This window comes from Erithacus rubecula, assembly GCF_903797595.1.
Source record: "Erithacus rubecula genome assembly, chromosome: 23".
Lineage (NCBI taxonomy): Eukaryota > Metazoa > Chordata > Aves > Passeriformes > Muscicapidae > Erithacus > Erithacus rubecula.
This window is the reverse complement of record NC_136675.1, coordinates 6,574,838-6,644,818: the sequence shown is the minus strand read 5'-3', so window position 1 is coordinate 6,644,818 and position 69,981 is coordinate 6,574,838. Positions and strand designations below refer to the sequence as shown.

Sequence of the window (69,981 nt, the reverse complement as noted above, 5' to 3'; positions counted from 1 at the left end):
TGGATGGATGGATGGATGGATGGATGGATGGATGGGTGAATGATGGTTGGATCCATGGTTGGATGGATGGATGGATGGATGGGGGCTGGGTTGAAGGAAGGATGGATCCATAGATGGATGGATTGAGGGATGGATCCATGGATGGATGTGGGCTGTGTTTAGGGAAGGATGGAGCTGTGCATGGATGGATCCATAGCTGGATGGATGATGGATGGATGGATGGTTGAATCCATAGATGGATGGATGGATGGATGGATGGATGGATGGATGGATGGATGGATGATGGATGGATGGTGGATGCATCCATGGATGGATGGTGGATGAATCCATGGATGTGGGCTGTTTGGGAAGCACAGAGCTGCCCCTGCCCTCCCTCCCAGGCTGTGAGCAGTCACGGGGCGCCGGTGCCGCGGTTCCCAGGGCGGCTGGCGCCGATTCCTGCCGGGATCACAGGCACCAGCATCACATGCCTGCGTTCCCAGGGCAGGGATGTGGCTTTGTGGCTCGGGCACAGGGTCCTGCCCTGGCCAGCCCTGGCTCCTACAGCGGCTTTGGAGCCTCCAATCCCTCTGCAGCTTCCTCCTCCTTCAGGCAGGAACTGAGCTTGCTGCTGAATCCTCAGGAATGTCAGTGCCCCCCCTGTGGGACTCAATGCACCGATTGATCACCCTGGTGAGCTGCACTGCCCCACAGGAGCCATCCCTGAATATCCCAGAAAACCCAGGCTGGAGCCCTGGAACTGCCCTCAGCCCTGGCTGCACTTGGATTTAAATCCCCACATGATGGAAAAACACAGCTTGGAAATGGCAGGGTGAGAAATCTCAGGGTGAAGTTTGATTTTGTAGCTCATGTGAGAATGAAAAGTCCTGGCTGTGCCTGTTCTCTCTCATCATTATTTTATTACTTTGCTATAGATTGGTTTTATTACTTAAAAATATATATTTAATAAGGAATTCCTGTCATTTGTGCTGAGCAAGAGTTCAGCTGTTCCTGAACTTCCTCCTGCCTTCCTCCTCCTCCTCCTCCTCCTCTCCACCTTCCCAGGTGCCCTTCCTGTTTATTTTGCTGCATGTTCTTCCTGATTTTTTGCTCAATCCCAATTCCCAGCAAATCCTGGGGATGAGGAACCCTCCAACACCCCCGTGGGCACAGAGACCCCTGTGCTGAATGTGGGGGAAAAGGCAAAGCCCAGCAGGACACCCCAAAATTGGCCCTGCAGAGCAGATTTGGGCCTGGTTCTGAGGATGCAGAAGGTCCTGCTGAGATGGATTTTGGGGTTGTGATGCCACCTTTGAGATTCCTTCTGAGCTGGAGGTGTTGGAGAGGCAGCAGGAGGAGCCAGGGGTGGAAGGGCAGCACAGAATCTGGAATGGTTTGAGTGGGAAGGGATCCATGCAGGGACACCTCCCACTGCCCCAGCTTATCCCAAACCCCTGGGCCATTCCAGGGATGGGGAATTGGGATTGGGGGAGAAGGATAAATCCAGCCTGGCTTTCCCAAACCCCTCCTGGAGCAGCACATCCACATCCCTGCCCTCTGCTCGGAGCTGGTGCCATCTCAGCCCTGTCCTTTGTACTCCCTGCACTTAATTAAAGGCAGTCCCATGGCAAGGAAAGAAGAGGAGTTTATAAAAACCATTTGCTCTTTTGAATCTCTCCTTCTCCCTCCCTGAGCCAGATGAAGAAACGTTGGGGCTGAAGTTGCTTGTTTAAAAATAAAAAGCAGCAGAAATCTCACGTCTCGTCTGCAATTTCCACACAAATAGGAACTCATAAAAGCAATAAACATCTTTGTCTCAGACATCGTTTTTTATTAAATGGGGGAGAATTAAATGAGTGCACCAAGGCTGGAAAGTGGCCAAATGGTGAAACATTTGTTCAGGATTAGGACAAGAAATCCTTGTTTTTCTTTAAGGAGCTCAGTGTCTTCTCCTGCTGCAAAACCATCCTGGGATGTTCATTCCAGTTCCTCGTGGCTTTTGGGGGCCACAATCACAGCCCCAGTTTGGTTTTTGCCTTTCTGGGCACATCCAGAGGGGTTGGAGAGGTTTTTCCATCCTGCACATTGCTGGTGCATGGAAAGGGGGATGGAGAGAATCCTCCTCCCGTGCAGGATCAGCATCCACCCTGGAGGCTCCCAAAAAATCAGGGTGCTGGTCTCCAGGCACAGCCTTCATCCTCCTCTTCCTCACCTCTAAAAATGAATTAAATTACTAAATGAATTCTAAATAAATTAAATTATTATTACTATTATTACTATTACTATTGCTATTACTATTGCTATGACTTACTATTACTTACTATTATTACTACTACTATTATTATTATTTTCAAGACAGTGGGACAGCCAACACCTCTGTGATCCAGGGTTGTTTTCCATAACGTAAATGCATCAAAAGGAAAAAAAAAAAAAAAAAAAAAAAGGGAAAATAAACCAGAAACAATGATTTTCCATTCCCTCTGGAAGCAGCGAGTGCCTTTGGAACATGAGGAATGTATTACTCCAGCTATTGTAAAGTAAAATATAAAAACAACCAAAATAGGAGGAGAAGGGAGAGATTTAAAAAAATAAAATAGGCCTCATTTGGGAAGGGAGACACTGAAAATTGGGCTTTTATTCAGCAAACTCTGTGGTGTGGGTTTGAATTTCAGAGGCAGGATTTGAATTTCCACGAGGTGCAGGGACCCCTGTGACACTGGAAGGGACATCCTGCCACCCTGCATGGTCCCAACATCCCAGTGAGGAGCATCCCTGAGGGATCCACATCCCAGAAAAAATTCACATCCCTGAGGGATTCACATCCCAAAACAGATCCACATCCCAAAAGAGATTCACATCCCAAAAGGGATTCACATCTCTGAAGGATTTATATCCCAAAATGATTCACATCCCTGAGGGATCCACATCCCAGAACAGTTCCACATCCTTGAGGGATTCACATCCCAAAAGGGACTCACATCCCTGAGGTGTCCACATCCCTGAGGGATTCACATCCCAAAAAAGATTCCCATCCCTGAAAGATTCATATTCCAAAAGAATTCCCATCCCTGAGGGATCCACATCCCAAAAGGGATTCACATCTCTGAAGGATTTATATCCCAAAATGATTCACATCCCTGAGGTATCCACATCCCTGAGGGATTCACATCCCTGAGGGATTCACATCCCAAAAAAGATTCCCATCCCTGAAAGATTCATATTCCAAAAGAATTCCCATCCCTGAGGGATCCACATCCCAAAAGGGATTCACATCTCTGAAGGATTTATATCCCAAAATGATTCACATCCCTGAGGTATCCACATCCCTGAGGGATTCACATCCCTGAGGGATTCACATCCCAAAAAAGATTCCCATCCCTGAAAGATTCATATTCCAAAAGAATTCCCATCCCTGAGGGATTTGTGCCCCAGCCACCAGGAAACCCCTTCCCAGTCTCTTTTCCCCTGGGATTTCGGGCTCCAGAGCTGCTTTTCCCCTCTGTGTCCATGGCAGCTGCCCTGGGATGTGATTCGGGTGGTTTTTGTTAAAATAACTCCGAAATCCCCTCAAAACCAGAAGGATGCGGGGGGACAGACAGACGGACAGAGGCTGTGACAACCCCCGACCGCGGCCCGGGCTGAGCTGCTCATTAAAGGGTAATTAATTTGTTAATGAGCCTCGCTCCGCAGCATCCTCCGGCTGCATCCAGGTGTTGTCCCGCAGCTGGAGAAGATTTCCCGCAGGAAAACCTCGGGAGCAGCGCCGTTCCCGACGGGCACACGGGAATATCCCAGCGCATTTAAAGAAAAAAATAACCCAAAAATAATAAAAAGAGGAAGCTCCGCTCAATCCCCAACACCAAAATATTGCCTGTTTCCATTCCTTTGGGAAATGTTCAAGGGAATGTCGCTCCCTCCATCCCAGGGTGGTGCAAGAGGATGCTGGAGCTGGGATTGGGGCTCGGGATTCCTGGAAAAAACCGGGAAATTGTTTAAATTGGTTAAATCCAGCCAGGGGCCGCGGTGCTTCCTTTAAACTGGGAGATAATTCAGGGATTGAGCACGGTGATTTCGGTGATCAGGATCAGAAATTAACTCCTGAGGGGGATTTGGGAAAGGCTGAGCTCTTTTCCCTCCTGGTTCTGCAGCTCCCTCTTGCCACTCCGTGTTTTACTGGGGATTTTGTGCCCAATTACCCTGAACCCCGTAAATGAACAGATTTTAAAAATTTTATTAGCCCAGTTTGGAAAATGAGGGCGCCTTTATTTTTTTTTTTTTTTCCCACAGAAACACGGCGGGTTGGGAGGGGGCCAGCCCTGTCCTGGTCCCTGGGGGAGGTGAGGGGACACCAGGGACACCGGGAGGTGGCACTGGCTGGGTTTGAGGTCACTCCAACCCAAACCATTCCACGATTTCTTGTCCTCCCCAGAGCCAGCTTGGTGGAAAAACCACAACCTCACTTTCCAACCCCCAGTTTGGAGGGTGGGCAGGTTCAGGGGAGTGGGTCAGGGCTGAATTTGTGTTCCCCAACCCAAATCCCCTCTGTGCCCGTGGGAGCCCCGGAGCTGCTCCCTCTGTCTGGGCAAGTTCTCCATTTCCATTTCCCATGGCCAGCCCCAAACTGCTCCAGAGCCTCTGTGACTTCCCAGCCGTGTCTGGGCTGGCTGAAGAGCCTCCCGTGGTGGCAGCCAGCTGACCCAGGCACCTCCTGCTTGCGTAGGAACTTTTATAAGAAACTTCTGCAAAAGCCCAGATGAGCTCACGCTGATGAGTGAGAGTTCCCTTTCCAAGCTGAAGGAGCAAACAGTGACTGACGAGCAGCCCTAAATAACAGCGAGCTGGAGCTGTCTCAGTTCATAGCCAGAAACCAGAAAGGCACCTCCTGCCTCGTTTTTAGCCTGTGACTAATTCCCCCAAATTGGGGATTTGTCTGGGCCTCAGGGGAGGTGTAAATGTCGGGTGGATTCGCAGACTGAGCCCTCTCAGAGGGATTTTGGGAGCTGCTCTACAACCTCCAGGGTAATTGATGGGTCATGTTGGGCTAAGTCACATCCAGGAGAGGCTTCTTAGAAAGGTGAAATGTCTGAAAAAAAAAACCAAAACAATCTGAGGGAGGAGCAAAAGCAGCAAAACCCAGAGCTCACCCAGTCAGAACAGAAATCGCATTCCCAGGGTTATTCTGAGAGGCAAAGTGGTGGAAAATGGCAAAAAACAGATTAACCTGGCAAAAACGGTGTGACAGCTGCAGGCTGAGGTTTGGGGCAGGGGGAAACTCTCCAGCTGCAGCCGGGGGAGGTTTCAGGAGGGGCTGGGGAAGTTCAGCCCTGTGCTCAGTCCGGGTGGGACAGTCACCCCTCACTGCAGGGTGCAGACCATGCCCGGGGGTCCTGCACAGCTGGGGGGTGTCTGGGACCGGGAGGTGCCCTCAGGGTGACCAGTCTGGGCTCCTGTGGCCGCTCTGGTGTCCCACACAAGAGTTCAGCAGAAGTGGGGAGCGTTTGCCCAGTGAAGCTGCTTCTGCTGAGACGTGACCTCGGTGAGACCCGAGCCAAAAGGGAAACTGGAGTTCCCTGTCTGACACCAGCAGAGCCCCCCCAGGCAGCTGCCAGAGCTCCTGGAGGGGGGGAGCACGCTGTCCTGTCCCCACAGAGAGGGACAGAGAGGGACAGGGAGGGACAGGGAGGGACAGACCCCACAGAGAGGCCTCGGGCTGTGGCAGGGATGGGGCTGAGCCTGTGGGATCGTGTCCCCCAAAAGTCACTTTCTCTCCTCACTTTGACTTCCCCAAAGGGAACTTTCCACAGCAGAGCCCAGCACAGCTGCCTCACCCCTGGGGCTCAGGCACATCTCTGTGTGGCTGCTGACCCTTCCCGCGGATCCTGCAGGATCCCACTCACAGCAGCGCTGCCCCTGCTTCATACCCAGAGCCGTCCCAACATTTCGGGCCGGGCTGTGGGAGCAGCACTGAAAAACGCCCCAGGGCAGCAGCGCTGCCCGTCCAGCCGAGGCACAGCACAGGGGGTTGCATTTCCCACCCCACCAGCGCAGCAGCGAGCGCTGGGTCCAGCTTTACCCGAGCCCCACGGCTCTGCAAGGCCAGGAGCAGCTCTGTGCAGCGTTTTCCTGAGGCAGCAGCGCTTTGCTCAGCACGTGCAGGAGGATTTCCCTGCGCCTTGGAGCTCTGCCCGGGAGCCTTTCCGTGACAGAGCTGCTCCCAGCTCCTCTCCCTGCAATCACAGCTCAAACCCTGGTTTTCTGTGCCCCTTGTGCTTTTCTCGCCGTCATGTGCCTCTCTCGGTTCCCCTTTTCACCATCCAGACGTTTCCTCTTTTTCTTTCCTTTGGAATTTTTTTTAATTTCTCCCCCTGTCGCGTTTTGGGTTTGGAGGGTCTGGTGGCTCTGCCGTGGGACAGGAGCCTGGCACTGTGTCCCCTCCCCGCTGGGTTTGGCTCTGATGGGCTCCAGGGGTCCCAGGAAACGCCCCACATGGGGAATGGACAGGCTGGAGGTGTCTCATTCCCTGCAGGACCTGGCAGAGGCGGCGCCACCCCTCCCTAAAACTCCTCCGAAACTCCGAGAGGGAGAAACTCCCATGAGCTCGAGCAGCTCTGAACAAAGCCCCGTGTTTCCAGTTGTGCTCTGCACCTTTGGGCATTTTTGGAGGAGATGGGGTGTCCTTAGGTGCTCCATAACCTTTGCATGAATGGCTCCTTTTCTCTGCATAAGCACATTCTTGAAGGAGTTTTGGGCTTTCGTTCTGCTCTCGCCCCAACCCTCCGACTCCTCTGTTCACTTGTTTAAATCAAGCATAAAGCTCTAACTGTTCTTTGAATATTTATGACCAGTTTTTATCTCATGCCATGCATACAAAACATACTTGATTCCTTTCCTAAAAGTTTTTTCAAGTGCAAAGTTTTAAAAACATGTGGCTTTTATTGCAGGCAGGAATGAATAACAGCATTCCACCCACAACCACATTAAATGGAACAGTAATATTCATATGCGTAAGGGCAAAAGCTGCCTTGTTTCCTATTTGCAGCCGAACTCTGAAATTAATTAAGAACTAAGAGGATCTGACAGTCATTAGGATCTTTTAAGAAGGAGTGGAAGTGGCAGATGGGACCCACGCTCCAAAAGCGCGGCCGTGCTATCAATAGCACAGAGGATGTGAGCCCCGAGCGTGCTGCTCATGGCGGGGAGAGCAGAATCGCGGCCCGGACAATGAAGAATGAATTTCGTGACTTCGCAGCCGCGGCACTCACGTCAATCGCACTCGTGCTCCGCAGTCACTTCGCAGATTTTGAAAAGCGCGTCTGATCCCTGCGCGCTGCGCACGCCCGGGTTGTGCCACACCCGCGGGGACAGCGGGGCCGGGGGGTTCGGGAGGTGACAAATCCCCCAAGGGCAGCGGGATTGCCCCTGGATCCCCCCGAGCCACCCCGGTGTGGTGCAGGTGTGGCCTGGGGGTGCTGATGGAAGTGAGGGCTGCTGACAAAACCCGCAGGTCTCAGATGGCGACAGGTGGGAGCACAGGAGAGCCCCAAAGCTGTCAGGGGTGACACTGGTGACGATTCCTCCAGCGCGGCCTTCTGGAATCATTCAGATGCTGCTGAATGAAACCTGGCCCCGGGCAGCCAGGTGGGAATATCAAAATTTTGATTTTCCCTGGTGACACATCAGAAGCTCTGGCTGCAGCCTCGCTGCTTCTCCTCCCGTTGCTGCCCCAGGGAGGATTTGGGGTGCCAGGGCTGGGCACACACAGAGAGGTGGGACCGGGCAGCGGTGGCTCCCAGGGGTCGGGATGGATGTCCTGGCTCAGGATGCGACCTCAAACAGCAGCACTGGGACTGGGGCTGATCCCACTGCGGGATCCCCGACCTCAGGACACAGCAGAGCCCAGGGCAGCCCCCTGGAGCCGTCCTGGGGCCGCTCTGGCAGCTGCTCCCTGCCCGAGACGAAATTTCCCTGATTTATGTCAAGGGCAGCCGCTGCCCTTTCCTCCCCCGGTTTCCCTTCATTCCTCCCCCTGAGCTTCGCAGTTTCCTCCCGCAGGAGCCTCTGCCCCCAGAGCCCGGACCTGCCCCGTGCCAGCCCCTTCGAGCGGTGACACTCAGGGGTTAAAAATTGTCACCAAGTGCACCCCATCGGCCCCGGCATCTGCTGTTTGATTTATGAATGAATTGCACGCTCCCTCCCTGCGTGCTGCTCTCTGATCCCCTTCCCTGAGCTACAAAACAGATCCAGACACCCGCCTGGCCCTACTGAGCGCCGAGCTCCTGAGAGTTTGCGATGAATTTTTAATAGAAAGCTTCCTATGAGCCTCTGCTCTCAAAACGAGCGGCTCTGCTGCTAAAAGAGCAGCTCAAATGAATTAAAAACTACAGAGGAGCCTGTAAGGGAAGTAATCCCAGCGAGGAATGATTTAAAGAGCTGCTGACCTCCCCGCGATGCGAACAGTAGCTTTTGAGTGTTTGTAAAGAGGCCCATGCAAATCCTGGGTCTGATACTCTATTAACCTCCTCGGGAGCGCGGGGAGGGCGTTGAGGGAAAATCCCCACGTGTCGACATCTCCTGGTTTGCGGAGGACCAGAGCAGCGGGAGCTCCGCCGCCGGTTTGAGGCTCTGTGTTGGAAAAGCAGAATTCAGATGGAGAGGAAAATTCCTTCCCCCTTGGGCAGAGCTCTGTGCGTGCCCGCAGCTCTGGGGTAGCTTTGCTTGGTTGGACACCTCTCACAGAGGCAGCCACAGGGTTGATTTGCTGAGCTCTGCGGTTCAGGAAGTCACCGGGCAGTTGTGGGGGTTTTGGGGAGGCTGTTTTGTCACGGCTTAGGTGGTTTAGGTCTCATCTCGGTGATGTTGAGAGTGCAGGGCCCTGCTGTGGGTTGTGGGGTGAGGCTGCACCCCGAGGGGAGAACAGGGTAGGGTGGGGGGGGCAGAGCGCGGATTTTGGGAAGGGAGCAGGACGAGGTACCCAGCACAACTGCGAGTGACTCGGGAGGCACCTGGGTGGTGCTTGGAGGAATCCAGGTGATGCTTTCAGCGCCCGTTCAACAGGTTGCTCCCGGTATAAAAAGATCAGAGAAACACGCGCATGGCGGGGCTGGGACACAGCCGCGGATAATTCAGTGCAGGCGGGGAACGGCCGGTCCTGCTGCAGGGAGGCACCTCGGTCCTGCCCCAAATCGCCCCAGTGCGGCTCCCAGGGGGATGCTTGGGGGGACTGGCAGGTGACACCGCCAGGACAGGGCGGGGACAGAGGGGGGACAACCCCGGGATCGGTTCAGCAACGGGAAGGGGCAAGAGAAGCGGGAGGGCGGGATGGAGCGGGGGTGTCGGCAGCCCAGGAGAAGTCAGCATCCCGGGAAGTCAGCATCCCATCCCGTTCATCCCGTCCGGTCCCGTCCCGCCCCGGCGGATCCCCGGTGCCAACCCGCGGCGGCACGGCGGAACTGCAGCCTCGCCCCTTGTGCGCTCCGTGCCCCCGTTCACCGCTCCGTGCCCCCCGTTAACGGCTCCGTGCCCCCCGTTCACCGCTCCGTGCCCCCCGTTCACTGCTCCGTGCCCCCCGTTCACTGCTCCGTGCCCCCGTTCACCGCTCCGTGCCCCCCGTTAACGGCTCCGTGCCCCCCGTTCACCGCTCCGTGCCCCCCGTTCACTGCTCCGTGCCCCCGTTCACCGCTCCGTGCCCCCCGTTAACGGCTCCGTGCCCCCCGTTCACCGCTCCGTGCCCCCCGTTAACGGCTCCGTGCCCCCGTTCACCGCTCCGTGCCCCCCGTTCACCGCTCCGTGCCCCCCGTTAACGGCTCCGTGCCCCCGTTAACGGCTCCGTGCCCCCGTTCACCGCTCCGTGCCCCCGTTCGCCGCTCCGTGCCCCCCGTTCACCGCTCCGTGCCCCCCGTTCACTGCTCCGTGCCCCCGTTCACCCCTCTCTGCCCCCCGCCGGGGCTACCGGGGGGCACCGGGACCAGCCGTGCCCGACCCACGGCAAAGCCGGTCCCCGCCCCGGGCTTTGTGCGGGTTCCCCCCCCTGGCGAACGGGGGGCGAAAAGTAGAACTGAGTCGGCGGCTGCTTTCACATAAAAAGGGCAGAATTTGAGCGCCGGTAGAGGCGGGGGCCGGCCCGACCCGCGGAGCCGCTCCCGGTGTTGGTTCGGTGGTCCCGGCGCGGATTCCGGTGGTGTAACGGGAGCTGCGGGGTGGGATTTGCCTCTCTCCGTAAAAAAAAAAAAAAAAAAAAAAAAAAATTAAAAAAAAAATTATTGTTGTTGTTGCTTATTTCTGGAGGAACACCGGGAGTTTCTGGGGCTGGCAGAGCCCGGCCCGGGCTCGCCCCTCGAGGGCTCGCGGAGGGAAATGGTTCAGTACTGAGTGAGGCCAGTCCAGGAAAGGAGGATTTTCTCGTGCTGGGCTTTATTTCGGGTCGTTTTAAGGAAATTTGCGTTTCACACCGGGCAGCGCGGAGACAGGAACGCCGCGGCCCGGCCGGAGCCTCTCGGATGGACGGTGCCGGTCTGAGAACAGCGTCGGACCGAGTCGGGCACCGGGAAACAGCCGGGGACCAGCGTGGGCACAACAATTTCCTCCTCTGCCCGGGTTCTGCCCGGGTTCTGCCCGGGTTCTGCCCCGGTTCTGCCCCCGCCCGCCCCGCGGTTCGGGGCAGCCGCGGAGCACCGGGAGCCGCCGCCTCCGTTGTGTTTGCTCCCGCAGAACCGGCGGCCTCGCCACGAATTTTCTCGCCAGCAGATCCCGGCCGGAGCCGCAGCCGCAGCCCCGGGGGAGCCGCCGCGGGCACCGGGAGCTGCGGGCGCCCCGAGACCGCCGGCGATGAGGCGGGTCAGGATTTGGGGAGGGCAGGAGGAGGAGGAGGTTTGGCAGCCGCGGTTTTGAGCGCGGATCCCCCATCGGGGAGGCGGTGCCGGGGGTCCCCGCGGCCGCCGCCCCGCCACGGTCGCGTTCCCGCGGGGAGCGGCGGCTGCGGGAGCACCGGGCTGGATGCTCAGCTCCGGACGGCGGCGGCTGCGGCCCCAAACCGGCCGCACCGCACCCCAAAACCTCCCCGGCGGCGGCGGCCAAAAACCACCGGAGCCCTGACGTAAGCCGGCGGAGGGCGTGCCCATAACAGACCACGCCTCTTCTACGGAAACCACGCCTACTCACTAATTATTAATCATTTTTCCACATAACCACGCCCCCCCGCGCTGCTAGGCGGGGCCAGCCTCCCCGTGCCGGGCTCCCATTGGCGGAGCGGCCCGTCCGTCACGGCCGCCCCGTCCACCCGGGGCCGGCTGTAAATACGGTACCGGGCGGCGCGACGGGGCCGGCAGCGGGGCTCGGGCTCGGCACGGGGAGCCGGCACAGGGCACCGGGAGCGACACCGGGAGCGGCACCGGGAGCGGCACCGGGAGCGACACCGAGCTCAGCGCACCCACCGGCACCGAGCCCCGCAGCCCCGCGGGTTCTCATCCCCCGCTCCGCCGATCCCCCCGGGGCGCTCCGCCGGCACGGAGCGAGGCCAGCGCGGGGCTCGGCCGCTCCCGCCGCCCCCGCCGCCCGCCCAGCCCCGCCGGGTGCCCGCCCGTCCCGCCCGGCTCCCCTTCGCCCGCCGTTGTGATGCGTATTCCCGTAGACCCGAGCACCAGCAGGCGCTTCACTCCCCCGTCCACGGCTTTCCCCTGCGGTAAGATGGGCGAGAACAGCGGGGCGCTGGGGGCCCCCGCGCCGGGCGCCCGCGCTCGGCCCGAGGTGCGCTCGGTGGTGGATGTGCTGGCAGACCACGCCGGCGAGCTGGTGCGCACCGACAGCCCCAACTTCTTGTGCTCCGTGCTGCCGTCGCACTGGAGGTGCAACAAGACGCTGCCCGTCGCCTTCAAGGTAAGCCCCGCGTCCCCGCGACGGACCTTGAGCCGCTCGCCCTTTCCCCTCCGCCCCGTTTCGCTTTAAATCGCTCCTGACATCACCGCGTTATTATTTTTTAATCAAATAGCCCAGTTTATTATTTTTAATCAAGTCTCCGCATTGCCCCGCGGTCACGGCATCTTAGATATTCCGTACAGTTAGGAGCTCTCAGGCAACTTTGAAGTTTAATGAGATGGAGGTTAATTACCTTCCTGGGAGAGGGAGAGCGAGGCAGGGAAGGGAGATTTAATCTGCCAAAAATCCAGCGAGGAGCTGAAGCCGCGGTGCCGGGCTGAGCTGCCCCCGGGCCGGGCATCCCCGGTACCCGGCGGGAACGGGTCCGGCCGGGGAGAACCGGGGAGAGCCGGGGAGAACCGGGGAGAACCGGGGAGAACCGGGGAGAGCCGGGCAGGAGTCCCGGCAGCCCGGAGGGGTGAGGGGGGCTCTAAACCGAGTTTCCCCGGCTGCGGGTGCTGCTCCCCGGTAGTTCTGGGGGTTCTCCCCCGCTCCCGGCGCTTCCCCAGAGCTCCGGGGCCTCGCGCTCGGCAGCGCTTTCCTTCCATCCCCAATCCAACAAAATAAACGCACGGACTCGTCCGACGGGGCCGAGGGTGGCCTGACCCCCTTTCGCCCCCTCCCCGCGGACCCCTGGCTGCTTTTAACCCTTTTGGAGCTCGTTTTCCCCTTCCCTCTCCGATATTCTCAGCCTTGCTCGGGGTTGCTTTTGGTTTTGCTTTGGGTTTTTTTTTTTTTTTTGCGGGTTTAGGGGGAAACCGTAGCTCAGGTTGGTTTGGGTGAAGGTGAATTTTAGCCTGAAATGCTCTGGCCCTGCCCTAGGTCGTGGCGCTCGGAGATGTCCCCGATGGGACCGTGGTCACGGTGATGGCGGGGAACGACGAGAATTACTCGGCGGAGCTGCGCAACGCCTCTGCCGTGATGAAAAACCAAGTAGCGAGATTTAACGACCTCAGATTTGTTGGGAGAAGCGGCAGGGGTAGGTACCAGCCAGGAAATGGTTGTTCTTTTTATTTTGTTTTTTAGAGAGGTTTAAAAAAAAACCAAACCCAAAACCAAATAGGAAAGAAAGTGTTTCTCTCTTTTTTTGGTTATTTTATTATTTTATTTTATAACTTTTATTTGAAATTTTATTTTGCTGGGTTTTTAAGAATTATTATTTTTATTTTAGTCTGTGCTGTATTTTATTTCATCTGTGGTTTCATTGCCGGGAGAAGCCCCGCAGCCCCAGCGCGGTTCCCGAGGGATGAGAGGGATGCGGGAAGGATGCGGGAGCAGCTTCTCCCAGGGCTTGTCTCTGCCCAGGTGTCAGATAAAAAAAAACCCATAAAAACACAAACTCAAATATATCTAAATATCTATAAATCTATCTAAATACAAATAAAGCGGCCCCAGCCCGAATCTTCCCCAATTTCTCCCATCACGCAGGAGGCGGCGGTGGCTCGCTGAGCAAATCCCACCTGGCAGCTCGACTTTAAACAGCGAAAATCAAGAGTTTAAATTGAAATAATGATAAAGCAGAGCTCGGCCTGCAGGGCTGCCACGGGCGGGGAGCTGCGGGCTCTGCTCGGGGGGGATTTTTTGCTCATTTTCCCCACACTGGTGGCAGGGAAAAGCAGGACGGCGATTTGGCTTCCCGTCCTAGCAGGGGGAAATAAATCCCCTGGAAATGTTAAACACGGAGCCCTGCCTGCCCTCCCTGTACCTGAGTTTCAGAGGGTATAAATAGAATTTCAGCATTTCATCACCAGTGAACGCTGCAGATCGAAGCACTAAATTCTGCATTGGAGCCCAAATAAGAACTCGATATTTTAATGGCCATATGGCAGCATTTTCTCAAAGGCTTTATGTGTATACACGCAGTGTCAGATATATTTTGACTTCTCCGCATTAATTAAAAGCAGTGATGTTAGGAATTATTTGCATGTAATAACTGTTTACTTGTTCCTCTTTATGAAACTTGAATAGTTTACATTCTTTCATACATTTCCTTTTTCCTGTTGGCTCCTTCTCCATGTTGCAGTTTCTTTAAAACTCTCCACTTAACTGGTTGCAGGTTGATGGATGGAAAATGTTTTTCTTTTATGAATTAAGCTTTCATTTCTGTAATCAATTATTCTCTTAGGCTCTTTTCTTTCTGGTTGGACTTTTTTTTTTTTTTTTCTTTTTTTTTTTTCATCCTCGTACAAATTTCCGAACTGAGCGCAACCCAGTCTCAGCGTGACTCTTGAATTCATTATTAACTCGCTTCCTCTGCACTCTCAAGCTCGGAATGAGCGGGAGTTTGGTCTCGTAAAGCTCTTGGTGAATAAACTCCTTCCTCGGGCAGAGTCCTCCCTCATTACCGTCCTCCGCTGCCTCTAACGGGCGGGACTCGGGCGCTAATTATTTTAATTTCTTTTTTTAAATGCACATTCGTGTGGGGCGAGGCTTTGTCATATTCAGAGAGGAACAACCCCACCGTGTCTGGCGCTGCTTTCCCGGCACTTTCAGAGCAATTTGCTGTGAAAAATCGCTCCTATTGAATTTTTATTCCGGGTGTCGCACTCGCTCTGCCTCGTTTGGCTCCATCCCTTGACAGCCCGGTGCTGCTTTCATTTATTCTGGCAGAAATTTGGAGCCGCTGTGGAATATTTCCCTGCGTGTGTACAAATGTTTGTGTAAATCCGAAGTGAGGACGTGTGGATCCGTAAACATGGATCCTGCTCCAGCCCCGCCGAGCTGCAGGAGCCTGGAAAACCCCGGAGCCGGGCTCTCCTTGGGAAAACACGGCTTGAAATGGGCCAGATTTGGGGTTTTTTAGCAATAAAATATTAGTAATCAGGGATTATTCCCCAGCCGATATGAGCTGGGAAGAGCTGCTCCTAACTCCCCCCACAAAAAAAAAAAAAAAAAAAAAAAAAAAAAAAAAAAAAAATCGCATCTTCATGTGCAAGACAAAGAGGAAAAAAATCAGATTTTTTTTTTTTTTTTTTCCGCTCAGGTTGAGTATAGGTTTCCATTTGTATAAAATGAAAGTAATCCCTGCTGCACCTCGCCTGCTCTCCCAGCTGAAATTATCCCCCCGGAGCATCCCTGGGGCCGGCGGGGCTCCCAAACCCGCCCGGGAGCCGCGATCCAGCCCCGGCGGGGATGAGAAAACCCAGCCCGGCTTCCTGAGAAGGCGGGAAATGACTAAAAATGATGCTGGGGCAGAATCTTCATTTTCGGTTCAGGGCAGCGAACCTGAGAGAGGCAGAAAGGGCCTGGGCTGGGTTTGTGTTTGCAGCGAGGGACTCCGGGGCAGGGAGGTTGTTTCACGTGGAGAATAAAAAAATTAAATATTAAAATAATAATTAATAAATCAGTATTAATGCAGTATAAAGCAAAGCACGGACAGGCCGGGCTCAGCTCTGGGGTTCTGTTCACAGCTACGTTTTGCTGCCTGTGAACCCTTCTCTTTCCTCCTGAAAATTCCCTAAATAATTTAGGGAATAAGGAATCATCTTCCTCACCCCTGGCTCTGTAAAGGTTTTCCCTTCAAATCCTCTTTGCTGTTTTTATTTCATTTTTTTTTTCCCGTGGCCTTGGTGGCGCCGGGATCCCCCGTGCTCTGCGGGCTCGTCCCGTCCCTGCAGCTTGGCTGCATCCTTGGGGATTCAAAAATGAAATAATTCTATTTCTTCTGCCCTCTCAAATGCTTCTCTCTGTGCAGAAAATGAGCTGAAGGTTTGTGGTCGCTCGGTGCTGGTTTGAAAGCCGAGGTGGGGCGGGTTTGGTGTTTGCTGTCGGCTTTAGAACCCGCGTTCCCTCCTCTCCCTGCTCCCTGCAGGAATTCTCCCACCTGGGATAATTCCACGATGTTCTCCGGCAGAGATAATCTCTTTTTTCCCCCCGGTTTATTCATTTTTTTCCTCCTAGCTGGATAAACCCTGTTTTGTTTTGCTATGAATATTCTCAGGTCCGACCCCGGAATCTGAAAACCCCTGATTGCTTCAGGGGAAAAGGGAAAGGAGGTGGTTTCCTACAGCTTTTATTCGTGGAATAAAGGCTAGAGGAGCAGAAATCCACCACGCAGAGGTTTTTGCCTGATATCCTGCTGGGGTTCAGACCTCTGAAGCACCTGAAATCCCGCAGGGATCGCTTCTGGGGCTCGGTTTGTGCAGCCTCCTTCCCCTGGCCGAGGGGTTCCTGATTTTGGGGAGGCTGCGGGAGAGCTGAGGCCCTTCCTGCGGGGGTTTCTGTTCCCCCACAGCCTCCCCTGGGCCGGATTTCGAGCCCCAGCCAGCCCAGGCTGCGGGAGGTGAAAGATTTGGGGTCAGGGTTGGCCCAGGTCTGTGATGATAAAGGAATTTCCAAGCTATGGATGGAAACTGGTCCTGTTGGGGCAAAGGAGGGGCTCTTCTTACAAAATTTGGCTCCCAAGAGCTTTTTAAAATTTTTTCTTTGCATAAAAGGTGACAGCTCGGTGCTTCTGAAACCCTCCCCGAGGGTATCCAAACCCTTTCCCAGCAGCAGATTCCTGCTCCGTGACTGGCGGCCGCTTCTGGTGACTAGAGCCGGATTCAGTTCCCGTTTTGTAGTTCCCAGTTTTTGGCCGAGGCCGAGCATTCACAGGGACCAGGCCCTGCATCCCCTGCAGGCTGATCCCAAGGGAGCATCCCATGGAAATCCCGCATTCCCGCAGGGGGGATCCCGCATTCCCGCAGGGGGGATCCCGCATTCCCATAGAGGGGATCCAGCATTCCCGCAGGGGGGATCCCGCATTCCCGCAGAGGGGATCCCGAATTCCCGCAGGGGGGATCCCGCATTCCCATAGAGGGGATCCCGCATTCCCGCAGAGGGGATCCCGCATTCCCGCAGAGGGGATCCCGAATTCCCGCAGGGGGGATCCCGCATTCCCATAGAGGGGATCCAGCATTCCCGCAGGGGGGATCCCGCATTCCCGCAGAGGGGATCCAGCATTCCCGCAGAGGGGATCCCGCATCCCGCAGGGGGGATCCCGCATTCCCATAGAGGGGATCCCGCATTCCCATAGAGAAGATCCCGCATTCCCATAGAGGGGATCCCTCATTCCCATAGAGAGGATCTCGCACCCCGCAGAGGGGATCCCGCATTCCCATAGAGGGGATCCCGAATTCCCGCAGGGGGGATCCCGCATTCCCATGGAGAGGATCCCGCACCCTGCAGAGAGGATCCCGCATTCCCATAGAGAGGATCCCGCACCCCGCAGGGGGGATCCAGCATTCCCGCAGAGGGGATCCCGCATTCCCATGGAGAGGATCCAGCATTCCCATAGAGGGGATCCAGCATTCCCATAGAGAAGATCCCGCATTCCCATACAGGGGATCCCGCACCCCGCAGAGGGGATCCCCCTCCCAGCGCCGCTCCAGGGCTGCGTTTCCTCGGGAGAAGCCCAGGGAGCTGCTCGGGGTGTGGGGGTCAGCGCAGGGAAGGGGACGGGTGATTTTCCATGCGGGGATATCCCGGCTCCAGGGCTGTGCCTACCCTGGATTGTCCGGGCAATCTCGGCTGGTTGAACGCAATGATGTGTGCGGGGATTTGTGTCCGAGCCCGCTCCGGCTGCAGCCTCTCTGTCTTTCCCAGAACAGCTGAACCCATGTGAGATCCTCACTTCTGTCGTGTTTAATTTTTTTTTTCCTCCTCCCTAGGGAAAAGCTTCACCCTGACCATCACCGTGTTCACCAACCCCACCCAAGTGGCCACTTATCACCGAGCCATCAAAGTGACCGTGGACGGACCCCGGGAGCCCCGCAGTAAGTGCAGGGGTGGCTTTGGGGTTTGAGAATTGTGGGCAGGGGGTGCAGGCTCCCCACGGCTCAGGGGCGCAGGATGCGGGTCCAGCACACGGAGCTGAGAGATGGCGTTGGGATGGCACCGTGTACTGGGCGGGTTTTCCCTCCCTCCCTGCTCCGTATCCCATCACGGAGGGATGGTTTGTACTCCTTGTCCTGCTCTACATCCCATCACGGGATGGTTTGTAGCCCCTTTACCCTGCTCCCTGCTCCGTATCCCATCACGGAGGGATGGTCTGTACTCCTTGCTCTGCTCCCTAACCCATCCTGAACGGATAATTTCATAGCTCCAGGTTGGGATTTTGGGGAAACACTTTGGGCTTCGACAGCAGGAGCGCGAAGGACCCGACCTGGCGCTGCACAGGGGGGTTATGAAATGAGAATTGTGGATGAAATGAGAATTGTGGATGAAATGAGAATTGTGGATGAAATCAGAGCTGTGGATGAAATCAGAGCTGTGTGCTCGGCTCGGGGGCTGGTTGCCGGTGATTAACCCGGACCCGGTGCAGGTTCCCGGGGTGCTCAGGCGGTGTCTGCCCCATCCCGGAGCTCCTTCCCTCGGCCCCGCCGCGGTTTCTCTTTCGGGCTGTGGGAGCTGGGGCTGGCAGCGCCCGGGGGCTGAGCCTGGGGAGAGCAGAGACACTCAGCGACCGCAGCAGCGTCTGTGCCGCTGTGCCGGGGCCGGCCCGGTGCCTGGGGAGGCTCCGGGAGCTGCTCCCCCGCCGCTCCAGCCCGCAGGAATTCCCTCTCTGCGCGGGGATTCTTCACCCCGAGGGACCCCCTGTGCTGGGATCGTGTCCCTGCGGGCTCCATCTCCGGCTTCTCGCTCCTTCCTGCACGCTCAGCACCAGCCCGGGGTTATAAAGCCGAGTTTGTTCCCTTTGCGTGTGAGGCTGCAGCGCCCACAGCCAGGGGAAGCGGTTTGATCCTTCCAAAAACTCCTCAGAAAACATTTTCTGTTGATGCTGTCGCTGGGCCACGGGTGCCCCTTGATGTCAGGCCAGGTGGAGGCTGCTCCCTCGGCCGGGGGGGTTTCATTTGCATCGCCCTTTGGTGGATTTCCCCTCCTCCTTGATTTTATTTTGGAGCCTGTCGAGGATGGATTTAGAAGCTGGAATGCAGGAAACCCAACGCTGCTGTTCTGTTGGGGTTTTTTAATTTTTTTTTAAAGCCAAAAACATCAGGCAGATCCCTGGTGTGGGGCACCTGTGGGTCGTGGTGGGTGCTGGGGTTGGGCAGGGAATTTCACAACCAGGAGTGTCAGGAATAGAAACCAGCCCTGCTGACTGCTGGCTCAGCCCCTTATCAGCTGCATCAGATCTCCTTTCTAATAATAATAATAATCATAATCATCATCATCATCATCATCATCATGAGGAATACATAAATAATAATACAATCTGAGATAGTTGCTACTCTTGGAGCTCGGTTTGGCCTCCCTGAGAGCCAAACCCGGGTGAATCACACCTGTTCCTCCTGAATTTCTGCATTTCACCCCAGAGCTCCCCAGCCTGCATTTCCATTTTCTGATACCGACCCGTGGCAATCAGAACAAAGCCGAGGATGGAGCAGCTTGTCCTGGCTCTGCTGTGGGGTGCCCTCCCTGGGACACAGCTCAGGTGCAAAACAGCATTTTTCTGGGGTTTTCCCTTTTTTGGGGGGCCTCAAATTGATGATTTTATGATTTCTGGTCCTCAAATTGTGCTGGGAGTGTTGGTTGATCTCCCTGAGGAGATCTGTGTGGTGTTTATTTACTCCTTGTGTGGCCCCCAAAGGTTGATCTCTGCCCCATCCCTGCACCCCACAACCCATAAATTGCTGATAGAAAAAGTCTAGACCCAAATTGTGGCTATTTTGGAATAGTTTTTCAGGGAATCATAGATTTGTTGGTCATGTTTTGCCCCCCAGTTTGAACTCATGGTTGATGAATTTCCAGTGGAAAAAAAAAAAAACATTTAAAAAAAATCTCCTTTTTTGCCACACTTTCAAATGAAGACAAAAATTCCAAAAAATAATGAGATAACACCTCTGTGCCCTTCCTCTGGGTGTGGAAACAGCTGTAAAATGATCCTGGAAAGCCAAGGTGCTTTTCCTGGTGCACTTGCCACTGGGTGGCTCCCGGGCACAGCACCCTGGCAGTGCCAGCCCTGGCACCTGGGCTGGCACCTGGGGCTGGCACAGCCCTGGGATCCCCACCTGGGGCTGCTCTGCCTGGTTTGGCTTGTTTGGGGAGGAAGAGCTGCCAGCAGGAATTGCAATTTTTTATGTGTTTATATATATTATATACACTTTTAAATGTGTATATGTTAATGTGTGTGGGCATAAAAATAGATGGAATTTTTTCCCACTTTTTTGGCTTCAAGATCTGAGCCATGGTGTGTGTTGTGAGGATGAGCACTGGGCATGGCTGCAGGCTGGTGTGGGGCTGGTGGGGAGGACAAAACCCATCCTTAATGTGGAAAGAATTGGCCATTTGTCTTGGCACCCTGGGAAAACCCTGGGCAGCCTCTTCTCAGCTCAGAATCCCTGCAGCCAACGTCCTTGTGGGGTTTGGGGGGCAGAGCTGTGGCTGGGCCCCACCTCTGAGCATCCCATTCATCTTCCACCCCTGGCCCTTCATCTCAGCCCTTGAGCAAAGCTTTTAACTCAGCCTGTGCCCAGATCAAACTTCTGAGGAGCCACGGCTGGGAAATCCAGGCAAGGGGGTGATGGGCAGAGCCCTGCCAGGGGGGATTTTTGGGGGTCCCCAGGAGCCTGGAGCAGCACCAGGGTTGTTTTTCCTTGGGCATCTCCTGCCTCTGGCTCTGAGCTCTTTTTCCTTATGCTCCAGATCCTTCTGGGTTAGATCAGGAGGAAAAAAAAAAAAAAAAAAAAAGACTTTCTGTCAAGTTGGCACCTTAGCTCTAAACAAATAGCACAGCGGGTGCCAAGTGTTGACATACTTTGTACAAACAGGAAGTAATAAAATATTTGAACTTCCTGTGGAATTTCCTTCTTTTCCCCCCCTTTCTGCAGGCCTGTGTTCAGCAGGAGCTCTGCTGCAGAGCCCTCTCACATCCAGGGCTGCTGCAAAACAAAACCTTCCCTTCCCTTCCCTTCCCTTCCCTTCCCTTCCCTTCCCTTCCCTTCCCTTCCCTTCCCTTCCCTTCCCTTCCCTTCCCTTCCCTTCCCTTCCCTTCCCTTCCCTTCCCTTCCCTTCCTTCCCTTCCCTTCCCTTCCCTTCCCTTCCCTTCCCTTCCCTTCCCTTCCCTTCCCTTCCCTTCCCTTCCCTTCCCTTCCCTTCCCTTCCCTTCCCTTCCCTTCCCTTCCCTTCCCTTCCCTTCCCTTCCCTTCCCTTCCCTTCCCTTCCCTTCCCTTCCCTTCCCTTCCCTTCCCTTCCCTTCCCTTCCCTTCCCTTCCCTTCCCTTCCCTTCCCTTCCCTTCCCTTCCCCTCCCTTCTCCTCTCTCACCTTCTCTGCTCTCACTTTTTTCCCTCTCACAGTTCCAGTCCCTTTCTGCCCAGAATTCTTGTGCCAAGTCTTTTTCCCCCTTTTAAATTCCTTTTCTCCCCTCTTGCACTTTATTAATTTTTTTTTTTTGGCTGCCATTCAGTCCTTAACCTTCCTCCCCACATCCTAAATCCCCTTTGGATTTAACCCTTTTTCCTGACTGCCACCCCACTGCTGCTGTCCTTGGTGAGGAGGAAAGGGACACCAGGAGGATTTGTCCCCCACGGGGTCCCTGTGCCCCCCTGGACGTGCTGGCTGTTGGCACCACCTTCCCTGTTCATTTTTGGGGTGTGCATCACACATTTAATACTTTGCCTCGTGTCCCTGCTTGGTGTGACCACAGCAAGTGACACAAACACGTCCCCAGCGTGGCTGGGACCGGGAGGAGGGGGCTTGTGGCCAGAGCATCCCACATCCCCTCTCCCACCTTGTCTCTGCGGTTTTTCCTGCACAGCCCCGCGCTCGTTTCTCCCTCCCCAAAGGCTCCTTGCCCCCCGGGGCTGTGGCTGTCCCCTGGCTGTCCCCTGTCACGTAGCCAGCGGGTGGGAAGGTTTCTCACCTCCCCCGAGCCGAGGCGTTTCCAGGAACCGCCGCTGCTCTTTGGCTTTCAGACCTGTGAGAGCCTCAGCTGAGAGAGGAGATCCCTCCCACAGGGCTCAGAGCCCACCCTGGGCTCCGAGCTGGGGAACGGGGCACTGGGATGGGCAGGAGGGAAACGGATTTGGGATGTGCAGGAGGGAAATCAGGGTATTGGGATGTGCAGGAGGGAAATGAATTTGGGATGAGCAGGAGGGAAATGAATTTGGGATGAGCAGGAGGGAAATCAGGGCATTGGGATGGGCAGGAGGGAAACGGATTTGGGATGAGCAGGAGGGAAATGAATTTGGGATGAGCAGGAGGGAAATGGATTTGGGATGAGCAGGAGGGAAATCAGGGCATTGGGATGGGCAGGAGGGAAACGGATTTGGGATGAGCAGGAGGGAAATCAGGGCATTGGGATGTGCAGGAGGGAAATCAGGGCACTGGGATGGGCAGGAGGGAAACGGATTTGGGATGGGCAGGAGGGAAACGGATTTGGGATGAGCAGGAGGGAAATGAATTTGGGATGAGCAGGAGGGAAATCAGGGCATTGGGATGTGCAGGAGGGAAATGGATTTGGGATGAGCAGGAGGGAAATCAGGGCACTGGGATGGGCAGGAGGGAAACGGATTTGGGATGAGCAGGAGGGAAACGGATTTGGGATGAGCAGGAGGGAAATCAGGGCATTGGGATGGGCAGGAGGGAAAAGGATTTGGGATGAGCAGGAGGGAAATCAGGGCATTGGGATGGGCAGTAGGGAAACGGATTTGGGATGAGCAGGAGGGAAATCAGGGCATTGGGATGGGCAGGAGGGAAACGGATTTGGGATGAGCAGGAGGGAAATCAGGGCATTGGGATGGGCAGGAGGGAAACGGATTTGGGATGAGCAGGAGGGAAATCAGGGCATTGGGATGTGCAGGAGGGAAACGGATTTGGGATGTGCAGGAGGGAAATGAATTTGGGATGAGCAGGAGGGAAATCAGGGCACTGGGATGGGCAGGAGGGAAACGGATTTGGGATGAGCAGGAGGGAAATCAGGTCATTGGGATGGGCAGGAGGGAAATGAATTTGGGATGAGCAGGAGGGAAATCAGGGCACTGGGATGGGCAGGAGGGAAACGGATTTGGGATGAGCAGGAGGGAAATCAGGGCATTGGGATGAGCAGGAGGGAAATGAATTTGGGATGAGAAGGAGGGAAATGGATTTGGGATGTGCAGGAGGGAAATGAATTTGGGATGAGCAGGAGGGAAATCAGGGCACTGGCATGTGCAGGAGTGAGGATTTTGGGATATGCAGGAGTGAAATCAGGGCACTGGGATGTGCAGGAGTGAGGATTTTGGGATATGCAGGAGTGAAATCGGGGGATTAGGATGTGCAGGAGGGAAACGGATTTGGGATGTGCAGGAGGGAAATCAGGGCACTGGGATGGGCAGGAGGGAAACGGATTTGGGATGAGCAGGAGGGAAATCAGGGCATTGGGATGGGCAGGAGGGAAACGGATTTGGGATGAGCAGGAGGGAAATCAGGGCATTGGGATGAGCAGGAGGGAAATGAATTTGGGATGAGCAGGAGGGAAATCAGGGCACTGGCATGTGCAGGAGTGAGGATTTTGGGATATGCAGGAGTGAAATCAGGGCACTGGGATGTGCAGGAGGGAAATGAATTTGGGATGAGCAGGAGTGAAATCAGGATTTTGGGGTGGCAGAAATGATGATTTTGGGATGTGCAGGAATGAAGAATTTGGGATATGCAGGAGTGAGGGGTTTGGGATATGCAGAAATGAAATCAGGGGTTTGTGATGTGCAGGAATAAAGAGTTTGGGGTAGCAGAAATGAGGATTTTAGGGATGTGCAGGAATGAGTTTGGGATGTGCAGAAATGAGGAGTTTGGGATGTGCAGAAATGAGGATTTCAGGGATGTGCAGGAATGAGTTTGGGATGTGCAGAAATGAAAATTTGAGGCTGGCAGAAATGAAATGAGGATTTTGGGCTGGCAGGAATGAAATGAAGATTTTGGGCTGGCAGAAATGGAATGAGGAGTTTGGGGTGTGCAGGGGGTGGCACCCCCTTGTCCCTCCTGTGCAAGTGTTTGTGGCATCACTGTCCCCACAAAGCTGCTCACCCTCCCCCCATTGAACTCTTGCCTTGAATATGAGGCAAAAACCCAAAAAAGACAACACGAGAAAGCTGGACTGGAAAGGGAAACCTCGTGTGCAAGCCCAGCCTGGCTGTGGGAGCAGGGTGCCCGTGGCCTGGCTGTGTGCACACCTTCCACTAAAAAGGATTTTTCCCCTTTTTTCCTTTTTTTTTTTATCCCTAGTAGCAGCTAGATAGAAAAAGGAAACACAGGGTTATGCTGGAACAATGGCCCTCCCCTGCCGTCCCCATCTCTTGTGGCTGAGATTTTTTTTTCTCAGAAATAGCAAAACTGAAACTGTTTCAGTGAGGGAGGGGAAAAGTGCAATATTGTACCTGTAGCAGGGCTCTGCTTTCCTGCTTTCGTGGCTTCAATGCCACCAGAAGTACAAAGCACTCTGTTTATCAGATTGCAGAGTTGGTTATTTCCCTGCTGGGGTTTGGATTCTTTAAAAGCATTTTCTGGTGAGATTTCTGACCTCTGCTTGTAACAAAGAGCATCTCTCAGGGATTCCCTCTTTTTTCTGGGGGGAGAAAAGAGGAAAATATGAAACAGAAACGTTGCTGTTACCTTGGAGAAAAGTGAATTATCTGTGCAGGGCTGGGAACCCCCCAGCTGAGCTGCTCCCCAGCCCTGGGGGGATTTGGGGATGTTTTGTGGCCTGAAGGGCCACAATGAGATAAAATGAGATAAAACCAGGTTTTGCCTGAGTTTTGTTATGGTTTGAGGCAGCTCTGGGAGGAGCTGGGGGAGCCCTGCAGGGTTTGGGAATGCTGTGGGAAGGTTGGGATGATGCTCTGTGGGATGGCAACCCCGGGAATCTGGAGGTGCTGAAAGAAAATTCTCCCAATCCAGGGGAAATTGGGATTTACTGGGTGGTGAGGAAGATGGAGCGGGGTTATGGGATGGGAGCCAAAGAGGAGCAAGGGCAAAATGCTCCCCTGTTCCCATATTCCTAAGAGCAATTTTTGGAGCTGGAGATCCTGTGCTTTCTGCACGTTTATCCTCAGAGATTTGGGAGAATAAATTATTGGAGAGCCTTGTGCTTCTCAGAAGCTCGAGTGCAGACCCAGGACAGGGCTGGGTTGTGCCAGTATTGTCCCATTCCAGATCTTTATCTTGGCCAAAAGGCTCCCTTGTGGGGCTGCATAAAACTCGAGCTGGAGATGTTTTCTGTAATTAAAAGCAGACTCGGTGCTGAAGTGCTCCCGTGGGGTGATAGTTTTGGGTATTATTGAGGTCTTTTGTTTTATTCCCCTGCTTGTCCTTAGCTAGAAATAAATACACAGACAGTTCCCAGATTGTCTGGGAATAAGGAAAAAAAAAAAAAAAAGGAATGGCAAAAAGAAGTAAAAAAGAGGAGAAAAAAAAATGTAACAAAATCAATCCAAGATAATTTCAATAAATAAATGACATCAGCCCTTCCTGGGCTGTGATTTGTCCATGTCAAACTGCTGTAATCTGTTCTAATTTAATCCTCAAATTTCCCACTTTGGGAGCCCTGTCCCATCCCCTGGGGAGGAAGAGGAGGAAATCCTGAGTGGCCTTTATGGCTTCCCTATTGCCTGAGCTGGAGGCTGCTCAGGAGGGTTTGGGGGAACGCCAGGAGCCCATCCCAGAGCTTTGGCTGCTGAGGGAGCTGCTGGGGTATCCTGGGGTATCCCTGGATATTCTGCACTGCCCAGAGACATGGGGTTCATCCAGCCCTGCCTCAGGTTCTGTGGGGTGCAGCCTGTGCAGCTCTGGGTGTCTGCATCGCCCTGATCCAGCCCTGCCTGGGGAGTGGGAGGGCTTTGGTTCATCCAGGAGCCTTTGGGGGGGCCTTGGGGCTCCTCAATTCCTGCAGGAGCCTTTGGGGGAGTCTTGGGGCTCCTCAATTCCTGCAGGAGCCTTTGGGGGAGTCTTGGGGCTCCTCAATTCCTGCAGGAGCCTTTAGGGGAATCTTGGGGCTCCTCAATTCCTGCAGGAGCCTTTGGGGGAGTCTTGGGGCTCCTCAATTCCTGCAGGAGCCTTTAGGGGAATCTTGGGGCTCCTCAATTCCTGCAGGAGCCTTTGGGGGGGCCTTGGGGCTCCCCAGTTCCTGCAGGAGCCTTTGCTGGAGCTTTGGAGCTCCTTAATTCCTACAGAAGCCTTTAGGGGAACCTTGGGGCTCCTGAATTCCTGCAAGAGCCTTCAGGGGAATTTTGGGGCTCCCCAGTTCCTGCAGGAGCCTTTGGGGGAACCTTGGGGATCCCCAGTTCCTGCAGGAGCCTTTGGGGGAACCTTGGGGCTCCCCAGTTCCTGCAGGAGCCTTTAGGGGAGTCTTGGGGCTCCCCAGTTCCTGCAGGAGCCTTGCCCCGGGTGTGGAGCATTCCCTGGGGCAGCAGAGCAGGATCAAAGCTGCTCCCACCCCTCCATCCCAGAGCCTGGTGCTCTGCTCCAGGCTGCAATCCGGCCTCAGGAGGAATAACAGAGCAGCTGAAGTGATCTGGGCTCAGCTGAAACGATCTGGGCTCCAGTAAATGCACTCCTCTAATCATTTTCTTCGCCACATGCAGTAAATTCCACCTCTCTTTTCCCATCTCCTGCTGTGTAACAATTTCAGAATCATTTCACTTGCAAACAGCCAATATTTCCTCAGTGCAGCAATACTGGGAGTCAGAACAGGGAAATTATTTTTGCTTGGTTCCTACAAAGGAATCTTTGTTGGGATTGGTTGCAACACCTCCTGCTTTTGAAAGCTTTGGGAAAACCCCAGGGCACAGCTTTTGCTGGGGTGGAAGAGGCAAACCTGGCCCTGGGGTGGCTTTGGAAATACCTCAGAGTGGAGAAATGGGCATTGATCCTGTATTTGGGAGAGGTCAAACTGATCACAGGGGTTTTCTAGGGCATCTGGTGGTCCTTTAGGGATGTTTGGGGGATTAAGTTGCATTGAAGGTTTTTTTTTTTCCAGGAGGATGTTGGTGGTGCTGTGTGTCAGGATGTGTCAGGAGTAAAAGAAATTCAAATATAATTCAAACACACAACAAAGGAAATTCCTGCTGGATGCAGCAGAGTGATCCAAAGGGAGCTGTGCAGGAGAGGGGGGGGATGGGATGCAGGTGTCACCAAAAATGGATTTTTGTGAGGCTGTGTGTGAGCTTCACTCCTTCCCAAAGGAGCAGCATTTTGCCCCGTGCCTCAGTTTCCCTGTCTGTAACTCCTGGGGATGTGGAGGAGGCTGCCAGGGAGGATTGGCAGGGTTATTAATGCATTAATTAATGCAGCATTAATGCATTAATGCCCGGCTCCCTCGGGCAGGATTCAGGAGCCGGGGAGGACAGAGAGCAGAGTCACAGACTGAAAAGCAAAGAGGTGAAAAAATAAAATCGCCAGGGCTAAAAGGCAAGTTTCATTTCAGGGAGCACAAAGCTCAAGGACCAGAACTACCAACCAAAACCACAAGATCACATCAGACGTCAGGCAGGACACATCTTGTTTCTCCCTCCCGAATGGGTTTATCAGTGCAACCAATCACTTTAATGATGTGGCGGAGGGAGGAAGAGGATTTGACTCAGAGCGAAATGAGACTCAGTTCCTAAGAGCCTGTTCCGCAGTCACCTGCGCCGCCGCCAGGATCAATCGCTCACCTCCCGCAGCGGAAAGGGCTCAGACACAGCTCGCAGCATTCCAGATTCTCACCCCAGCGGGAGCGGGGCGGGGAGGAAGAGGAGCAGCACAGTGAGCACGGAGTGCCCCCGGCAGCCCCCCGTGATGGGATGGGAGCCTCTGACTGTGCTGGGGGGTTCCCCATCCAAACCAGATGTGGGAACAGGGAACTCCTTTCCTGCCAGCTTTGCACCCTTGGCTTTGGGGAGCAGCGGTGCAGGGGGGATGAGGATGAGGATGAGGATGAGGATGGGGATGAGGATGAAGGTGCCATCGCTCTGGGGCTCCCCCTTCCAGTGCAAAACTCGTGATTATCCAGCAGGAAACACCAGCCAGGAGTTTGCAGCTCCATCCTGCCATGGACAGAATCAATATTCAAATATTGACATATTTGAGTCAGGGCCCCAGCTGTGCCAAAGAGGAAATCAGGGCTCAGCACCCTCAAACCTTGTGAAAATTTGGGTTTTTTCCTGAGGGCACGGGCCAGGCTGGCAGATTGCTGCTCCCTCCCCACAGCACCAGGGACATCTCAGCTCCATCAGCTGAAGCACTGGATTCCCAGCAGCTGATCCTCCCCAGCCCGGGCACGGTGTCCTCAAGCAGTGTCACCCCAAGGAATTTGATGTGCTTGCCCTAATGGAACAGGTTGTGAACTGGGAGGAACCAGCTCTACTGGTAGGTCCCAGTGCAGGTTGTTAGATAGCAGCAGGAGCTCGGTGGGGCTGGCACCTCTCCATGGGTCTGTGGAATCTGAAAATCTGATCTCAGCCGGGGCTGAGGCAACACCAGCCGGGTGTCCTTGAGATCTGTCTGCTTCCTCCCAGCACCCAGCCCAGAAATCTTGGAATCAGCGAGTTTGCCTGATTCCATGGGAACCAGATCACAGCCCACAGGTGAATTTTGCCTTCCTGGAGCGGGGGATGGCTGCAGAGAGGCCACTGGGGCTGGTGGTTTCACAGCCTGTTCTGAAAGCTGCCTGATTTCCCGCAGATGTGCCCCCACCTGCTGTGCTGTGACACCCGGTCTGCAGCTTGCACATCTGTAAAATCTGTAAATCACAACTTTTAACCCCCACCCTGCTCGCCCTGAGTCTCAGGGGCAGATTTTCAGAGTTCTTAAGGATGGAAAAAAGGCAGGGAAGCACTGGTGGGGATTTTCAGCAAGGCACGAGCAGGCTGAATGCTTAAACCTGATGAGTTTTATCAATGCTGAGAATACCCTCAGCTTTCCCTGTGATCTGAAGGGCTTCAAATATTTTTGCAAATCCAGAAAGACTCTTGAAACCCTGGGAATAGGGATTTTGTGTCCTTCAGGCATCTGAGCCACAGTTGCATGGAAATTCGGGCGTGATGTTCCCTTTGATTTGGGAATGGGCCACAGCTCCTGAATCCCTGAAGATTTTGGAAGCTCTGCTCTGGATTTCTGTTCAAATTAATGCTTTGTTTTCCTTCCAGGGGACTCAATTTTGGGCTCTCCCAACACAATCAAAGGTTTATCAGAGCCTTGCCAGGGTGGGTGGGCACAGGGTGGGCAGGGAGAGGGGCGAGGTCTCAGCACTAACCCAGCAGTGAGAGGAGATCAGGGGCTCCCAAAGCCTCCTAATCAATCCCAGCCTGCCTAGAACGAACATCTCTGCTGCTGCTGGAGCTTCAGACACTAAAAACCCTACTGTAAATGCAACATATCTCTGTGCTTCCTGCCAGCTGGCCCAGAGCCAGCCTATTTCCTTCAAAAAGAGGGATATTTATTTTCATCCTTTTAGAGGCAGCCAATTCATCTCAGACCACCACCAGCTAAAAAAGCTTTATAAATTAGCAGCTTTTTTCTTCTTCTTTTTTTTTTTTTTTTTTTTTTCTTTCTCCTTCCTAATTCTCTCCCCCACCCCTTTAAATATTATTTTCCTTTGGTTGTTGGTGTGCAGGCTGTGCCAGGACATGCGAGCATTGCGCCACACTCCCCTTTCTCCCCGAGCTGCAGAAAGACAGTAGCAGCAGTGTCTCACCAAAGCCAGAGGAAACCAAAGCAAAGCCCGGCCGTGACTGATTCTCCTTCCAAATGGCGTAAGCAGGGCCAACTTCAAACATGTGAATAATGAGTTATCTGTGCCTGACTTTGTTCAGGAGCTGCATTTCTCTCCTGCTCCCTCCTGTGAACTCCTGGGCTCTGATTTGAGTGGTGGGGTTGGGGCACCTCCGTCATCCTGCGTCACCTTTGAGTCCCTTCCAGCTCTGCACTCCCTCCTTCCCCAGGAATTCTTGGCTGGGCATTTCCCATGGTGGCTCTGAGCTGGAGGTGAACATCCAGGGAATGCTCTGAGTGATGTTGCTGCCTTGTGTTAGAGGTGTGCAAAGATGAAACCAGCCCAGCATCTGCTGCGAGGGACAGCCCTGCTGTTCCCATAACACAGGAGTTTCACATGTGGCTTCTTTCTGGAGCACATGCTGGGACTTGATAGTCTAGCCCAGACTCAGACTGGGAAAAAAACCTGCAGCCTCTGCAGAGGACTGGCGTGTCTCTCTGAAGTACCTATTTCGAGGGATTTGAAAGGTGTTTTGCACATTGAGTTTTCTCCACTGCTGATTCCTTTCTTGTGGTCCCTTCTCCCTGACGTGTAGAGACTGAGCCATGGCTTTGTGTGCAGAGACTGCTCCTGGTGAGCTTGGCTCAGCCCTGGAGTGAGGCTGGGAATATTTGGGAGGATGGTGGGATGCCAGGGGGCCGTGCCAGCCCGTGCCACCCTCTCCTGGCTCTCACCCCCTGCTGTCTGGAGCCGAGGCACTGATCTGCAGTGTGTGTGTGTGTGCTCATGATCGTCCCTCGGCGTTTCCTCCGCTCCAGCTCGAGCCAGCATTCCGCAGCCAGGCTCCCAGGGAGGGCCCAGCCACTTCCCAACATCTGCACGGGGCTGAGCCGGGGGCTGGGGCTGAGCTGACACCAGCTCTGAGCCCAGCAGGGCTGGGGGGAGGCTGGGCAGCTCCTCAGCTCTCATCTGACTCCATCTGCAGAGAAATCAGGGAGCTGGGGCTCCCACTCGCCCCTGAGAGCACTGCTCTGAGATTTTGGTGTCACTTCAGCCATGAGGCTCCTGCAGCCCCTTTCTGCCTTTGATTGACTTTGTATTCTGCATCTCAGTAATCTGAGGAAACCAGCTGCATTTTGGAACTCCCCCTCCACAGCCTGGAAGCTCCATCCTGGTCCCAGCCTGGGAAGCCACATCAGGTTGCACACTCCTAGAAGGAAGAGCAGAGCTCTGTTTGGTCTTTGAAATATTTTAATGCAGAAAGCATGTCTTTAAATCATAGCTCTGAGGGCCTGAGCTCGTGTGGCACACACACTGTTTTGCTGTCTGCATTCCAAGGAAACACCCAAAACTTCCAGTATGCTTCTTATTACTGGCCTAAAGTGTCAAATTCACATCAGCTCTTCCAGCTGGGAAGTGTTCAATGGGATCGTTTGTTTGATATGCTGATACAGATCTTGTTATTACATCAGGATTGTAGGTGATCTGTCAATGTTTACATCATGTCATGTTCAATACTGGAGTTACCCCATTCTGAAACCTGACCCAGCATTAAAACCCCAGCAAGGAGTGCCCAAGGTCAGGAGCTGCCACCATTTGATCGTACTGGGCTCTGCTCTTTCCATAAATATTGACCTGCAGTGCGGAATCCCCAACCCCAACAGGGCCTTTTGTGCCCCAAAATCCACAGGTTGGGGTGATTAAGGCTTCTCAGACAGATTTCTTGGGATGAGGGCTGGGGCTGTTTGAAGTTGAGTGAAAATTCCGCCCACTGGCTTGGGGAGGCTTTGAGTCAGGGCTTGGGTGAAGGTAGAAACCACCTTCCTGTTCTCTAAGGTATGAGCTATTGTTCACTGGTTTCCTCTCCGTGACAGCTGTGGGCAGATGGGGAAGGGCTTTTAATGAAGCCAACCGCTGCAGAAATTAAAAAGCTCAGGTTGTTCTGATGAAAGAAACCCATTAACAGCGATTCTCTCTTGCGTGACAGAGTCTGACGTCCCCAGCCCTAAGTGACAAGTGGCAGGAAGTCCTGGGGAGACAGCCTGAGCTAAAGAGGGCTGCCAGGCCAAGCTGGTGGTTTTTAACTCATTCTCTGCCTTGTCTCACAGGGTTTGGGGCTGCCAGGTCAGGGTTGGACTCAGACTGGAGAGGGTCTGGGAGAGCTGGGAAGATCCCTGACCCCTCCACCCCGTGTTTGCCTTGACTTATATTTGCATCAAGCTTTCTACTTTCTTTTCAGGGGTTTGAAGGGGATTTTGCTGGGAATTGTTGGGTTTTCCCACAAACCAGGCCCTTCAGGAGGGTGTTTGCTCCAGGTTGGCAAAGCCCAAGGGCTGTGCCCACGTTCAGACAGCGCTGGCACCGGAGCAACCACAGTGCAGCATGACACGGCCACATGAAGCCCTTGGTGAGGCTGCACGGCTGAATAATCTTTAAAAACATTATCAGCATAGAGATCACTTGATATATTTTTGCAGGATTTTCCCCGTCACATGCCAGATAATACCACAGGATAGGGTTTGTGCTGAGATAGAGGAAGGGAATTTAATTTTGATTAGATTTCTGGGGAGTTTGGTCTTTGAAGTCCTTTTGGCTTTCTTGAGAAGTTCTGCCCAAAAAAACTGGGTAAAGATGAAATATAACCCTGTTTTTCTTCTTCTGGACTTAAATGTAGAGTGAAGTAATAAAATGTGGGCTAAAGCAAGGCACCTCAGTGCACACACACTTTTCCCCTGGAGAAAGCACCGTGTGACAGATGCTGCTCACAGCTCCAAGGGCCTGGGTACTGCAGAGGTGCCTGAGGTCTGGGGACACACAGAGATGAGAAGAGATCCTTTACAGTCTTGCTTTGAGGTTTCCTTGGTTTGCTTCACACAGCAGGGAAAATACATTTTCAAAATACTGCCGGGTTTTTGCTTTCTGCTGAGTTCATCCTCCCCAAGTTTTCCTCTCTGGTGCCAGCACATTTTCCCTCGCTTTGGACTCTCACATCCCTGGAAGTTTGAGGATTACAGAGCTTGGAGGGGATGTGGAGAGAGCAGAGAGGGATCAAAGCCCCTCAGAACCTGTGGCTGGGAGGGGTTTGCTGGTGGGACACCCCTGGAGCTCAGCTGGGAGTGTGAGTTCCCCATGTGCTCCCCTCCCGTCCCAGCCATGCAGCATCTTCCCAGCCGAGCAAGGGGGAGACCAGGAGGCAGCAGAGGTCGGATTAAAACAGGGGGAAGTGCGGGGACATTCTGTGACTCTGCTCTAAACTGAGCTCCGCAGATGTGAGGGGGAGGGCAGGGGCAGCGCTGCCGAGAGTGTCGGAGTTTATCTCCTTTCAAACTTCTTTCCTTTTTTTCTGTAAAAGCCGCCAAGAGCCGAGCTCCCCGGGCCGGGCACGGTCCCGCCGCGGCAGGCGCAGGCAGCGGGAAGGGAAGGTGGGAGCCCTGCACGCCTGGAAAACCTCCGGGGCTCCCAGGCGCCCAACTCCTAAATTTTCATCCTAAACGTGCGAAGCAGCTGATAGTTGCTATCGAGCTGTTTATGGGAAGGTGTATCAGTCTCGAAAAGCACAGCCACAGACATTAAAGTTTCAGTCTAAAGTCCCAGCTGCTCCTTCCAGGGAAGCTGCTGCTGCTGCAGCTCCTGTCTTCTCCTTGGGTGCTGGTTATAGCAAAAAATAATGGCAAAATAAATATAAAAAGCACCAGCTCTCCCCAATGCATGTTTTTATATAAAACCTTCCCAACAAGCTGAGACACAAACTGACTACTGCTCTTCAATCTGTTAGAATTCTTAGCACTACGCATATGGTTTATCTTGTTTTATGTGAGATATGTAAGCAATATTTTTACTACAACTCTATTATGTTTAAAACTATGTTTTTGGAGTCTCCATTGAAAACACTAGTATGTATTTTAACTTTCAGTAAAATTCACACTGCTACTCTAACATTTAAAACCTTTTACTTACTAAAAGCACTAGAGCTCATATTAAAATTTACTTACTGACTCGCTTGCTTATTTTAAAACTTAAACTCACACTTCTGCTTTATGTGCGAGCAGCTTAATATACTTTAATCCATCCAAAAGCTTTAATCCTATCCTTGCACTCTGATTTTTCTCTGAGAAATTCAGAGAGACCCTCAACTCACTGACTTCAACACTCTGGAGCCCCTCCAGCTTTGTGCGGGTGTAACTGAGACTGGAATCCAGAGAGAGAGAAGCTGTTTGGAGATGATTAATACAGTAAAATGTGAAAGTTATGTATCAAGTGCATTTCATGAGCCTCTCGCCTCGGGACAATTAGCATACATTTAATAGTTATTGCCCTGTGCCAGCAGCTGCTACCTAAGGAGCTGGGAGTGCTTTATGAAGGTTCATTAGCTGCTGCCCTGCCTGGGGGAGGTGGGTGATTAGTCTGCCCGTTTTATGGGCAGGAAAGAGGAACAGAGAGAAGCAAAGTGAGGTGGCTGAGGTGTGGTACCAGCAAGGGCTGATCCCATCCCTCCTCTTCTCCTCCAGCCCCACTGGGCTCTGACTGAGCTGGGTGGGCACAGCTGGGAGGGGGTTTGAGCAAGATGAGAGTTTGTTCTTTGTGCAATGAGTAAAAGCTGTAGAAAATACTTAATATTCAATGTTTGCTGGTTCCCCAGTCCCCACTTTGCCAGGACACGGTTTCTCCTGCCTTGTAAGAGTCTCCCCTCAGCATTTAGGGCTGGTGGGGGCTGTTGACTCAGGCAGGGCCATCCTGATCCAGCTCCTGGAGACTTTGTGGGTGATCCGGAGCCTCCCTGGGGGTCACTCTGTGTCCATCTGCTCTCTGCCAGGGCTGGCACCCCTTCTCCTGTAACAGCAAACCACAGAGACAGAGCAGTGCTGGCTCCCTGTGCAACCAAAGGGGAGCTGATCAGATACCAAACCCTTTTATCCCGTTCCAGGGCACAGACAAAAGCTGGAAGACCAAGCCAAGCCCTTCACCGACCGCTACGGAGAGCTGGAGCGGCTGCGCCAGTCCATGAGGGTCACCCCCACCACGCCCAACCCCCGTGGAGCCCTCAGCACCCCCAGCCACTTCGGCTCCCAGGCTCAAACTCCAATCCAAGGTAACCTCCTGGCTGTCCCAGTGTCACCCCTGTGCCATGGCTGAGTGGGAACAGCTCTCTGGATGGGATTTTAGAGCTGGAGCCCAGCTCTTCGCTGGTTATGGAGCTGTGGAGAGGTTGATGTGGATTTATTGATCATTTTTGCACTGTTAAATGACTTTTTGCACCTTGGGTCTGGGTTTTGAGGGCCAGCTGAGCAGCAGGAGTGTGAGGGAGGTGAGAGCAGCACCTTTGAAGGCAGGGACGCTCTGGCTGTGCAGCCAAGGAGGGTTCTGAGCTTTCCATGCTAATCCCAACAGTTCCTCAGCATTGTGTGGCTGCCAAGGGTGGTGATCCCTCACCCAGCTCCAGCAGAACTCCCCACTCTGTGCACACCTGCACGGGCACACACACACACAGAGCTTTGCTCTTCCCTCATCTGCCAGCGGCAAAAAGCGCCGAGTCCCTGGGCGTTCCCCAGGAATCCTCAGCTTGCTGCCAGGACAGGGAAAGGAATTGCCACTGGAGATGCCTGAGAGAGATCAGGCTTCTAATTCCAGGATTGCAGTCCCAAACTAAGCAAAAGATATGGAAGTATCTCAGCTGCTGTGCTGCATCCATCCTTCTGCACAGGCAGATGTTGCCAGGATGAATTAAGAGATCGTTCTGTCCTTTTCTGTGCTGATTTTCCATGGTCCTTTTCCTCCAGAAATCAGCAGAGATACTAACAGGCCTTCAAAGAATAGCATTTAAGCTGTCTGTATTTGGGATTTTGGTAGGGAAGTGGCCCTTCTGGGAAAGTTGCACAGAAAAAGCTCCCAAAACCCTCGTGCTGTGTTTCCAGAAGGGAGATGGTTGTTTGAAAGCCTTGGCGTCATTGGCAAACAGGGGGTTTTGGGTGTAAAAACATGTTTGAAAATGTTCCCCAAACTGTAAAAGCTGTGCTGCTCCTCCCAACCCAAAATTACAGAGAAAATTTAATTTATTTCTCATTGAAATGCAAATCTCCACGCTTGGAATTCTCATTGATATTAGCAGGGCTTATGAGAAGAACACGGACGTTTTGTGTAGGATTATCATTGGGGTTTTTTTTAAAAAAGCAAGAGAGAGAGAAAGAGTTTTTTAGGCTTGTCCCATTGGCTGCATCATAAAGAAAGAGATTCTTGGGGGGAAGAAAAAAAGATTAGTATTTTAAATTAGCACAGCCCCCTGCAGTGCCAGAAACCCAAAGAGCGTCGTTTGGAGCAGAGAATCAGGTGATGACACAAATTCAACCAGCAAAAAAAATGGAGCTGGCCACAAGCTACCGCCCCTGCCAAATTCCCAAATGTCAAGTGACAGCAGGAGTGGAGACACACAAAATTAGCCTCTGAAATCATTCCTGTGGGGTGAATCTGAAGTCCCAGGAATGCTGCAAAAGGCGGTTTGTGCACGCTCTGCTCTTGGCTCCCTCGTTCCCAAGTCGGAGGAACCGTCTTGAAATCCCTGTGGGTTCCTACCAGAGGAACTCAGAGCAGGACCAGCTCCGTAATTTTCATCTCAGCCCTGTCCTTTTGACACAGCTCTGGCTATGACCAATCACAATCATCATTTTAAAAACCCCTCTTTCTCTCACACACACGGCTTATTCACAAAGATCATAATTTTTACCCGAGCAAGTGGAGCCTGGCCCGTGCCAAGAACAACACAGGAGTTAACAGGCCTGTAATTCTCACAACTTGGCACGTTCTTGGGTAGCAGGAGAGGCAGATTAGTGGGAAGCAGAACGAGATACCAGCAGGGAGGGGTGATGGGGCAGCCCAGGGTTCATCCAGCCCCGTTATCTTTCATGGGTGCTCCCCAGGTTAATGTTTTTAGCATCCCAGTGCAGGGATTTAAGAGGGGGACAGGGAGGTTTTTTCCCTCCACCAGTGCCCAGCTCCCTCTCATGTGCTGGGGGTGCTTGGCCTCCCTGTTCTGCTGACAAAGCACAAACTTCCTAATCTGCTCCTGGCAAAAGCAGGCTGGGAGCTGGGATGCTCAGGAACAGCCTCAGCCACTGCAGAACCTCAAATCCCTGAACACAGCACGTGGAGTTTGGGTTTTTAGGCAATCAGGAGACAGGGTTTGGGAGAATTGGGGTTCTTGGGTGAGGTGTTTTCTCTGGCCCAGTCCAATTTCTCCTCCTGAGGTGGAGATCACAGCAAGGACAGTGCTGGGAGTGGGAGAAGGGTCTGGCCCTCAGCCACTCGCAGAGGCTTTCAGTAAAGCACCCCTGGAGGTTATAAATAGCCCCCATGTAAAATGATCATCCTGAGGTTAAATGGGCTCAAACCAAAAACCTCCTGGTAAGAGAAAGGTGATGGTTTCTGAAGGGCAAGCCAGGAAACACGAGAGGAGGGAGCAGATCCTGCTTTCTCTAACTCAGGGTATTTCAGTGGCTCTGGCCTTGCCTGCCCCACTCAGATGGGGGCAGAGATTTGATCCCTGCCCATGCCTGTCCCCAGATGGGATGGACACAGGCAGCCCTGCACACAGCAGATCTCATTCCACTCGTGCTGCTCTGGGGGTGAAGAGGGTAACTCTGTGTTCACCCCCGTGGCTGTGATGAGAATCTGGCCCAGGCAGACCCCCATCACCATCCAGCTCTGCCTCCCTGGCTTCAGCTGAGCAGAGCCTGTGTGGAGGATTTGGCCCAATGCTTCTCTCCAGAGAGGTCTGGAAAATGTGAGTGTTTGCAATCCCAGCTGTGCCATCCCCGCAGCGAGACACCAAGCTGTCATTAGGATGCCTTGAAATGGTTCCTTATTACGGGGCACGCCAAGCCAGAGCCTTGCGTGCCTGCTACACTCCAGTTTTGCCTTTCAGCTTAAAAAAATAAAAAATCAAGTAGCTCTCCAGAAGTGAAGCAAGATGTTAAAGGGACTTCTGCTGTCTGCCTTCAGCTGCTTCCCAGGCCCCCCCTGGCTCAGGGGAGGTGGGCTGGTGACAGACACAGCCCCCAAATCTCTGGGTCCTCCCTTGCCCACATCTCAGGCTGAGCAGTTTTGTTCCCAGCGCAGCAGAGCAGGACCGCCCACGCTTGAGGTCTGTGGTGGAAACATCTTCCACCACTCAAAAGCAATTGTGTGCCTTGTCCATGGAGCATGGAGGGGCCTTGTGCTCATCAGGACAATTGCAAAGGGATTTTAGATCAGATCTCCTCAGTACCTGAGAGAGCTGTTTGGATTCATGCACTTCATGCTCCTCTACACACTCTTGTTTCTGCTCCAGAGAAGCCAAACTCCCTTTGACAGGGAGAACAGGGATTTCACAGGCAGGACAGTAAATGTCAGATCCTTTTGCAAGCCTCTCCTAGCCCCAGTGCCTGCTGAATGGTTTTTGGGAGACTCTGTGTTCATTAGTGAAGAGCTTCAGATCTCCTGATCTGAAATTTGCTCAGCTTCATTCCCAATCCATTACTTCAGGTCAGCTCAACATTTTTATCCTCAGCAGAATGCTTCATTGTATGCCTTTAAAATAAAGTCTTTCTCTCTCTTTTTCTTTTTAAATATACATTTTTAAAGTATTACATTACTTTTAAGAAGCCTCTTGGCATAGGCAGCAAGTGCCCCTTTGTTTCTGAAATGCAACGTGGCTGCTCTGAGGTTAAGTCCTGAATTATGTGCCCAGCAAATACACTGAATTGCTGCTTCCTAATCCCTGTCCAGATTGACTTATGGTTTCTTTAAAATATCCGTTTCTTAATGGATAAAAACATTCTACCACGGGCAGAGACTAAATTGTTTCCAAAGGAAGCTAGGCAAGCATTAGTGGGAAGAAAACATATTGTGGGATTCAGCTTCAGCCTCAAAGGAAGGAACACGCTCGAGATGGGTTTCCTGCCTGCTTTCAGGCCTCTGTGTCTATCTTTAAACTGCTTTTCTGCTCCTCTCCTTTACATTTGTGATGTCCCTGCAGTGAATTTGGCATGGAACAGTCACAGGTGAACCACAGAGCAGGAGTTTACCCCAGGATAGAGTCCAGGCACCCACAACCACTGTGTTTGTGTGGCTGTTCCCCAGCCACATCTCAGAGTGCTGCAGCCCTACAGAGCAGCAGGGATTCCCCTGGGGGTGCCATCCTGCCTGGGATTTTGCAGTTTGGGGTGGGCAGCCCCAGCCCGGGAGCCCCTGGAGCCCCCCGTGCCATCACCCCTCCGCAGTGGGATTCCCATGGCACACGCAGCCTGGCCCAAACCTGCTCGGCAGGCAAGGTGGTCTAGCTGCAGGCTGGGTTGTAAATCCAGCAGCTTCCTTTCATGTAGTCAGGGCTTGTTAATTTGTTTTAATACCCTTTGAATAACAGGTAAAGAGCGAGGCGCGGGCAGGGCGGAGGGAGCGGCTCCATCGCCGCTCAGCCCACCCAATTAGCACCGTTATTCATTAGCGGCGGGAGTGCGGGATGTGCCGGGCAGGGGGATCGGGCAGAGGGTCTGGGATGAGCCGGGATGTGCCGGAATCTGGGAGAGCTGGGCTTGTTTAGTCTAGCAAAGGGCAGGCGGGGAGCGGAGCTGACTGCTCTGTGTAAATACATCGAGGGGGTGAGCACTGCGAGGCAGAGGAGCTAATGTAAGCTCTGGAGAGCGCTGGACATGGGGCTGAACTGGTTCTGCATAAATCCACACTGGAATTAGGAGCAGGGTCCTGCCCAGGAGGATGGGTGCAGAGAATTGGAGCGTCCCAATGGAAGGGTTTGCAGAAGAGGTTGAGATGCAGTGCATGATCCATCCAGCTGGGAATACCTGGGAATTTCCCTGCCCTGCTGCTGCCTGCTGTATTCGGGGTGGGAGATCTGGGTTTGTGCTGCTCAAAGGGTGGGTTTGGGGCTGCGTGTGTGTGTGCACAGCAGCACACGCTGTGCGGGGAGAATCACAAAAGTGAGCAGCAAACGTGCTTGGCAGTGTTGAGGTGGTGCCTGACGATGCTGTGATAAGGACCTGTAGGGTGTTGTGTTTTGGTTTGGGGTTTGCATTTTCTGTCAGGCTCTGCAGAGGAAGTCCGTGCACCCAGTTTGTGAGCTGGTTCTATCAGATACAGAGCACTGCTCCATGGGCGTGTAACAACGGATGCTGTTCACACCCTCCTTTTTTTTTTTCAACACCTCCCCTCCTCCCCCAAAATATATTTTGCTCTATTTTACGTAGGCTGGGAGGAAGGGGCCGTTTTCTTTTTTAGCTGGCTCTGAGTTGGAAACAAATGAACTTGTTAACATAGGTGACAGAGGCGTGAGAGCGTGCCTGCACGCGTGGGTGGGGAGGAGAGCGGCGCCTTCTCTAGAGATGAGCTGGGCCTTCAGCTGCATCTCCTGCACCTTCCCATGGAGATCCTCTCCTGCTCCTGGCCTTCTCCGTGCTCCCTCATGGAGTTATTGCCACCAGGGGAAGGAAGTGGAGAGGGGACAAAGATCAGAGAAATACTCAGAGACGGCTTGGAGGTCCAAGAGTGACAGAAACGAGCAGAGTAAAAAGAGCCAGAGGTACATCCAGAGTGGGAATGTCTGTCCCCACTCATCACACACGAGCTGGTTGTTATATACAGAAGCACGAAGTATCATTAGTGTTTACATTGTCAATCACTGTGCAGTAAGACAGGAAAGGAGGGCTTTTTCCCCTGAGGTAGATTTTTCATAACAATTTTGCAAGGCACACATATGCGTAGAATTAGAACAGTGATCTACAGCCAGGCTGAAGATATTTTATATTCTATACACTTGGAGAGTGCCACACTATCAAGTTCCCTTTCAATTCCCTTTATTCTCTGCGTGTCTCGCACACTGTGAGTTATTTATTGTGTAACATCCACACAAGCTCAGGTTTATTGCTGACTGGGTTCCTCAGCCGCCGCGTGCTCCCCACATCTCTAAGGTGGGACCTGGTGGTGTCTGGGCTGCTGAGGAGCTGCTCAGGTTCCACACGTCGCTGCCTGGCCCCAGACAATCTGATAATGATGGTCTTGCTGTACACCAGGCTCCAGGGCTGTGCTCTGCCACGTGCCTGGGCTGGGCTGCTTGTCTGGCTACCACTGCAGCTCTGAAGAGGTCCTGGCATTGATTTTGCTGCCCTGTCTCCCCTCCGGGCAGAGCAGGTGTGTTCCTGGGTCAGGAGGTAGCAGCACCCACTGCTCCTCTGCGATGGAGGCACATCAATCCCTAAAACCATCTGCAGGGCCCATTGCCTCATCTCCTCAAAGGCTTCCAGGGAGCTCAGAGCAGATCCACCAGCCCTGACCCCACCAGGGTGCAGGGACCAGTTCCACTCCATCCCAAACCCACTGTGGTCTGAAGGGAGGCGGCTGAACACACCCAGAGAAACCTCTGTGGCTGGCAACCTCAGGAACCAGCCCTCCCACCTCCTGGCCAGCCCTTGCCACCCTGACCCAGCCAAGGTCTGGCTGCCATCAGGGGCATCTCTTTGCATTTATCTCCTGGCCACCCACCCAAGGAAAGACCTGTATTGTCCCCGAGGTGGGGAGAGAGCTGCTGTGTCACTGCAGAGCTGTTGTTTTATCTGGAAAGGGGCTGAGCAGCTTTCAAAGCATTTTCCTATCCAGCCTCACGTGTTGGGGGAGGACTTGGGGGTCCTCAAAAGGTGCAAATTGCAGCTGCACAATTAAATCATGGGGTGTGTCCCGGCCTCTGCGGTCCCAGGGCAGCTCAGCCCTAAGGAGGAGACAGTGGCATTACTAATCAGGGCTTTGACCTTTACATGGCTTTTATTTAATACACATTCCACACTTCCCCAAACTCCCATCCAAAACATTGACATTTCCGCTGATAGATTGGGTCAGATTTTGGAGTAGTTGGGGGACTCAATTCACTCTTACAATGGTTAAATTCTTACAGCTAAATGGGCTTATTCAGTTAGTGCAGCAGCTGGTGTGATTTCGAGAAGAAAATAAACATTTCCTTCAAATATTTTGATTGGCAACTGGACAACTGAAGTACTCAAGCTCGGATTGCCAGGGTCCAAAAAAGCAAATGGGGGCTGGACGGCGAGTAAGCGAGGGAAAACCGTAGTAAATCCTGGGAGGCAGCACTACGGAGCAATGTGTGTGAGATGTGCTGGGGAAGGGGACAGCAAGACGGGGTTTTAAAGGCCATTTTCAGCTGTGATTCCAAAGGGAATGTGGGGTCTGAGGGTGAAGCTTCACCCACTCCTTGTTCCCTGGCTCTGCTCAGCAGCCGCTGGCTCCAGTTGCTGTTTGATCCCGGCTGTGACGGGGCTTTTGCTGCTGAGTTAGGTGGTTATGGAGGGCGGTAATGGCCATGTTTTGTTTGGATCTCGCTGGGGTTGTTTCAGTGGAGATTTCCTCGGATGTGGGGCAGGGGCTGGGGTGGTGTGGCTCTGATTTAAGACAGCCAGGATGGAGGGACAGCCCTGAGGTGAAGGAGATGGGATGGAGAGAAAACCTTGAGGGGAGAATGAGATGGAGGGGAAACCCTGAGGTGAAGGAGATGGGATGGAGAGAAAACCTTGAGGGGAGAACGAGATGGAGAGGAAACCCTGAGGCGTAGGAGATGGGATGGAGAGGAAACCCTGAAGTGAAAGAGATGGGATGGAGAGGAAACCTTGAGGGAAGGACAAGATGGAGAGGAAACCCTGAGGTGATGGAGCCGGGATGGAGGAGATGCTGAGTTGAGGGTGCTGAGCTGCAGAGACAGTGGTGAAGTGAAGGAGACGGGATGGAGGGACAGCCTGGAGGTGAAGGACATGGGACAGAGGGGAGCCCTGAGGCACGGACAAGATGGAGGGAAAACCCTGAGGTGAAGGACACAGGATGGAGAGGCAGCCCTGATGTAAGTGGCACAGGATAGAAGAAAGGCCTGAGGTGAAGGACATAGGCCAGTGGGCGCCTTGAGGCAAGGACCAAGATGGAGAGGAAACCCTGAGGTGAAGGACACGGGACAGAGGGGCTGCCTTGAGGTGAGGACCAAGATGGAGGCGCAGCCCTCACGTGAAGGACATGAGATAGAGGAAAGCCCTGAGGCGAGGACACCAAGATGGAGGCGCATCCCTGAGGTGAAAGGACACAGCAGCAAGCCCTGAGATGAAGAACACAGGACAGAGAGGAGCTCCGGGGCGAGGGAGAGGACACGGAGACATCCCCGAGGGGGCGGCGAGACCCGGCCGCCTCCTCCCGCCTCCTCCCGCCCCTTTCCCGCCTCCTCCCGCTGCCCGCCGGGCGCCCCCTGCCGCCTCAGCCGGCCCGGGCCCACCGCGGGTTTGGGGTTTTTTTGCGTAGTTTTGGGGTTTATTTGTAACCCGAGACTGGTCAGGGAAAGCTGGAGCTTCATTCTGGGCCATACTTAGAGGCCAAAGCGGGCGGGGGTGAAAGCGAGCTGGTCGCGGCCGCCTCATGGCTGCGGATTCCGCCTGAGGGGTTGGCACTGAGGGTTTCGCTTTTTGCCGATCCAAACTGGCAGCTCGGCGCTGAACCCCTGGCCAGAGCTCCCTCTGTGCCCACCCGAGTGTCTCCAGACCCTCACCGAGCCCTGTCTGTCACACACAGCCCCTAATTAACAATCTTACCTGCTCTAAATTAATAGCAGGGAACCCACTGCCAAACGGTGCAAGTTCAGGCCAACAAAACCTAGCCTCTTAAAAAAAAAAAAAACAAACCTCTTTGAGTGCATTATAGAGGAAAAGGGAAATGTGCCCTGAGCGCTCAGGTTGGATTTCCATTTGCATTTTACGGAATATTATTTATGGAGCTGTGAAAAGGAGCGCAGTGTGGTTGCCATCGGGGAAGGCAGCAGAAATTTGGGTGTTTTGGGGGGTTTGGAGCTGCTTTTTCTCAGTGCAGGGTTGCTGAGTTGTTCTGGTTTAGGGTAAATTTGGGAAAAAAATTTTTGAATGGGGTTTCTTTAGGAAACAGATTTAAGCAGTTCTTTCCTTAACTAGTTTGAGGAAATATTTTCTCGGAGAGAAGCGGGAAGAAAACCCTGTTTATTTAACAGGCAAAGCACTTTTTAGCACTAAAATTCTAAGTAACAAAACCTTTTGCTGTTCTGAAGAGATCACAAATTTAGAAGAGTTTTTTTTTTGTGGTTTATTCACAGTCTGGTTTATTCAATTTGTTATTAGTTTTTTCAGTGCTGGGAGATGCTGCAGCCCAGGCCAGGCTCTGGCAGGTCACGGGTGCAACCTCCCAGCGCTTTTTTGGGTTTTTAATTCAGAGCAGGTTTGAACAATTGTCCTAATCTCAAACTATGATGCTGCTGCATTTCCACCAGCACTGCGTGGCTGCCTCTCACAGATCCATCTCCCAACCTCAGCTCCCAGGGATTCAGATGGGCTCAGGGAGGCTGAAATCACCTTTGGGATATTTTTTTCCCACCTCTGTGGTTTTTTTTCCAGCCGGCCCAGCACGGAGGGGGCGCTTTGCAGTGCCGGGTGTGTGCGGAGCCGTGGGTTTGGGACAGCTTTGAGCTGCTCCTCTCTTATCTCAGCCCCAAAGCCACAGCCACGTTCACAAAGCAGGTGCTGCCCCACCTTTCCCCTCGGTGGAGCCTGCGTGGGAAGGCAGGCGCTGCTGGGCGCCCGCAAAACGCCTGCGGGGCAGGGAGGAAGGCAGGGAGGATCCTCCCCTTCTCCTGAAACACTCACCTGGCATCAGAAGGTTCACATCAAATCCCCTCCGTACCTGCTCCTCCAGAGCGTGCCCGTGTCGCTGGGTAGCTGTAAGGGATTGAATCAAGTGTTTTCTCCTGGGGAAATGCTTCAGGGCCTGGAATGCCAGCTCTGAGAGTTTGAAAATGCTTCATTGGAATAAACAGATCTGAAACACACGCCCCTGTGCATGCAGAGCAGCCACACAATCCTCTGGATGTGTGTTTGCATCTCCAAAAACAACAGGTGTGTTTAGCATACTCACCTCATGGCTTCTTGCTCTGAGGGATACAAATCCAGATGATGTGATCAAAAAAAGGCTCCAGCAGAGGAGAAAGGCCCTGCTTTTAACAAAAGGAAAATAGAGCAGGTCTGAAGGACAGGGATTTCACTTCTCTCCTTGCAGAGCAAACCTCATTTCTCTCTGCTTGGATGCACCAAGGGCAGAGGCTCCTGGGCTCTGTCTCAGCCTTGGCACAGCCGAGGGAGCCACGGGAATGCCTCCAGCTCCCCAAAGGAGCTTCTGCTGTGGATTCCCACCTCTAACCTGGGCTTCCTGCAGGAGCAGGGGATCCAAAGCCAAGATCCCTTCCCAGTTCCAAGCCAGCTGCGACCCCCTTTGGGCTTAGACCCTCCAGGAAAAGGCGTGGGGGGCTCTGTTATCCAACAGAGCTGGCGACCATCCCCACCACACTGCCCCCAGCCTCCCTTCCCCCAGCACAGAGCCTGAATTTCTCACTCTCCTTATCCTCTTGGAAGGAGAAAAATACACAGAGAACTCAAGCAGAGGGATACTGTGGCTCCTGGCTTGGGAGTTTTCAGCTGTGTGTTTATCAGCTCCATCCCCTGATGGTATCAGCACGAACAGGCCACCCACAAGAAGGCTTAGCAGGCTGGTCTGGGCTCCAGCTTTTCCTGCCTGTCTCCGTGTGTGTGTGTGTGTATACAGCAGGGATGGATGATCCCAGCCCCGGCCGTCTGGGGCCTGCCTCCATTTATTTACTACACAGCTGATGTCATGGCTAAACATCTTTTTTCTGTGTTTATGGGGTGTGCTGCTTTAATCTGCCCGAGATGAATAGACCCCTAAGAGAAGTCAGCTTAGCCGTGTCCCTTCTTGGATAGGAAACAACAAATTTCGGGACAGGAAATGGGAGCAACTTAAACAAAACGGGTTTAGGGATTTTTATTTAAGTCCCTCAGTGTAGCTGCCAGGGCTAGGATGGTTCTAGCTTCAGGCTGCTATGGGAGTTCAGATAGCTGGCCCCTGAGGCAGCTTTATTTAAGGGTTCTACCAGCAAAATCCGGATACATAGCATAGCAAGGTTTTTTTATAGGGTTTAGGGGGATTGAGATGCTAACCGGTAAAATTATAAATTGAGAACTATCCAATTGCTTTAAGATTCTAGGTGAGAAAAGACCAATCATCTAGTAAAGTTAAAGACCAACAGAAATCCTAAATGATAATAAAAGTTTCAGTAAGGGGAGTGAACATTTCTCCCCAAAAGTTTCATTGTCTCAGGGTATGAAATCCCAGGGGCCCTTTTCAGGGACAGTTGTATCATCCACACCTCTGCTCTTTCCAAGAGGTGCTTTCCTCCTAATTCCTTGGGAACACTCTAACACCCCCTGTCCAGTTCCATGTGGTATATCAGTGAAATACACCCTCTCCTGTCCAGTTCCATGTGGTATATAAATGAAATACACCAAACCCCCCGTCAGTTCCATGTGGTATATCAGTGAAATACAACAACCCATCCTGTCCAGTTCCATGGTATATCAGTAAAATACAACCCCTCCTGTCCAGTTCCATGTGGTATATCAGTGAAATACAACAACCCCTCTTGTCAGTTCCATGTGGTATATCAATGAAATACACCCCCTCCTGTCCAGTTCCATGGTATATCAGTGAAATAAACCCCTTCTGTCAGTTCCATGTGGTATATCAGTAAAATACAACAACCCCCCTGTCAGTTCCATGTGGTATATCAGTGAAATACAACAACCCTCCCCCGTCAGTTCCATGTGGTATATCAGTGAAATACACCAACCCTCCCCCATCAGTTCCATGTGGTATATCAGTGAAATAAACCCCTTCTGTCAGTTCCATGTGGTATATCAGTAAAATACACCAACCCTCCCCCGTCAGTTCCATGTGGTATATCAGTGAAATACACCAACCCTCCCCCGTCAGTTCCATGTGGTAAATCAGTGAAATACACCAACCCTCCCCCGTCAGTTCCATGTGGTAAATCAGTGAAATAAACCCCTTCTGTCAGTTCCATGTGGTATATCAGTGAAATACACCCCTCCTGTCAGTTCCATGTGGTATATCAGTGAAATAAACCCCTCCTGTCTGTTCCATGTGGTATATCAGTGAAATAAACCCCTCCTGTCTGTTCCATGTGGTATATCAGTGAAATACACCCCCTCCTGTCCCGCAGGCACGTCAGAGCTGAGCCCCTTCTCGGACCCGCGGCAGTTCGAGCGCTCCTTCCCGGCGCTGCCGGCGCTGACCGAGACGCGTTTCTCCGACCCGCGGATGCATTACCCCGGCGCCATGTCCGCCGCCTTCCCCTACACCGCCACCCCCTCGGCCACGGGCATCGGCGGCATCAGCATGAGCGGCATGCCCACCGCCACCCGCTTCCACCACACCTACCTGCCGCCGCCCTACCCCAGCTCCACGCAGAACCAGAGCGGGCCCTTCCAGGCCAACCCCTCTCCCTACCACTTGTACTACGGGACGTCCTCGGGCTCCTACCAGTTCTCCATGGTGGCCGGGGGCGAGCGCTCGCCCACCCGCATGCTGTCGTCGTGCAGCAGCGCCTCGGCGGGGAACAGCCTGATGGGCGCGGGGCTGGGCGCGCAGAGCGACGGCGTGGACGCGGACGGCAGCCACAGCAATTCCCCCACGGCCATGAGCACCACGGGCAGGATGGATGAGTCGGTCTGGAGACCCTACTGAGGAGCAGCTCGGCTGGGCAGCGAGGGCTTTAACGGCGTGTGGGAGCCACCAAGGGAAAAGGTAAACCAAAGTCTTCCAAAGGATCCTCTGCATGCAAACATCGAGCCAAGATGGACCGAGACCTTCGTTACATTTCAAGGTGAACGCCCGCGAGGCTTGAATGTGTCGCTTGATGTGGTTCCTTCCATGTGTTTTAGGTATGTGGATTGTACATAGGGGAAAAAAAAACCAAAAACCAAGGACGTGTGGAATCAGATGTTTGGTACTTGCAGAACACTTCTCGTTCATCTCACTTGCACCTCTTCCCCACACAAAGCATTCAGAAGTGAGGAGAATCTCACCCTTCCTCTGCAAAATGGTTCAGAGAAGAGAAAACACCACGGAGTCATCTGAGCCATGTCTCTGCCAGTGCAAGAGGACTGAACTTTAAAAAAAAAAAAAGGAGAAAAAAAATAAAAAACCCCATTGCCTCCTGTCCTTCTCTCCCTGCTGGTGAAGGGTCCCTGAGCACCAAAGAGCAGTGGGGTTTGCAGCACAGCCAGGGGCACTGGGGCTCAGTCAGCCACGTGAACAAGAGCTGTGATGTGATTATTGTTATTATTTGGTGACGACAGAAGTTGTATTGTTCCTTTTGCTGTCACTGTTGTCATTTGTCAATCAGTAACGTGGCTGACCCAGGCCTGGCTCATCCCCTCCATGTTTACACACCAGATGTACTTTTTACAGAGATGTTTTTGTTTGTTTGCTCTCTTGTCCTGACCTCACCGTTCAGCTCTTTCTCCCCTTAGCAAACCTCAGTGCTGGTGGCTGGAGTGAAGGCGGCATTCAGGACAATCTGAGATGTTTAAGATGCACTTCCAAGGGGCTCAGGAGCCTTTGGCACGGCCTTGCCACCGTTCTCCAGGTGTTCCTTCCATCCCCTCCGAGTGGTAAAGCATCACAATTCTGTTCTGGTCCTTTCCCATGTTCTCACCTAGAGAGGATTGACACAATTTCTTATTTTGACTCACATGTGTCAGTTCATCCTGAAAGCTCTGACATCTGCAGGAAGGAGCAGTTTCCACTCCTGGTGGAGGCAATGCTGTGAATTGATGCTGTGCAGCCTTTTCCATCCCCTCACCCTCCTGTCCTTCCCCCAGGTGACCCCAGGTGAGCACAGGGATCTCCTGTAGAGGAATAAAATGAAGAGGGGACACTCCAGGTGGCACTGGTGGCGGTGGCATCGGGTGGCATTTGCAGGAATTGCAGGAACAAGCACCACACACGCTCAGAGTTTACACCAAGGAGATTGCACCACACAGGGCCAGGGTGGGGGCTGTGGGCTCCTCCAAGGCCAGCTTAGGGTGGCTGTGATGCACAGCACAGGGATTGTCACCTCCTGCAGGCTGGCTGTGCCCTCTGCTGGCACGGGAACTGGGGCTGGATTCAGGATTCCTGGTGCTGGCAGGACTGGGGGGGCACACAGAGCACAGCCCCAGTGCCACCACCTACCACGCCTTTCTCCTCCCATTTCTCCCATAAACACCAGAAAACCGATCCCCCAGAGCTGCCCTGCTGGCCCCTGTGCCTCACCACACTGTCCCAGCCTTGTCACCTGTCCCCAGCCTTGTCACCTGTCCCCAGCTCCCAGCTGGCAGCCGGTCACCCTCAGCACAGAGGCTGCGATTGCACTACCACGGCTCCTGCTGCCCTGGAGAGCTGCCATGACCACTGAGCTCCACAAGCAACCAACAACAACTCTTGTCAGGAATAATAATAATAATAATGATGATGCTAATAATGATAATAATATTTTTTTTTAAAATGCCTTACCCCAGCAAAACTGCAACCTCCACTTGCCTTAGTGCTGGCGCTGGAGCTGGGCAGGGCAGCCTGCCCTGTGTTCTGCTGCCTTTTTGCATTTGTCATCCCATCCCACTGGTTGAAAGCACAAAGGAAACAAGGCATTCGTAGCTGTAGGTTAATTTAAGACTGTTTGTAGCGAGTTTTAAAAGAGAAAATAATTAAAAGAATGGCAACGATGTTGTTTTTATGACATATTGTCATGTGAAGGTGTAAATAGATGCACCTCTGTTGTATGCAAATGGTCACGAGACAGGCCAATGTTTTTTGCTTTGCACTATAATTTGCTTTTTTTTTTTTAAAAAAAAGAAGATGCACAATCGCTTGTACAGTAAAGCCCCTTTGTCTGGCTCACAGAATATTTAACTATAAAATCTAATTTTTGGTCTTATTTGTTATAATAATATAATTCTTAAATGTGTTGAAGGATACGATTCTTAATAATGCTTCTAATACTTGTATGTGCAGGGTAAAATAACACCAGACTAAGGAGACGAGATTAGAGATCTTTGTAGATAAAGAAGGCTAAAGTTGTTGGGTTTTTTAATGGTGTCTTATGATGGACATTAAAAAAAAAAAAAGCTAGTGATACCAAAAAAATGTGGTTATTTCTGTAATACCCCAGCCCTACTTGAAGGTAACGCCCTATATTTAATATGTAGCCCAATTTTTAACCTGTAGCACTTGTCACTGGGGAGGGGGGAGGTGGGGAGGGGGAGAGGAAGAGGAGGCTCTGCTCCTGAAGCTGTGCCTGGAGGAGTGTCCTGGGGACAGAGCCAGGGCTGGGGGACAGCTCTGCTTTTCTGGGGTGGGCTCATTTCTGCTCCGCTGGCCGTGGCCGTGTAATAATCCTGTCAATGACATGTGGAACAATAAACGAATGGTTACAATGGCCCCGCTGCCTCCCGCCTGTCACTTCTCGCCGGGGGTCGTGCCCGGGCGGGGGGCTCCTCCCGCTGCTCTTTCCCTGTCCCGGGGCACGGGGGGCTCCTCCCGCTGCTCTTTCCCTGTCCTGGTACAAAGGAAGGTTCCTCCCGCTGCTCTTTCCCTGTCCCGGGGCACGGGGGGCTCCTCCCGCTGCTCTTTCTCCAGGTTCTGATTTTCGGCTCATTCAGAGCACCCCGGAACCAAATTTGGGTTGTGGCTTTTGGCCACAATTTGGCACTACAAGGAGGTCCACGGCAGGGCAGGCAAAGGTGGGATGACCTGAGCTCCCTGAAATCCCATTTAAATCCGTTCAGATGGGTGTAGAACCCTCCCCAAAATCCCATTTAAACCTCTCCAGAGGGGGTGTAGAACCCTTCCCGAAATCCCATTTAAACCTCTCCAGAGGGGTGTAGAACCCTTCCCGAAATCCCATTTAAACCTCTCCAGAGGGGTGTAGAACCCTTCCCAAAACCCCATTTAAACCTCTCCAGAGGGGTGTAGAACCCTCTCCAAAATCCCCTTTAAGCTCCAGAGGAGTGTAGAACCCTCTCCAAAATCCCCTTTAAGCTCCAGAGGGGTGTAGAACCCTCCCCAAAATCCCATTTAAATATGTCCAGAGGGGTGTAGAACCCTCCCCAAAATCCCCTTTAAGCTCCAGAGGGGTGTAGAACCCTCCCCAAAATCCCCTTTAAGCTCCAGAGGGGTGTAGAACCCTCCCCAAAATCCCATTTAAACCTCTCCAGAGGGGTGTAGAACCCTCCCCAAAATCCCCTTTAAGCTCCAGAGGGCTCTGGAGCGCTCCCTCCCCGGGCAGCCCTGGCGGGGCCATCGCTGCATCCCAGCCCCGCATCCCCTCCCTGCCCTCCTCCCGCCAGCGCCGTCCCCAGCCCCAAAATCTCCGCTCAAATCCAGCAGCACCCGAACGGTGCGAGCCCAGACCCCTCAGCACTCAGCGCTCAGAACCCAAATGAGAGCTGAAAGGCAAAAATAAAAAGATCCCAGCTCACAACGGGACCCGCTGCCAGGAATTATCCGCGCCGGAATTATTCATGAGCCCGGGGCAGGAGCGCCGGGACCATTCTCAGAGCTCTGCCTCCCCTCTGCAGCATCTCCGTTTGCGTGGAAAGAGAGGGGGGAAAAATTTAAAAAAAAAAAAATTTAGGAAAAGCCCAAACCAAACCGCAATAAAAGCTCGCACCCGGCTCCACAGCCCCGGCCAGCGGGAATGTGTTCCAAGGAAAACCCGAAACTTTGCAGCCTTTTCTCCACAGCTACTGGGAGAGGAAACACCTCGAGGTGTAGCTGTTATTTACAGGAACTCTCTGTTCCAGGAGGATCCGTGCTTTTCTCGCAGCTCAGAGCTGCTGTGGGAAGAGAGAAGGAGAAGGAAAGGAGGGGAAAAAAGAGGAGAAATAAAAAGGGTGTTGTTGTACTGAAATGCACTGGATCCATGAAATCCATGGAGTTTGGTGCCCCTGGAGGGGATGAGGATGTGTCAGACCAAACCCGTGCCAGGGGACAGCAGGACCTAAAATCCTGATGGGAGACCCAGAGGTCTGATGGTTCTCAGTGTGCCCAGCACCTGAGGGCCAGAGTGGTGTGATTTTTATATGGGCTTTCTTTTTATATGGCTGTTATTATTATTATTAGTGTTATTATATGGGTGATATTTTTATAATGCTTTTATACTGGAAATATTTTTACCTGGACCACTTACCCTGCACAGCATCCAACATTTTGCCCTGATATAATGAATTTAAATGGGAAATCTGAACCCCAGCATGGCAGTGTGGGGTTTTGGGGTGCATCAGCCTCTCCCAAAGGCTCCCAAATACCCGAGGGCTCCCTCTGTTCCAGGGGGAAGCTGAAAAACAGGGCTGGAAGCAACAGCATGGGACAGTCAGAGCAGGAATGTTTGGGTTTTCTTTTGCAACAGAAAGCTAAAAGAGGGAAAAAATAGTTGGAGCTTGGAAAGTTGTTTTTTGAGCATTCAGATATTAAATTGCGTGGAGTTTAGACTAAAAAATCTCCTAGGAAAAATGAAGACTATTTCCTTTGAGATCAGAGCTAACAAAAGTCTCAGCAAAAAGCTTGTTTTATCCTCATTCCAGGCCAAGCTCTAAAGCCCAGCCCCTGTTTTAATGACTCTGTTGTGTCCAAGCTGCCTTGGTAAATAATCTTTTAACTTGCACAGATTCTGAGACTACACAGGATGTAGGGGAAGGATCCTGGCTCTTGCCTTGCCCACATCAAGCCCTTAATGAGCCGTGCCCAAACGAGCAATCAGCATCATTACAGCCCAATTCTGTTCCTGTGAAATCAGGAATGAAATCCTGTTCGTCTGAAATAGAACCAGACAGTTCTGAGGGGTGCAGAGCACCCATCCAGCACCCCCTGAACCTGCAAAAAAATCACCCCTGTGGGCACCCACGGGGTTCAATGCTCCTGTAGGGCCTTCCTGCTGGAAGGGATGGGGGTTTGTGGGGCTGGGGTGGGTGTTTTTTGTGAATGCTGCCTATTTAGAAGCTAAATGATGGAAAACATGGAAAATTCATTAGGGTGTCTGGGCAAGTGTTGGGTTACACGTCATTCACATCCACTTACTCAGCGGGACCTCACGCCTTGGGGGAGAGATATATTTATATACATTTATATACATGGGTTTTATATAGAGGAGTGGTTGGGTTGTTGGTTGTTTTTTTTTTTTTTTTTCCTCCTCTATTTAATTTCCAGGCTGGCACAAAAATGAGACTTTTTGCCTCTCTTCAGAACTGGCCCCCTCAGCCTGGGCTTGCTGGGGTCTGTCCCCTTCCCACCCTGGGAGGTGACTGGTGCCATTGCCACTGCTTGGAAAAGGCAGGAGCTGTTACCTGGGATCCATAAAGGGCAAATCCACGGCCAGGGCAGGACCTGGGATCCCCACCTGGCTGTTCTTTCAGTGAGGGATGAGAGCTGGGAGAGGAGCAGGGGGTGGAGGGTTGCTCCAGTGCCCAAAGTTTAAAACCCGGGGAAAAAAACCCCCAATCCTTCATTCCTGATAACTCAGAATTCCTCCAGTTTGCAGCAATACAAACACGACCCAATAAAGACATTGCTTTGAGGTCATAAGAGCTGTTTTGTTCAGGATATTTCGTTTTTCAGGGAGCTCTTTCTCCCCAGCTTCAGCCTGTCCTGGCACCACCTTCCAGCCCTGAACCACATCAGAGATGCCACCAAGCAGGGCCGTGTCACCTCCTGATGGCACCTGAACCTGCATCCCGCTGCTGGCAGCCCCAAAAACCACATCTTGAAAGCCTCAGCAAGCACCTCGTGTGCTGTTCCGTGATTTAATCACACACTTTATTTTTATTTAGTCCATGCAAAGCAAGGCCCCCGTGTAACTGTTAATTCCTGCCAGCAGCAGCCTGGGATGCAGAGAAGCTGTTTTCTTGTGCAGAGGCTGGGCTGGGCCGCGAGATCAGAAGAGTTTAAATTAAAATAGGCTCATGTGAGTCTTTATTCTTGGCTTAGCCCACAGAGGCTGAAAACGCTGTTAAGCGACGCAGCGCCGGGATCCCGCCGCTGTCAGACGGGCGGCCCTGAGCGCAGCTCCACTTCAAAGCGCCGGGGCAGGGCACGGTGGAGAGCGAGGCCTCATTAACCCGGGATTGCGTTAGATGGGCCGATAGCGGCTCTAATTAGGGCAGGAGGGGCGGGCAGGGGAGCCGGGGCCGCGTCCCGAGCGTGTTGGGTGCGCGGGGCCGTCCCGGAGCATCCCCCAGGTGAGCGCCCCGGGCGGGCACCTGCTGCGTGGGCCGGGCTCACGCGTGACCGGGCAGGTCCGAGTGGCGGGGGACGCGCGCCCGGCGGCTCCCGGAGCCTCCCGGAGGCACCGGCAGCACCCACAGCTCCCTCCGCCTCCCCGCGGCCCCACCCGGGCACCCCCGGCCGGCGGCTCCCCCCGGGATGCGCGGTGCCGCCGGGGCGGGTGCGGAGCGTCCCCTCCCCGCTGCTGCTGCAGCCCCCGAGGGTCGGGCAGGGCGCGGGCACGGCTGCTGGGGGTGCTGGTGATGGTCCCTGAGCTCCTGGCAGGCAGCACCGAGTGCCTGGAGCCCGACCGGGATGGAAAAGCCGATGGGTGTCCTGGCTGAGCGACCAAACCATCCCCGGGATGGCACCGGGAGCGCCGGGTGCGGGCCCGAGCTGCTGCCCAAAGCACCGCCGTGCAGCAGGGCGGGAGAGAGAGGAGATCCCGAGCACATTTTGGGGCTGGATGACCCAAATTCAGGCTGTGTGAGCGTCCAAATCCCGGCCATGTGAGTGCCCGAATCCCGGCTCTGTGAGCACCCAAATTCAGGCTCTGTGAACACCCAAATCCCGGCCCTGTGAGCACCCAAATCCCGGCCCTGTGAGCACCCAAATCCCGGCTCTGTGTGCACCCAAATTCAGGCTGTGTGAGCACCCAAATCCCGACTCTGTGGGTACCCAAATCCCGGCTCTGTGAGCACCCAAATCCCGGCCCTGTGAGCACCCAAATCCCGACTCTGTGGGCACCCAAATCCCGGCCCTGTGAGCACCCAAATCCCGGCCCTGTGAGCACCCAAATCCCGGCTCTGTGTGCACCCAAATTCAGGCTCTGTGAGCACCCAAATCCCGGCCCTGTGAGCACTCAAATCCCGACTCTGTGAGCACCCAAATCACGGCCCTGTGAGCACCCAAATCCCGACTCTGTGAACACCCAAATCCCGACTCTGTGGGTACCCGAATCCCAGCGCTGTGAGCACCCACGCCGCGGTGCCGATGGGGTGGGCAGCCAAGGATCAGCCCGGGGTCTCCATCACCGCACGGAGTCTCAGCGATGCCCCCGGGAGCCCCTTCCCCATCCCCGGCCGGGCCCTGGCCGCGCTCCAGCCGGGATATTTCACACCAGCGCTACCAGGCGCAGGATTTCCTTTCCATCCCAGCGATTTGCAAAGCCCCCGGGTCCCTGCAAACACGCACAGGGAGAGTTTGAATTCTGGCAGGAAAATAACCACAGCAGAGCTGGGTTTGGCTGCGGAGGGCGGTCCCGGAGGTGCCGCTCCCGGTGCTATTCCCGGTTCTATTCCCGGTGCTGGTCCTGGTTCTATTCCTGGTTCTATTCCCGGTGCTATTCCCGGTTCTGTTCCCGGTTCTATTCCCGGTGCTGGTCCTGGTTCTATTCCTGGTTCTATTCCTGTTCTATTCTCGGTGCTATTCCCGGTTCTGTTCCCGCTGCTAGTCCTGGTTCTATTCCTGGTTCTGTTCCCGGTTCTATTCCCGGTGCTGTTTCCGGTTCTATTCCCGATTCTATTCCTGTTCTATTCCCGGTGCTGGTCCTGGTTCTATTCCCGGTTCTATTCCTGTTCTATTCTCGGTGCTATTCCCGCTGCTGGTCCTGGTTCTATTCCTGGTTCTGTTCCCGGTTCTATTCCCGGTTCTATTCCCGGTGCTGTTTCCGGTTCTGTTCCCGGTCCTATTCCCGATTCTATTCCTGTTCTATTCCCGGTGCTGGTCCTGGTTCTATTCCCGGTTCTATTCCTGTTCTATTCTCGGTGCTATTCCCTGTTCTATTCCCGGTGCTGGTCCCGGTTCTATTCCCGGTTCTGTTCCCGGTGTCTCCGGGGTGGCTGCAGCCCAGACCCCTCCTTGGCACTTTTTGCTCTTTGCCTTTGCAGCCGGTGGGTTTATTACAGCCCGGAACACCCAGGGTTTTTTTATTTTTATTTTTTTGCTGTCTGCCATGAAATCGATACAGTAATTTCATTTCTCAGTCATAAATGAAATGAGCTGTAAAGCAAAGTTGGGTGTTCAAGGCAGAGTGAAAGAATGAATTGTTCTAACGAGGGACGTTAACGAGGGGATTAAATATTCCTGCGAATCCTGGGGGTCCCGGGGCCGCCCCGACTGTCACTGGGCGGTTTTGGGGCTCCCTGCACCCCTCCCTCGTGCTGCTCGGACCTGTGTGGTCCAGCGCCCTGGGTGGGCAATAGAACATCACCTGAGGGAAGTGTTTGCTGTGGGATGGGGCTGGTGGAGAGCTCTGCCAGCCCCTCATCCTCATCTCATCATCCTCATTTCATCCTCATTTCATCCTCATCCTCATCTCCTCATCCTCATTTCATCCTCATCCTCATTCTCATCCTCATCTCCTCATCCTCATTTCATCCTCATCCTCATTCTCATCCTCATCTCCTCATCCTCATTTCATCCTCATCCTCATCCTCATCTCCTCATCCTCATCCTCATCTCCTTATCCTCATCTCATTTAATCCTCATCCTCATTTCATCCTCATCCTCATCCTCATCTCCTCATCCTCATCTCATCTCTTCCTCATGGCAACACTTCCACATGTGGATAGACTAAAAGGAACGGGAGAACACAACCCCAACCCAAAGTGAGGTTTGTTACCAGCAGCCTCTCAGCTGACCCAAAACTGGGTTTTTTATGCCGAGATTTTTTCTGCTGCTTTCCCAGGAGGGTGGCCAGAGGTTTCTGCTGCAGTTCAAAATTCGGGGGATGTTTTTCCCTGGCATGGAAGGCAGGAGCTTTTACCCAGCTCCACATCATTAAAGATTAAACCCAGAATTTGGTCTTTGCTTTCTTGCCCGTGCCTGGCAGCCCGACCTGAGCCCTCCTCTCATGGCAAGCGCCCAAGACCCCCAACTCCCCTCCTGCCCCTGCTCCATCATTTATTTTCCAGTGGAAAATACCCCAGAGCTGATCCGGAGCGCTTTGACAAGTCCAAAAATACGAGGCCATATTATCTTTAATCCATTTTTTAAAAGCCCCACAGTGAAGGCCCTATTGGGGCAGGAGAAACTCCAGCCAAATTCCCCACGTCCGCCCCCTGCTCCAGTTGTATTCCCCTGGAAATCCTCGCAAAGAAAAACACAGGGCCTGAAAAAAAATAATTTGGTTTTCATTAAAACTCTCGAATGTGAGGGGTTCTGTAGCTTTCAATGGGGCTTTGATTCCTATAGATGATGGAATGTTTTCAGAACATTTAAAAAATGTTCTCCACCTTTCTATCTTATATCGGCGGGGAGCTGCGCCGGCGTTTTTCTCCCTGATAGAAGTGGCGAGGGCTGGATGCAGATCCAAACCCTTTCCTTTATTTACCTTGAGGTTTCAGTTTGAAAATGTGATGATATTTTCTTGTGGCTTTGGAACCAGAGGAGATAATCCACGTGGGGGGAAAAAGAAATGGGTGGAAAACGCTGCAGGAATTTTTTTCAAGGGGGATTTTAATTTTTTTTTTTTTTTCCATGGAGTGGAAGCAGGGTCACTCAGCACATGCAGGCACCCACGTACCTCTCTGAGCCCTTTTTTGGGGGAAGCTGAGAGGCATTTCCAACCCTCTAAATCATCTCCAGTTTTATGGAGATTGCCTAAAGAGATGATTTTATTGCCGTGCTCCATCCCTGCTCCTGGGTGCTCCAGCTGATGGCTTTTCTAAATCCCCTTTTATGGGAGATCAGCTCTTAATGTAGTTTAAATCCATTTTTTTTTTTAGTGAGTGTAAATCAGACTCCCGGCCTTGGCATTTTTGAGGGTGTAGAGAGTTGAGGGGTCCCTCCCATCACCCCCAACCTCACCTGGTGCCAGCGATGTCCGTGTCCCCTCCAGAGCCCAGGGTAATGTCCCCAGGCCCGGCCATCCCCAGGGCTTTCCGCCCACTTTATTTATATATTTTAAAAAGCTTTATTCCACCTTTTTTCTGCCTCTGTGTCCGTGTCACCCCCCAGTGCCACCCCCAGACCTCGCCAGGAGCCAGCGCTGCTCTCCTCACACAAACCCCACCCGAGCTGGCATTTTGGGGTGGCTTTGTGCTTTTTCCTGCAGGAAATCCCAAACCAAAGCCTTTTCCCACCTCGCTGGGGCTCCGGGCATTGGGCTCGGTGCGGGCTGGTCGGACCGGTCGGGCCGGCTGGGCCGTGCCCCCGGCCCCAGACACGCCGTGCTCGCCCCTATCGCTGTCCCTGCCCCTCCCCAGGTGGCAGCCCCGGCGCAATTACAGCTCATTAATTAATAAGGGCCACCCAGGCTGTGGTGGCCCGGCCCCGCTGCCCCAGCCTGGCTTTAGCCCAGCTCCTCCCGGGCACTGCGGGGATTTGAATAAACCCGAGAGAGCTGAGCACGGAGTGCCAAAGCCGGCTCTGATCCTGCCGTGCTGAGCCAGCGCCTTGGGGAGAGCCGGGCTTGGAGCTGGGCTGGGAACTGGGTCTGGATCCGGGCTTGGAGCTGGGCTGGGAGTTGGGTCTGGATTTTGGTTTGGAGCTGGGCTTGGAGCTGGGTCTGGATTTTGGTTTGGAGCTGAATCTGGAGCTGTTCCCCGAGTCAGGGTCCCTGTGAGTGTTGGGTCCGAGCAGCAGCGATCAGGAGGGACTGGGATGTTCCATGGGATGTGATTGATTCCATGGGATGTGATTGATTCCCTGGATGTGATTCCACGGGATGCGAGTCCTGGGGATCCGGGAGCTCAGGAGAGCAGGAGTGTGCCAGAGCTCACGTAGGCAGGAGGAGGGGCGGGATAAGGACGGGATAAGGACGGGATAAGGACGGGACACGCTCCCCTCGCACCCGGGCGGGCTCCAGCAGCAGCAGCCGGGGCTGGTTCCGAGCTGGGAATGCCCAGAGCCCCGAGCAAGGAGCCAAACCCAGCACCGCCTCCCCCCTGCCACAAGAAATACAAACATCGTTAGTTTTTTAATATCTAATTAGGAAGTTTTAATGTGCTCCCCCGGCACGAGGGGCACGGCAGCTGCCGCTGGAGCTGAGAGGTTATAAAACACCCCCACGGAGCCTCTGTGGATTTGAGCATCTTTGTTAATTGTTAATTAGCACGTGGAGCCGGGCTGGGTTAATGGCCGAGGACCTCGTGGTCCGTGGACCAGACCAGCATCCCAAACCAGCATCCCAAAACTGCATCCCAAAACAGCATCCCAAACCAGCATCCCAAAACAGCATCCCACAGATTCGGGGTTGCTGAGCTGCCCCAGCTGGGCCATGGCTGAGCCCCCCAGGTCCCTCCCAAGGCTCCAAACAAGCTGAAATTATCCCAATCAAAGCCTCCTCTGTAATCCAGCCCGGGGCTGATCTGTGTCTTGAAGAGCTCCAGCATTTTCCTACGAGGTGGGGGAAAAAACCCTTATTAGATTAAAACCAAGCCCCTCTGCATGAATCCTCTCCCTCTTCCCAAGCCTGGTCACTTTAAAAGGCAGAGATGGAAAAAAAATAAAATAAAAAAAAAAATTAAAAAAGGGATAGGTTTAAAAACTCAACCCTCACAGGAGATGCTTCAGCCTGCTGGAACTTCACAAATAAACTTTGCTTTACACGTTTGACTCGTGGCACAGTTTTGGCAAATTCAGAGCCCTTCAGTGCAGCGTTTCCTGCATTCCCGATTGCTATCACAAGGCTTGGGAAAATATACAGGTGGAGGGAGCAAATTTAACTCTTTGCTCCCCAGCCTCACCCCCCGAGTCAGGAAGAGCTCAGGGCTGCTCCAGAAGGGCCCAAAGTTCTCAGGTGGGGAGCAAAACCCTGCCTCAGCAGCACAGGGAGATGCTCAGGATGGGGAAAATAGGATTTGGGATTAAAGGAAAAGGCTGGAAGTCAGGATCCAACCCAGCTTCCCTCTGCCTGTGCTGGGGAAAACCTGGGGACAAGAGGATTTCCATTTCCATATCCGTGGAATTGCCCCTGTGAGGCTTCACAGCCGCAAAGGGATTTTTATTCTGGGTTTTTAAAACAAAAATCAGGGTAATAACGATAATTTTTGTGTGAGGAACCACAGCCCCAAGCCTCAGGTGAGGCTCAGGGAGGTCTGGGCTGGCTGAGGTTCATTGAGGAAAACCCAAGCACAGCAAGTCCAGTTCAATTCCCTCCAAATGCCAGCGGCCCTGCTGGCCACAGCTTGGCTGTAAAGCCAAATAAATGCAAACAAAGTAATAATAATTAAATAAAATAACAAATTAAAAATGTCAGCCAGGCCTTTTGGGCCTGGACCGAGCAGGAGGAGGAAATTCCAGCCCCTCTGTGGCAGCTGCCACTGCAGGAAGGTGCTGGAGGTGCCCAGAAAGTGGCTGGGGAGGAACTCAGGGCTGGGCTGAACGGGGAGGGCACATCCACAGCAGGATGGAGGGGCTGGATCCGGCCCTTTCCCCCCTCCAATCCCAGATACCAGCACAGGGGCAGGAGCACTGGATGTGTGACAGCCAGGACATGGAGGGACAGACGTGTCCTGGAGCTGCAAGAGGCTCCCAGGAGCTCCAGACCTGCCAGGGGAGGTGGCTGAGCTGGCAGGGACACAGGGCTGGAGCAGGATCCCATCTGGACCTTGCTGGTCCCCGTGGCTCCAGGGCCACCAGCGTGCAGAGATTCCCTTCCCCGGCCCGCAGGGAGGGAGGGCATTACTCATCTCCACCGGGACTGCGGCTCCCGGGGGAAGGAAGGATCTTCCCCATCCTCCCCTCCCACCAGCGATGGATTTTTAACTCTCTGGGGCCAGTTCGGCTCGCTGAGGCAGCGGGGCCAGGACCCCCGTCTCAGGCACCTCTTCAATGCAGCGACGGGGATTTGGAGGGGGTGGAAAAGCCAAAAGAGAATCACGGGGCTGGGGCTGGGGCTGGGCCGGGGCTCCGGACGGGCTCTGGGCCCCTCGGGGCCCGCCCGGGGCTGCGAGCGGATCAAAGCGCCCGGGAGGTTTCGGAGCGATGGGCGAGACAGAGCGAGAGGGAGCGGAGGGAAACGCCGGGATGAGCCGTGCGGGGGGACGGGGAGGGCTCGGAGCTCTGCCCCACATCCCGGCAATGACCTCGGGCGCTGCTTTCATCTCACTCCGTCTCGGCGGATCCGGGGGAGACGCTGCCCCCGGAGCTCCGGGTTTGTGCGGATGCTGAGAGGCACCAGCGGCTGAGCCACCCCGGGAGCCACCAAGCCCGGGTGTCCCCAACACTCCTCATCCACTGCCCCCAGTGTGGGAGCATCCCCAACACCCTATTTGCTCTAAAACGAGGGAAATGCAGAAATCCAGCGGGGCGAGGAAATTTGGGCGTCAGAGGGCTCTGCATCAGCCCTCTCCTCACATCTCCAAGGGATGGAGCAGCAGCAGCAGCACCCGAGCCCCTCTGGCCACGTCGGGAACGGGAGCAGGGGGTAGGGACAGGAGCAGGAGCAGCTCCCCGTGTGCCCCAGACCCTCGGGATTCACACCCTGCTCTCCTGCAGCCCTGCTTTGGCCATTCCCCTGTCCCAGGATGGAGCCGGGGCTGTCCCTGAGTCCCGCTGGGGTTTGCCGGGACAAAGAGGGGAAAGCACAGCCCGGGAGGGTGACCCGGGTCATTGGCACGGGCACTGGAGGGGAGAGAGCAGGAAAAAGGGAACCTGAGCACAAACCCACACTCTGCTGGGTTCTGGGAAGGGTTTGCAGTGAGCACAGGAAAAACACAGTGTGGGCACAGCTGTGGGGTGACAGCCTGGCCTGGGGGGCGGGCGCCGCCGGGGAAATGCGGGGGGAGGCAGGAGGGATGTGCTGACCCCAACACCACCATTCCCCACCTGCACCCGGCCAGGAGCATCCCCTCCATCCTCTGCATCCGCCAGGACTTTCCTCGCCTGGACCAGCCCTTCCCACTCCCCGCGCCGCAGTTCCACAGCAAACCCGGGCTGGGCTGTTCGGGGGCTCTGCTTGGCTCGGATCCGCCCCTGGCCGAGCAGGGATCCCAGAACCGTCCCCAGCTCGCAGGAAAGTGGGAGAGGAGGCCGGGCCGAAGTCCCGGTTGTGCAATAACCCCCGGTACCTGCCCGGCTTTGAAATGCAAAGCGCTGGGCTCCGCTCCGGCAGCGCCGCTGCGGTCAGGGGCGAACAAAGCTCTCAACACAAACGGGCCGCAGTCGCTGATACACCAGCAGCTTCAGACCGAGAGGCATCTCGCATGCAAATGGCATTTACCGCTAATTAAATGCACAAAGGAGATTTTTCCAGGCATCCAAGGTTGCTGCTGCGGAGTCTGAACTCCCACACGCGCACACACCCAGCGCCTCTGCCGAGCGAGGCTTTTTCTGCGCACAAAGCACTTCATCTCCATGCGCGTGCATTGGGCAACGCTGCCATTCCCGGCTCCCTGCTGCTCCCCCGGGGACATCCCGGTCCAGCTCCAGCCCCTGGGGCTCCCGGTTCCTCCCCCGTGTCCAGCTCGCTGCGAGTCACAGCCCTGGGATGGTTTCAGCCCGTTCCAGGCTCGGTGGAGCTGCTGAGGTCTCGCAGGTGCTGGGCTCCTGCAGCTTTGGGGAGAAGGTTTTGGGTTGAGGGACAAGGCCCACAAGGTGCCATCTCCCAGAGGGATCCATGAGGCCACTCGCTGTCCTGTCCTGTGAGGACAAAGTCCCTTGTCCCGTGACAGGGTGCTGGTGATGCCCCATGAGCCAGACCAGGGGCTGCTCTGCCCCAGGAACAGCCCCCAGATCTCCCCAAACCCCCTTCCTGCCATCAGGGCAGCCAGGGCACACCACAGCCTGTGTCACCCAGCTCCTCTCCCTCCTCCCAGCACAGCCAGACCCCCAAAAACCAATCCCAGCCCCGAACCTGCCCTCTGGAGCTGCTCCTGGCCCTCCCTGATGGCTCAGCCATGGCCAGGCTGTGCAGTGGGGACAGGGACAGGGACAGTGACAGTGACAGGGACAGGGGCTCCCCAGGGCAGGCTCTGGAGGCTCGGGGGGCTGCTGGAGTCACCCCAGCCGTGCTGAGGGACAGCAGGAACATCCCAGCCCCGGGGGGACGCAGGGGACACTCAGGAGCCGGCGGCTCGGGCTCCCCCGCCACACCACCCACACCCGGGTGTGTTTGCAGTGCCGAGATGTGCAGTTTGTATCTCGTGCTCATCTCCAGCTGAAGCATTCCTGCTTGTTTACTGGTCCTCTCCCCCAGTCACAGGATCCCAGTCCAGCAGAGGAGCTTTCATTTCCTGGGGACATCTTGCATTCATTAGGACATGTTGTTATTGACTTACAAGGCTGCTAATTCCCAAGGTCCAATTTAGCCCTCAAAACCACCAACATGTGTGCTGGGAGTTGCTACATCCCCGCCAGCAGCCAAGAGTGCTCAGCAGGCACAGACGGAGCCCGAATTCAGAGCCAGGGAGGTTTGGGATTCTGCTCCGTGCTCATGATCTCCAGTCCTTTGGGGTACCTGCGCTGGTGGCTCTGCAGGGGACGTGGCCGCCACACCAGGCCAAATATTCGCCCCCTGTAAATGGGAAAATGAGGTGAAAAGCAGCCGGGGAGATGCTGTGGGGTGATGGGGACACGCCGGGGGTGGCGGGGCTGTGGCTGCAGACACGGCACTGCCCCGGACCGGGGCTGGGGGTGCAGGGCCGGGGGAGCTCCGGCAAAGCCCCCGGGAGCCAGCCCAGGTTTGGGGAGCTGCCTCAGCTGCACCAGCGACCGCTCCTTGTCTGGGCCCGGCTTTAGGTCAGACAGGTTCGCTTAACTCCTCATCTCGGCTATCTGTACCTGCCTGTGGTGCCTGGGGAGCGCCCTGCGCCGCTCCCGCAGCCCCACTGCCCATAAATAAATAAAAAAATATCTATATATAATGTGCAGTGTGGCGAGAGCGAGCTTAACTCGCGCCCCCGGGGGCACTGAGTCAGCTCAGAGCGGGATTAAAGCTCGGTGGCTGAAGCAATCCCAGCCCCACCCCGGCCGGGAAGCTGCAGCCCCCGGGGGCGGAACCGCAGGGAAGCAGCGGCGGGGCCGCCGCGGTTCGGGACGGGGTTCGGGACGGGGTTCGGGACGGGCGGGGGAGCCCCGGGGCCGCCGCGGTTCGGGACGGGGTTCGGGACGGGCGGGGGAGCCCCGGAGCCGCGATGGCTGCAGATTTTGGGAGGAGGCGCCGGGGTGTGTGGGATGCACCTGCAGCAGCTCCCGGCTGTGACCCCGTGGCTGTCCCAGGGTGGGCGCAGCGCTTCTTGCTCGGCCGAGACTCCCAAACCCCGCACAAAACAGAGCTGAAATTGCGGGTTCTGCCCCGCTGCCGCCTCCCCCAGCACAGGTTCTGTGCCACTGGGGGCAGGGACTGCCCTGAGTGTCCCAAAGTGCCACCAGAGCTCCCAGGGTGCCCCAAAAGTCCTGCAGAGAGGGGTGGGAACCATTGCTGTGAGGCTGAGCAGCTGCAAAGGTTCTGCCTGGGGGTCGGGGGCAGCAGCTCTGCCGTGAGCCCAGACCCCCGAGGGGGAGGGGGGTTGGCACCCCAAAGTGCCCCCGGGAGGGGACAGGGGACAGCAGAGCATCCTCAGCAGCCAGCGGGCTCAGGCAGCTCATCACCTTCCTGCAGGGACCCTGAACCCCAGGAATGGCATCCAGAATGACCCTGAACCCCAGCAATGGGATCCAGACTAACCCTGAACCCCAGGAATGGGATCCAGAATGACTCTGAACCCCAGGAATGGGCTCCAGGCTGACCCTGAACCCCAGGAATGGGATCCAGAATGACCCTGAAGCCCAGGAATGGGCTCCTCACTGATCCTGAACCCCAGCAATGGGTTCCAGGCTGCCTCTAAATCCCAGGAATGGGTTCCAGGCTGCCCCAGTATCCCTGCAATGGGTTCCAGACTGACACTAAATCCCAGCAATGGGTTCCAGGCTGACCCTGAACCCCAGCAATGGGTTCCAGGCTGTCCCTGCTGTGGGGGTGCTGAGGCTCTGTTGGAAATGGGGCTCCTGCAGTGCTACAGGAAAGGTCAGGAGCTGCTCCAGGAGCTCATTAGCAGAACCAGATCCAGGAATCCCAGCCTTGGGCTCCTCCAAAACATCCATTCTCAGGCCATGGCTGAGAGGGACAGGAATCCATTACCATGGATTTGGAAAATGCAGATGAAGAGAAGCTCGGGCAGGACAGAGGCAACCTCTAATTAAAGGGTTCAATTAATTCTTCCCAGGGTCAGGTCACCTCTTCACTGCCCCTCAGAGGATTTTGTCCTGGGAAAATCCCAATCCCAGCCATGGCTGGAGCACGTGGATGACATCAGACCCAGAGAACCACCTGCTAATTTATACCAGGATGGGACAACAACCAAAAATCCCTTTTGGCATTAAAAATCTACATCCCACCCCTGGAAAAGCAACCCCAAATGCTTTTGGTTGGGGATACCCATCTCCAGATGCAGCAGAGGCTGAGCTGTTCATGGAGAGATGGGAGAGGGTTTTCCCAACACACAGCTCCTGAGAAAGCTGAACAGCTCCAAATTGTTTTTAACAGCCTTAAAAAAAAATCCAATGGGATAATTTCCTCCTGGACATATTTGGGAATGTATTTATTTTATATATTGTGAAAAAAAAAAAAATCCAGGATGTAAGTGAGAAGCCAAGAAAGGAAAAAAAAAAAAAAAAAAAAAGAGAGGAGGGGGAAAGAAAGAAAACAAATTTGAACTGGGCCTGTTTTCTGTGAAGTATTAAATCTCCAGCACACAATGAATCATGCAGTGCTTGGCCTAACAAGGAGGACTCCAGAAAGTCTGTAGGATGAAGGAGTCACTGGAGACTCCAAGAAATACGACAGGCTCGCTCCAAAGTGCACAAAAGGTTTTTTTAGTAAAGGAGAAAGAAAAGAAGGGGGGGAAAAAAAAATTCTCTGAAATTACAGCCCTACAAGAGCTTCATTTGTATAATCCCTCTCAGGGCCAGGGGCTGTTCTGCAGGAATAGGAGCAGCAGCAGATGACAGGAGCCAAGCAGAGGAATAGGGATGTGAACTTTTGTCCCAGATCCAGCGCGTGTGGACAGGGAAGGAGGAACCCCCAGATCCCAGAGGGGCAGGGCTGGAGTCACCAAACCTGCTCCCTGCCCCAGGCAGCCCGTGTTTACCACAGCAGTGTCTGGGTGCTCAGCACAGCCTGCACCCCAAAGGGGGCACTGCCCCAGCAGCTGCAGATTTTTCCTCAATCTGCCTTTGCTCAGCCAGCAGGGCCCCCCGTGGGGTTGGTGCCTCTGCCCAGCCCTTGTTTCTCCAGGTGTTGCTCCCTCTCCCTTCATTTATCCCACACCAGGCTCCCTCCTCTCTTCCATGGAATTCCAGGAAAAGCCACTTTAACCTCTCAGGTTTGACCTCCAGCCCCGAGTTCCTGGCTCAGGGCAGGAGGAGCCTCGGGGAGGCTCCAGCAGCTCTGCAGCCTCTGCCCAGGCCAGGATGTCCCTGCTCATCCCTGGGGCTGCTCATGCCCAGGGATGGAGCTGAAGGAGGATCCTGCTGGAGCTCTGCAGGGTCTGAGGGGCCCAGGAGCTCTGGCAGTGATTGCAGAGCCCGTGGAAAGCAGCAGGAGAGCCTGAGCACGGTGCCACGAGATGGAAAATCCCTCCCTGAAATCCTCTCCTGCCCCTCTGCTCAAGGTGAAACCTCGGGATCTGCAGCAGCAGGAGGCAGCTGTGGGTGCTGGAAGAGCAACCCCAGCCCCAAGGGTTTGCCCCCCACATCTTGGCCAGGGTGAGCCCCAAATCACTCAGTCCCAAGGAGAATGTCCCACCTTGCCCTGCCCCACCAGGCTCCTCTTGGGAGCAATGCACAACTCAGCGAGGAGCAGGGAGGGGAGGGAGGCTCTGGAAGGAGGGGGCTGCACATTTTTACCTTTTTTTTGGGGTAGAGAAGCAAGCAAAAGATGAAATTGTCACTTGGCTCAGCCTTGCCACTATTCAGGCAGCAAAACACTCGCTGGTTTTGCTGCATCAGCAGCATCACAGACCCTGCAGTGACTTTGATGCAGGATGGATGCACCAAAAACCTGGGGAGGGGCAGAAAGCACAGCCCTGGGCAAGCACAAGCACAGCAAACTCGTTCCTTGGCCTTTCATCTGCTTAATAACACTCTCTGTGGCATCCAGAGAAACCTGGGAATGGCAGAGAACTTGAGCATCCAAAACAGGGATCCACCTTCCCCAGTGCTCTGGCACGGGAGCTGCAGAGGGGACAGCAGAGCCACCCAGGGCTGTCTGAGCTCTCCTGGCTTGCCTGGGTGGGAAATGGGAGGAATTATTGCTCTGATGAACGTTTCCCCAGCCCCGCCGGGAGCAGCAGCAGGAACCGGGGATGCTGCGGGAAGGAGCAGCCCCGGGGAGATTCCCCGAGCCGAGGCTGACCTCCACAGGCCGGCGGCATCATCACAGCCTGGAACATCCCCACCTTCTGCCTCTGCCCCACGGACTGGCCCCAAAGCTGGGGACACCTGCGGGGCTGGGAATTCCTGCTGATTCCTGCTGGGTCCCGGCAGATCCTGAGCTGCTTTCTGCTCTCCATCCTGCTGGGGCATCCCGGACTCCTCCTGGGAATCTCAATCTGTTGTGGAAATCCAGAGGGTGGGAATGCTGCAGGCAGGGAAGGTTTGCAGGGCACAGAGCTGTGGGGCTGACAGGGATCCCCAGAAATGCCAATTATCCCAAATCCACAGCACCTGCTCCAACAGTTGGCAGCAGGCCAGGCCTGTTTACACTTTTGCATTACTGGAAAGGTTTATCCTTATTCCAATAATCAATAAGGCAGCAATTTGAGGGTTTGGTTTTCAGCTCAAAAAGAGGGGAAGATCCCATGGTGGAGCTGATACTGAGGCTCCTGTTCCAAAAAGTCTGAGTGAGCAGAGCCCTGCCAGAGCCAAGTCATCCCTGCAGGGCAAGGGCAGCTCCTGCCTGGCTGAGGTTTGCACCAACAGCTGCTGCTGTGAATTCCTAGACACAGCCTGAGCCTCCTCAGAGCCTGGGGTTTGTCTGGGTGTCAGTGCCAAATTCCAGAGCAGATCTGCTCTGCCTCCACCTGTGATGGGAAGGGAAGCCTGGCAAGGGAAGGGCAGCTGGAGCTGGTGCTGCTGGGGGCTTCAGAGCCAGGGGATCACAGGAGGATCAGCCAGAGACTCAGGAGAGAGCAGAGCAAAGCCAAGGACACAGGAGGGTTTGCAGGTTTTGTGTTTGAGGTCACTGGCCAGATGTGACAGGAGCTGCTCCATGTCCCTCTCCCCACAGCCTCTCCCCAGGCCCTGGGGGCTCACTGAGCCCACTCCCCTGCTCTGGGCAGTCCCAGCTTCTCTCAGAGCTGCCCACCCAAGTTGCCCCAGCAGCACATTCAGCAGCACCTCCCCTGGCAGAGTGCAGGCAGCTGTGTGCAGAGCACACCCAGCACCCCAGGGCCAGGCTGGCCCTCTGCTGGGGTGGCAGCCAGTGATGCCAGTGGGGAACCAGAGCCCCCAACGTGCAGCTTGAGACCTTCTGGGGCTCCTGATCCTCACTGGACCTGCTGCCCCACTAATGCACCATTCCTGGCCTGAGTTTACAGGGACATTTGCTGGGTGAGGCAGAGGCAGCCATGGGCAGCTGAGGCAGCCCCTGGCACAGCTGGATCTGCAGAGCCAAGGGTTTGGTTATATCCAACATGAACTCTGTGCAGAACCCAGGCTGGGCATGGATCAGCAGCTCAGCAAGGCTGTAAATAAAATCAGGAGTCCAGCACTGATTCCAGCCTGCCTGTAACAACATTCCCATTCTGTCCAGGAAACATTCCCAGGAATTCTCCCATTTGCTGTCTGGCAGTTCAGGCTGGTTTTCCCCTCTGTTGAGCCAACACTCCGGACAAAGCTGGGAGCCTCTGGCTGCTCTCTGAGTGTGAGGATCCAAGGATCCCTCTCCTTTCACCCCTGCTCCAGGCAGCCAGAGCAGGGATCCTGGGGTCAGGACTGCTGGATTCCCTTTCTGCACAGGGGGCTCTGCAGAACCAGGGATTTGTCAGCCCAGCTCCTGCAGGCAGGATAAGATCAACCCTTGGGAGCAGCAAAACCACAGCAGGACCATGCAGAGGGGCTGTTCCACCCAAAAAACAGCTTTGCCCTGGGCTGGGAGCTCTGCCCCAGGCTGGGGACTCACCCCAGGGCACCCAGGGAAGCTGGAGGGACCCCCAACGATGCCATGGAGCTCAGCTCCTCCCAGGAACCAGCCCTGACTTGCCTGGGATTCAAGGCCTCTCTTATCTTCTGCAGCAGCTCGGGCTCCTTGTGAAATCTCCCCACTGGAGATGTTTCCAGCCAAGGATTTATGGCTTCTGTAGTTTCCCTTTCATGGCTCCAGCTGGGAAATGCTGGCGAGGGATGAAAGGTGCTGCTCAGGGAGGGATGGCAGAGCACTTCAAAGGCTCCTGAGTCGTGTTAGGATACTCAGGATCCTTCTCTCTTCCAGCCATCCAGAACTTCCAACAGCTTCTCCTTCCTCTAGCACAGCCTTCAAACCATCTGGAGCCAGAGTCAGGCACCTGCAGCTCAGCTCTGGAGCAGGAGCTGCCCTCAGCCCCCAGCAGGGCTCTGAGCACCCCCAGACAGTGAAATGCCAGCTGGCTCAGGCAGGGCAGCAGCCACAACAAACCAGAGGTTTCCTGGGAAAGATGAGCAAGTTCTGCTGATAAAGGAAGTCTGGGCTGGAGGGGAATGCCAGAAGGAGCCTGAGAAGGGATTTTGGCCACTGCTGCCTCTGGATCATGGCCCCCCCAGGCAGGTTGTGCTGTGAGCAGCTTTGCTCATGTGCATCCTTCAGTGCCCACTGGACAAAAGGATCTCAGGCTGCCTGGGCTGAGCTCTGGTGCCTGGAGGGAACCAGGGACAATCTCCATCCTGTGAGCTGCCTGCAAGTGTGCAAAATTTCCCTCCTCAGAGAACTGACCCAAAGGTCAGAGCAGCATTACTTCACACTCCTTTTGGTGCTGACTCTGGCTCCAAGGGCACAAAAAGCTGGGAAATTAAAGCCCCATGAAGAAATCTCACCCTGAACACTTCAAACCCACCAAGCCCGTGCACAGAGCCTGCAGTAAATGTTCCTGTGCTCTTGTGGATCTGAATCCTGGGTGAGTGGGTGCAGCCAACCACTGCCTTAAAAAACAACCAAACACAGACTGCAGGAATTCCCAGTCCCTACAGGAGCTACTGCCTGAGGAAATTAAAACTCAAAAGTAGCTGAAGCAGCACAAGCTTGCCCACACTTTAAATCCCCCAAAGCAGG

General features: G+C 54.2%; 1 protein-coding gene across 1 annotated transcript; it reads left to right on the top strand.

Annotated features, from left to right (window-relative positions):
* Positions 1-11,485: 11,485 nt before the first annotated feature.
* On the top strand, positions 11,486-48,791 carry RUNX3 (RUNX family transcription factor 3). The gene is made up of 5 exons (XM_079325523.1): positions 11,486-11,850; positions 12,712-12,868; positions 17,541-17,645; positions 34,459-34,623; positions 46,675-48,791. The coding sequence occupies exons 1-5, from the start codon at positions 11,590-11,592 to the stop codon at positions 47,196-47,198; spliced, it is 1,212 nt and encodes a 403-aa protein (XP_079181649.1). The 5' UTR covers positions 11,486-11,589; the 3' UTR covers positions 47,199-48,791.
* The last annotated feature ends 21,190 nt before the right edge of the window (positions 48,792-69,981 follow it).

Bases quoted from the DNA above. Each gene is read 5' to 3' on its own strand.
- RUNX3 (XM_079325523.1), top strand. From the start codon at position 11,590: ATGCGTATTCCCGTAGACCCGAGCACCAGCAGGCGCTTCACTCCCCCG. The intron at 11,851-12,711 runs GTAAGCCCCGCG...GCCCTGCCCTAG, and splicing joins CGCTGCCCGTCGCCTTCAAG to GTCGTGGCGCTCGGAGATGT. The intron at 17,646-34,458 runs GTAAGTGCAGGG...ATCCCGTTCCAG, and splicing joins CGGACCCCGGGAGCCCCGCA to GGCACAGACAAAAGCTGGAA.